The 72,089-nt window shown below is 37.5% G+C and overlaps 2 protein-coding genes across 2 annotated transcripts; both read left to right on the top strand.

Annotated features, from left to right (window-relative positions):
• The first annotated feature begins 39,252 nt into the window (after positions 1-39,252).
• Positions 39,253-44,259, top strand: LOC149235275 (putative pectinesterase 8). The gene is made up of 5 exons (XM_089461339.1): positions 39,253-39,650; positions 39,775-39,946; positions 42,754-42,960; positions 43,289-43,548; positions 43,853-44,259. Exons 1-5 carry the CDS (start codon positions 39,253-39,255, stop codon positions 44,079-44,081), a joined length of 1,266 nt encoding a protein of 421 aa, XP_089317465.1. The 3' UTR covers positions 44,082-44,259.
• A 19,325-nt stretch (positions 44,260-63,584) lies between these two features.
• LOC149235274 (putative pectinesterase 8) lies at positions 63,585-68,689 on the top strand. Its single transcript, XM_089461338.1, has 5 exons — positions 63,585-64,018; positions 64,143-64,314; positions 67,184-67,390; positions 67,719-67,978; positions 68,283-68,689. Exons 1-5 carry the CDS (start codon positions 63,621-63,623, stop codon positions 68,509-68,511), a joined length of 1,266 nt encoding a protein of 421 aa, XP_089317464.1. The 5' UTR covers positions 63,585-63,620; the 3' UTR covers positions 68,512-68,689.
• Positions 68,690-72,089: the final 3,400 nt, after the last annotated feature.

Below are 72,089 nucleotides of genomic sequence, written 5' to 3'. Positions count from 1 at the left end.
AAATCAAGATGAACTGAGAACTAAACAATACCTTCAGAGATTTTAGACTTGATTTTCATGAACAAGGTCCATTCAGAGAGTTGGAGTTCTACCCGTGCACCAAGTGTTGTAGCAGCTACAACGACCCTCCAAAATTTTTCCTTAGCTTCGTTTTGGAGCCTCCCTACCAATGTTTCACGACAACATGTCTTGCTTCGTCAAGTAAACAAGCTTCATTTTTTTTTTCTTGCAGAAAGGTAGTTGTCTATCAGAGATTGATGTATCACCCTCACAATTTGTTTGTTTAAACTTGGTCCAGCTACAGGTTGAAAAGATCCCTCAAGAAATTGTGCAATTTTGGAGGGCAACCATCCTTCCCTCCAAAAATTGCGCAATTCAGTCTGGCAACCTGCTGGGCTCCATAATAGCGCAATTCTGCCAGTAAGGCTTCATCCAAAAAATTGTGCAATTCCTCCCAGTAGGGCTGCTCAGCCCTTGAATTATGCAATCCTAGGTAGCAATCAGTTGCTCTACTCAGAAATTGCGCAAATCTCCTGGGCAGCCAGCTCAGCTCCCTTTCAGAAATGTGCATTTTCTCCCATCAATTGAGCAGCCTCTTGCATGTGCAGTTGAGTTGACCGGTTCTCTCCTAGACTGAGCAAAATTGATTTCCATGCATGGGATGTTTCTCCAAAGCCAGCATGTAAAGGCATCCATTGATTCAGGGATCTACTTTTAGCAACTGGAGATTGCATGCAAGGATCATCTTGGAAACCTCCGACCAAGTGTCGTTTTTCCTAGATTTGTGGCATGCACATCACATCCTTGATTTTATCAAAACTCATGAACCGGATGCTACAAAGCTCATTCCTAACATTAAACTTGCAACACTGACATCAACATCGCATCTAGGAGCCGTTGGCACATTCAACTCAACTATTTTTGGGTAAGCCTGTTTTCCATGTCTTGTGTTTCATTTCTGGAAATTTTTGTGTTTCGCTTCGTATGGATATTTTCTGCTTTATTTCAGTGAGTGCTTACTATCATTTTGATACGTACTAGCTTATTCTAGCATTGTTTCAGTTTTCATTAACATCTCATTGTTGTCACATGCATGAAACTATTTTTCAAAAATGGTCATTGATTCGGCGATTCGCCTCTCCCACATGCATGTTGTTCTATTTTCTCAATCTTTCATTCACTGATTGCATGCACGATCATTCACTTATGCTTACACTCAGTATCGCCATGCATTCACATTCACATTTACTTTCAGTGGCCCATCGGTAAGTCTAGGCAGACTTGGCCCAGAATCTTCCTCACCAAGACAACATTGCGCAATCATGAGAGGGAAGGCTCTGTCTTCCTCTCAGGAAATGTACATTTCTTCCATGTGACTATCCTCTAGTCTTGCATTGCATAATTTTGAGGGATAGTGACTGCTGGCCCAAAAAATTGTGCAATGTAGTCATTGAGCCTACAACCATTTCCAGATGAGATTTCCATTACGCAATTCCAACAATCAAAAGCTAGACTGGACTATGCATTGTGCAGTTCCAATAGTCAATCTCCTAGCAGCCCAGAATATGCCTTGCGCAGTCTCAGCAGTCAGTCTCCCAACCTCCTGGTGGAAATTGCGCAACCTTCATGATCAGTCACACAGGTATGTTGCAAGTTAGTTCTCAAGTTCATTTTGGTTTTTGACTGATAGATTTATTTCCATGAGTGTTTCCATGTCTCTAGGTATCGCAGGTGTTCATCTGCCTCTCAGTAGTATAGGTACAATGGTTTCCAAGAGAGAAGAGATGAAGACACCATTCAGAGCACACTTGGAGATGCAGTTGATCAAGTGTCTATGGACTTGCCTACCCATGAAGACATCAAGTTGTTCGTAGACAAGGACATCAAAATATGATGGTAGCAGCATCACAACGAGCAGAATAATGAACAGTAGCTGAAGGAAGCATACCAAATGCAACGAATGCAAGAGGAAGGTTGTTGACAACACAGAGGGGGAACAAATTTGCAATATCAATCAGATCCACTAGTGATGAAAGCAACTTTGGAGACTCAAGCTATGAGGTGACAGAGTGACATGAAGATCACACGAAGACAAAGAATAGAACAAAGGAGTTGCATGTGCTGAAGCAACAACTCAAGGAAGAACATGAGCTACATAGCCAAGTGATTGAGTTACAGTAGGTGTTGAGCCTCAGACCTGCACTTCTTTTCACATCCTCTCAGCCTCCTTTTTCATTCATTTCCCTCATTTGTCACTCATTTCCTCCATCAAATTTCTTAAATCATTGTATTTTAGGACTTTTACATGGTTTATTAATTATGCTAATGACTGTGTTGTTGGATTAGAATTTTGGTTCAAGACTTGCACTTTCCGCAGCTCACACAGGGTTTCCGCAACTGATCCCATTTTCCGCAGCTGATCCCAGTTTCCGCAGCTGTTTTCTTAAACGGCATGATCCAGGTGTCCTCCGGTCAGAAGAGCCACATGGGCAAGTGCGTGGAACCAAGGACATGGTGTGTGTCCTTCCAGCTCAGCCAAATCAGTTATAAACACCCATGGTCAACGAGGGGGAAACTACGGTCAACAAAGGTCTTTGGCGGTGGCACGACTCTGTGTGTTTGGTTTTAGAGCACGTGAAGCACAGCTGGCCTCTTCCTTAGCCATGCAGATGATGGGGAACACGAATCCAACAGAAGATTCAATGCCCACCTCAACCGTTGCCTAAATCCGTGGACTGTGCTAGATTACGTGTTTTTCACACAGCTGTTAGAATAGCGTAGTTTGTGATTAAGTTAGTTTTATTTTTCTGCTATAAATAAAGCGTATCTGAACGCTGATTAGTTAGCTGCCGATATGTAATTTTGAACCCCACTGTAATTTCTATTTTTGCTACGTAATATATGAGAAGACTGTTCTCCATTTGAGCGTGTAATTGATCTTTAAGCTGGCTGGAGTAGGCAGAGGGCCCCTGTTTACTTAAGGCCTGTACAGTGCTTTTAGTTTCCTGCATTCTTTTTATCATTTCATGTATAATAGTTGTATAGAATGCTTTTGATTGCTGTGTTTCGATCATGTACAATAGCTGTATATAAACGTTGAATTCTGCTCATTTATATTTCTGCACTTTTCCATGACTGATCAGTGTGTTTTGCAGATTGCTTAGGTGTGCCCGGGACAGTTTCTTTTCTTTCTTTTTCATAGCTAGTGACACTTGTGATCATCTTGTCTATGGTGCTGACCTTCTTTGTTTTGCAGCCTTTATTTCTTTGTTATCATTTCTTTAAGTTGCATAGTTGCTTACTACTTTTAGGCATCAAGTTGTTTACTTATTGATGGTTTCTTCTCTATAATTCAATATCTTTATTAAGGACCAAAATATCACTAACACAGCTTGGTTTAGTTACTCAAGAACTCACAATTGCTTGGCTTATTTTTTATTGTTTCTCACATGATATATTCAGTTAAAGGACAAGAAGTTAAGAAGAAGTTAAAGTATTTGTGATTAGTTTTTCTTTGATATAGATTTACTTCAGTTTCATATTGCTTAGTTTTAGCTAGACTTGACATAGATTCCATCTTCATTTTCTTGCAGCAGCATAGATATTGGACCAAGGTCATTAGTCTTTTATTTGATGCCTTCATTTTCCTTTAAAAGTTGATTTCATTTCAGTTGTTGTACAAAGCTTTCTTTAGAATACTCTTTAAGTTTTAAGAAATAATTTAGAAGTCGCCACACACACACACACACATTCACTCACTTCATTACATCTCCATCACATTTCATTAGGAAAATACAATAAAAAAAAAACTAAAAAGATAAAAACGACAAAATATCTAGAAAAGGTTATCTAAGTACATATAGTACACATCACTTCATCAGCTTACGAGCCTCGGGTTGACATTTAAAAGTTGCAATTTAGACATCACTAAATTGACCAAACATTTTGGCGCCGTTGTCGGGGAAGTGAAAATTAGGTAGCCAATTTTAAAGAAAAAAACAAGAAAATTTCAAGGAAGGAAAATTAATAACCTCTCAAAGTATGCTCTCCTCTTGCACCTAGAGTGATCTGGAGGATCAGAAAAGAGAAAGTTATTGGTTTAATAGTTTCTTGAGTATGCTCTCTTCTTGCACCTACAGTGACCTGGAAGATCAGAAAGACAATTATTAGCCTGACTTGAAAAAAAGATAAAAAAAAAATGACATGCATAGAGCTAGAGATTCTAGGGGAAGGTTTTTAGCTAGAGCCAAGAGTTCGATTTTTACAAGTCCATCTACTTCAAGGAATAGACAAGAGACACCTCCCTCATCTCCAACTAACACTCCTAGCCCTAGGATTCCTGGAATTCAAGAGGCAAGAATTGACTCTCCCACACCTTCTATTGAATTTGAATCAGAAAGAGATCCTTTCCTTCCTTCTACAGAAAGACCAATTGTAATTGAAGAAGTAGAATCATCTGAAGAAGAGGGAGAAATTCCTTCTCATTCACCCTTTGTAGAAGAACCAGAAGACTCTGAAGTCTCTAGGGAAACTACTATGACAGAGGAAGGAGGTGGTAGAGGTAGAGGTAGAGGAGGAGGAGGAGGAAACAATGGAGGAGGTAGAGGTAACATTGGAGGAAATAGGGATGGAGATAACTCATTCGGGTTTCCTATAGTCGATGAGGACTCCCGAGCCACCATGAAAAACATCTCACCATCTGTCCTCCCAAACTTCCATGGGTTAAGGAATGAGGACCCTGAAACATTTCTATTTGAGTTTGAAGTCGTATGTCGAACTTATGATTATCTGGATGACTCTCAAAAACTCAAATTGTTTCCTTCAACATTGAAAGGACAAGCTTTGAAATGGTTCATGGGATTACTCACTCAATCCATTAGGTCTTGGAATTATATGAAACAAACATTTTTGGATAGGTACCTGGACTATTGTATGCCCACCAATCACAAGGATGAGGTATTCAAAATGGTACAAAAAGAAGATGAAAATTTGGAGGATTTGCTTGAAAGATTTCAATACAATTTGAAAAGAGCAAAAATGAACAACTTAGATGAGGAGACCTTGAAAGCCCTTTTGTTAAAAGCCATTAGAGATGAATGGATAGACATTTTGAACATGATGGGAAAGGGAGATATATCTCAACTTTCACTCAATGATATAGCGGAACTATGTGTCCATCTCTCAAGGGGGAAATCTAAAACTCAAAAAGGGCCTAGAGATCCTTCTCTCCTCAGAGCAAACAAATCTGCAACTGGATCGGTAAGTAGGGCTGAGATTGGCAGTATTCTTGATGAATTTAAAACTGACATCTTAGGGAGTCTTAGTGAACAACTAGACACTCTTAAGATTCACAATAAGCAGAAAGCAGAAGCTGAGGCTTTGACCATCTTTTGCCCAAAGTGTAGAAAGAAACATGCTCTAAGGGAATGTCCCTTGGAAGCAAAAGTTGTAGAGACATGTGTAATTTGCTCCGAGAATCATGAGACCAAGGATTGTCCTTCAATCCCTGGGCTCAAGGATGTCTTTCAAGAAGATACAAGTACACTTGAATCTCTCTGTTTTGTTGCAAGGAGACCTTGGCAGGGGCAACAAAATCAGGGGTTTAACAACTCTATGAATTTTCAACCTCCACCAAATTGGAATCCTTAGAAACAACCTTGGCCCCAAGCTCAAAATCATTTTCAAGCATGGCTACAAGGTATGCAGAATCCTTATGGTAGATTTTCTCAATTCTACCAATATCCTCCATCTTTCCAAAACCAACAAGCTCCACAACTTCCAAATCAAAATCCACAACTATCATTACCATTTCCACAACAACAACAACCTTCTCAACAGAATCCCAATTCTCAACTCTTGCTTCCATTCCAACAGAAGTCAAATCAACTTCCTTCTCAGCCATTGCCAAACCCCAACAATAAGAATCCTCAAAATGCTTACATGATGGAAGGACAACCATTTCCTACCTATATTATTGTTCCTCTCAATGAAGTACAACTCAGATCAGGTAGAGTTCTAGATAAACCTTCTATAAATGATCAACAGCAAAGCATTTCTGAGAAAGAATCTCTTGATGCCAATAAGGGTTCTGAAGCATCTCTTCAAAACCCAAACACTCAAAAAGAAAAAGAAAAAGAATCAACCCCCACAACTCCCATAGTTGAGCAACCTACATCTCTATCCACACCTCCTTTTCCTGAAAGATTACAAATTGATAAAGGAGTGGAAAAACAAATTTGGTTGCCTAACTATAATTTCCTAGATGAATTGAAAAATGTCTGTATCAAGATTCCCTTGTTACAAGCCATTAAGGAAATTCCTATTCTAGCAAAAACAATAAAGGAGTTGAGCCTTAAAAGACCAGGAAGGAAACCAAGAGATACCGGAAGGATCCACCTGGTAGGAAAAATTGCAGACATCATGATGGGAAAGATTACTATGCAGAAATATGTAGACCCCGGTAGTCCAATTGTCAAAACACATATCAATGGGCTAGAAATACCAAATACTTTGATTGATTTAGGGGCTGCTATTAACATTATGAGTAGACAGACTATGGAACAGCTAAAACTTCCTAATCTTCTTTTTACACCCACCTTGTTGCAACTTGCAGATCGATCCATTATTAAACCAGATGGTGTATTAGAAGACATTCCTGTCTCCTTAGATTCTTGGGAATATCCAGTGGATTTCATGATTTTAACTCCCAAGAGTAATCTAGGAGGACATCCTCTTATTTTAGGAAGACCTTGGCTAGCCACAGCTGATGCTTTCATAAGTTGTAGCTCTGGGGATATGTACATTTCTAATGGTAATTCGACAAAGAAGTTCAATCTGTATCCTCCAGCAAAAGCAATCATAGAAATAGGAGATAATGAGTGGGTTGATGATGAAAATACTATACAATCTGTCTTTAACATTTCTGAGATTAGTGAAGATAGTCAAATTCTGAACACATTAGAAAATTTTGAACCATCTTCAGAATATGACTCCACACAATTTCAGTTGGATTCTGACATAGAGTGTCTATCATCTAGACAAATGTCTTTTCTCTATGGAAGAGTTTGGTAGTTCTGCCATTGAGATCTTTCCAGGAAAAACACTAAACATCAATAGAAACTTGGAAAAATCACAACAGGAAGAGTTAACCAAAATCTTGCATAGACATTCTACTGCATTTGCATGGGAGTATACCGATATGAAAGGTATTGATCCTAAGACTTGCATTCATCACATCTACATTGAGGAAAACAGTAGACCAATCAGACAACCTCAAAGAAGGATGAATCCAAATCTTAGGGAGATAGTGAAAGAAGAGCTCCAAAAGTTAATTAATGTAAACTTCATTTACCCTATTTCAGATAGCCGGCGGGTTTCCCCTTTGGTTATAGTACCTAAAAAGAATGGTAAATGGAGGGTTTGCATTGATTACAGAGAATTGAACAAAGCAACCTTGAAGGACCACTTTCCTTTACCCTTTATTGATCAAGTATTAGATACTCTAGCAGGCAAAAAGTATTTCTCATTCTTGGATGGTTTTAGTGGTTACAATCAAATTCAGGTAGCACCTGAAGACCAGGACAAGACCACATTTACCTGTCCATGGGGAACTTTTGCTTACCGAGTACTTCCTTTTGGATTATGTAATGCACCCGCAACATTTCAAAGGGCAGTATTAGGAATCTTTTCCGATCTAATTCATGATTGTGTAGAGGTCTATATGGATGACTTTACAGTTTATGGTAATTCATTTGAAGAGGCACTAGAAAATTTGGAAAAAGTCCTTGTAAGATGTAAAGAAACAAATCTTTCATTAAGTCATGAAAAATGTTTTATGATGTTTACTGAAGGGATTGTTTTAGGACATCATATTTCAGGAGATGGAATCAAAGTTGATAGATCAAAATTCGAAGTCATCTCCAAGTTACCTATTCCAAATTGTCAAAGGGATGTTAGAAGTTTTCTTCGGTTTACTGGGTATTATAGAAGATTTATTGAAAACTTCACCAAGATAGCATCTCCACTCTTCAAATTACTTACCAAAGATTGTGAATTCAAGTGGGATCCTGACTATCAATCTGCATTTGAAACTTTAAAAACTAGAATATCTGAAGCACCCATTTTGAGAGGGCCAAATTGGAAACTCCCTTTCCACATTTCTATAGATGCTTCAGATACAGCTCTAGGAGCTGTGTTGGGTCAAAAGGATTTAGTTCCTTATGCCATTTATTACACCAGTGAAAATTTGACTCCCACTGAGTTAAATTATACTGTGACTGAAAAAGAGTTCTTAGCTGTTGTTCATGCAATCAACAAGTTTAGACACTATAAACAGGCTATGAAACTTTTGTCCATACTGATCATTCTGCAATTAGATATCTCATGAATAAACCTGTTACTAATGGCAGAGTTACAAGATGGCTTCTACTTCTACAAGAATTCAACATTACTGTGTTAGATAGACCAGGAAAACAAAATTAAGTAGCTGATTTCTTGTCTAGAATTCAAAATACTAACGAAGATTCTCCCGTAGAGGATAAGTTTCCAGATGAATATCTGTTTGTAGTAACTACTAAAACTCCTTGGTATGCAGATATTGCTAACTATTTGGTTACAGGGAAGCTACCTCCACACTTATTTCCTAATGAGAAAAGGAAAATCATTCAGGAGAGCTCAAAGTATTCTTGGATTTCTAATGAATTGTTCAAAACAGGTTTAGATTGTGTGATCAGAAGATGTGTTCAGGAAGATGAAATGCCTGACATCCTTAAGGCATGTCATGATGAACCGTGCTGCGGACACTTTGCTGACAAGAGGACGGTCTATAAAATCCTTTCTTTAGGATATTATTGGCCTTCTCTCTTCAAAGATGCAAAGCAATATGTTAGAAGGTGTGACAGCTGCCAAAGAGTTGGGAGACCAACTCCTTCAAATGAAATGCCACTACAGCCACAGGTACTCATCGAACCCTTTGAGAAATGGGCTCTAGATTTCGTTGGACCTATTAATCCATCATCTAAACAAAAGAAGTATATATTGGTTTGCACTGATTATGTTACTAAGTGGGTAGAAGCCAAGGCATTGCCTTCTGCCACTGAAAATTCAGTTGTTCAAATTATTTTTGAGGATATTTTTACTCGTTTTGGTGTCCCAAGAGAATTTGTGACAGATCAAGGAAGTCAATTTACATCTAAATTGATGGAGAAGCTGATGGAGGAATACAAAATCAAGCATAGAAAATCTACTCCATACCATCCACAAGCAAATGGTCAAGTGGAATCTACAAATAAAGTTCTTGAAAGCATCATCACCAAGACTGTTCATCTCCACAGAAGAGATTGGGCAGAAAGGCTTCCTGAAGCCTTATGGGCCTATAGAACTACATGGAGGAACACAACAGGACATTCTCCCTATGAACTTGTTTATGGGAAAGAAGTCTTGCTCCCCATTGAGTTTCAAATCAAGACCTTCAAGATGGCAATTCAATTGGGGATGAATCTATCAGAAGCCCAAAAGCACAGAATGGACCAGCTAAATGAGCTAGATGAAATAAGACAAGATGCAATTCTAAGGACCGATCTAGTTCAGCACCAAAGAACTAAGTGGCATGACCGATATATCAAAGAGAAGAAGTTCCAAAAAGGAGATTGGACGCTACTGTTTGATTCCAAGTTTAAGGACTTCAAAGGAAAATTTCAAACTCATTGGCTTGGACCATATGAGATTGATGAAGTCTTTAACAATGGAGCAGTTCGAGTAAAGACCATTGATGAGCTTCAGACTCCTCTCATTGTGAATGGCCACCGATTGAAAGTCTACCACAAGCCACTCTCAAAGGAGGAATTTGTTAAAATGTTCCAAGAAGATTCTGCAATGAGGCTGGTGGAGAAGAATTCTTCTCCTCCACCAGCCTAGTCTTTGTTTCTTTCAGTTAAAAAAAAAAAAGAAAAAAAAAAGAAAAAAAAAAAAAAAAAAAAAAAAAAGAGAAAAAAAAAAAAGAAAAAAAGAAAAAGAAAAAAAAGGTCTCTTGTCTAAGCCTGAAAACCAATCTTGGATTGGCGGTCTTATGCAGAAAATATAAGGTGAAAATCAGGGGCACCTGACACTTTATATTTTCCAAATTAAAAAAATCACTCTCTCTTTCCATCTCATTCGCCATTTCATCCCACTTCATCTCCATTTCATTTCATTTTCATTCCACTTCATTTTCATTTCATTTCATTCATCTCACTCCATTTCATCAATAAAAGTCCCTCTCAGGACTATTTCATTTAGTTAAGTCTTCTCTAACTACTTTTTGTATAGATAGAAGGGTGTTGTTTCAGTTTCTACAGCTGAGAATTGTTTCTGCAGCTCGCACCAGATTCCGCAGCCAGCACACTCTGTCTCTACATCAGCAGTACTCTGTTTTCAAAAATCACAGTTAGAGGGCAACAAGGATGGGAGGCACCTGCAGGATCAAAAGGCAAGCATGGATCAACAACTTTAATGGTAAACCCATAAAGGTATGATCAAAATTTTTTTCCAAACAACCATTTAAACGTCATTTTGTGCATAATTATTAATCGTGGACAGAGCCACTAAATGCAATGATTAGGCAAAGATCATCCCATTTCTCCGCCATGATAATCCTTCATCCACCTCATACCCACATAACAGTCTCATAATCACTCTTAGTTTAAACTCAAATCGAGACTGCGCTTCCATTAATTAGCCGTACGAGGAAGAAGAGACCTATCGTACTACGTCTCTTCTCCACCACGATCTCCGCAGCCAAAACCGAAACGTGTATGTAAGCCGTCCGAATCCAAGGGATTTGGTCGTTATTTCAGTCCCTTATTACTCCATTTCTGCACGCATTTGAACTCATTCTCGTGCTTGTCCTCCACTCCTTCACACTTACACCATTTCCACTCTCGTTTTTGTTGTAAACTCCTCGGTTCTGTTTTAAACTCCACGGCTTCGTTTCAAACCCCGCAGCTCTGTTTCAAGCTCCACAGTTCTGTTTCAAACCCGTATTACCTTGCATAACACCTCGGCTATTCCATTTACAGCCGTAGTCCATCCATCTTTTCCGTGAGCATCCTCCTTGAGTATCCATACACAGTCAAAGCTTCAGCCGAAGTTGAGATGGGGAAACTGCTTAGAGCTGAACCTGAAGGCTCAAAGTATCTAGAAGGATACCCACAGACAAAGGAAGTGTTAAAGAAGGAAAAATGGTTGAAGTTCATTCAAAAATTCAAAGGATATGATAAGGAGGTAACAAAAACGTTTGCTCGTTCATTCAATGGACATACTGTGGAAGTAGGAGATCTGAAATTCACAGTCACAGAGAACTCCATAGCAACAACAACTAATCTACCTATGGTGGGAGACCGATGGTTCAAGAACAGAGGGGTGGAAGATCAGGAATGGAAAAATATGCTTAAGAATCCAGGTATGGACACTTCAATATTCACCAAAGGGATTCCTGTACATGTTATTAAAGAAGAATGGACTGCATTGTTGTTATTAGTTCAAAAGTTTATCACATGTGAGGGCCGCTTTGGCACTATGTATATGTACCATGCTAGAATTATGATGAACTTCATGGAGGGCCATGCCATCAATTTACCCTATTTTCTATTAAGAAGCCTAACAAAAATGAGTTCTGTTGTCCAAAAGAATATAGGCAATATTGAACCTCACTTGTATCATCATGGGTTCATTAAAATTCTTATAGAGGACCAATTGAAAAACAACAATGATACATGGGAAAAGTTTTTAGTCAGGAATCATTTTCAAGAGGTAACTGAAGCTTCCGCTAGCAACTCTCCTAGAGTCCCAAAAAGAAGTAGGAGAATGAAAAAGGATATTGCAGCCCAAGATCCTCCCATTTTAGAAACTCAGGAGACTACTCAAGAAGAAGAAGTGGAGAGAGATAAAACCAAGAAACAGAAAAAGGATAAAGGGAAAACAGTTGTCCAAGAATCATATTCATCCCCTGAACCTTCAATAGAAGAGGACTATCAAACCTTGGCTGATAGACTAGTACAACTCCAAGCTACTGCCCTCTCAAAGAAGAAACAAAAAGAAAAACAAAGCAGTCAGCAAAAGAGTACTAGTGTACAAGTGAGAAGAAGCAGTAGACTTATAGAAAAGAAGAGTGTGACTAAAGAAAAACAGTCACATTTCATTGATTTGGGCACACCTGAAAAGACTCCAATCCAGCTAGATATTGAGCCAAGTCCTCCATGAGAGGAAAGTCCCTTCCAAGAAAGAGAAAACAGTCCTCAAGAATTCGAGTTTAGGCCGAGACAAACACCTGACATTGACCCTGACCAGCAGGAGGCATACAATTATTTGGAGACCTTGGAGCAATCAGTTGCAAGTCCAAGCACTATATTGCATCTTGAGGAACAAGTCCAATCTCTAAAACAAGAGGTGTTTGAGCTAGAAGTCCTGAACCGGCATATTACACAGGAAAACGAAGCATTGAAAGAACAAGGCAAGGTGGACAAGATTGTCCATGACAACACCATGCTTCACCTAGGACTTTGGCAGAAGAAGAATAGAAAATTGAAGAGAAAATGCAAGAAACTGAGCAGGGCCTTGATCAATTTGAAATTCAAGTGTTTAGTGAAGAAACCAAGAACAATTTTGGCAACAAGGAGAAAGAGAAGAAGGCTGGATGTTTTGGCAGAAGCATCTGAGCACATGGACTGAAAAACACTGACAAAGTTTTGGTTGCATGAGGACATGCAACATCCTCATAGTGGGGGTATGTTGAGCCTCAGACCTGCACTTCTTTTCACATCCTCTCAGCCTCCTTTTTCATTCATTTCCCTCATTTGTCACTCATTTCCTCCATCAAATTGCTTAAATCATTGTATTTTAGGACTTTTACATGATTTATTAATTATGCTAATGACTGTGTTGTTGGATTAGAATTTTGGTTCAAGACCTGCACTTTCCGCAGCTCACACAGGGTTTCCGCAGCTGATCCCAGTTTCCGCAGTTGTTTTCTTAAACGGCATGATCCAGGTGTCCTCCGGTCAGAAGAGCCACATGGGCAAGTGCGTGGAACCAAGGACATGGTGTGTGTCCTTCCAGCTCAGCCAAATCAGTTATAAACACCCATGGTCAACGAGGGGGAAACTACGGTCAACAAAGGTCATTGGCGGTGGCACGGCTCTGCGTGTTTGGTTTTAGAGCACGTGAAGCACAGCTGGCCTCTTCCTCAGCCACGCAGATGATGGGGAACACGAATCCAACAGAAGATTCAATGCCCACCTCGACCGTTGCCTAAATCCGTGGACTGTGCTAGATTACGTGTTTTTCACACAGCTGTTAGAATAGCGTAGTTTGTGATTAAGTTAGTTTTGTTTTTCTGCTATAAATAAAGCGTATCTGAATGCTGATTAGTTAGCTGCTGATATGTAATTTTGAACCCCACTGTACTTTCTATTTTTGCTACGTAATATATGAGAAGACTGTTCTCCATTTGAGCGTGTAATTGATCTTTAAGCTGGCTGGAGTAGGCAGAGGGCCCCTGTTTACTTAAGGCCTGTACAGTGCTTTTAGTTTCCTGCATTCTTTTTATCATTTCATGTATAATAGTTGTATAGAATGCTTTTGATTGCTGTGTTTCGATCATGTACAATAGCTGTATATAAATGTTGAATTCTGCTCATTTATATTTCTGCACTTTTCCATGACTGATCAGTGTGTTTTGCAGATTGCTTAGGTGTGCCCGGGACAGTTTCTTTTATTTATTTTTCATAGCTAGTGACACTTGTGATCATCTTGTCTATGGTGCTAACCTTCTTTGTTTTGCAGCCTTTATTTCTTTGTTATCATTTGTTTAAGTTGCATAGTTGCTTACTATTTTTAGGCATCAAGTTGTTTACTTATTGATGGTTTCTTCTCTATAATTCAATATCTTTATTAAGGACCAAAATATCACTAACACAGCTTGGTTTAGTTACTCAAGAACTCACAATTGCTTGGCTTATTTTTGACTGTTTCTCACATGATATATTCAGTTAAAGGACAAGAAGTTAAGAAGAAGTTAAAGTATTTGTGATTAGTCTTTCTTTGATATAGATTTACTTCAGTTTCATATTGCTTAGTTTTAGCTAGACTTGACATAGATTCCATCTTCATTTTCTTGCAGCAGCATAGATACTGGACCAAGGTCATTAGTCTTTTATTTGATGCCTTCATTTTCCTTTAAAAGTTGATTTCATTTCAGTTGTTGTACAAAGCTTTCTTTAGAATACTCTTTAAGTTTCAAGAAATCATTTAGAAGTCGCCACACACACACACACATTCACTCACTTCATTACATCTCCATCACATTTCATTAGGAAAATACAATCAAAAACAAACTAAAAAGATAAAAACGACAAAAGATCTAGAAAAGGTTATCTAAGTACATATAGTACACATCACTTCATCAACTTACGAGCCCCGGGTTGACATTTAAAAGTTGCAATTTAGACATCACTAAATTGACCAAACAGTAGGAACACGAATAGGGGGCATGACATGCACTCATGGATGAAACTGCACCTGTACAAGTTATAGATCCATCCTAGTAGTTGGCACAGAGCAGACAAGGTGAGTAGTTTTGTTGATCACATTCAAGGGAATGTAGCATCATGCATGTTTTTGTGTGCACGCATGCAATCCCACCCATTCAGCACACTCACCAAGGTGAGTACAAGAAGCAAGTCCAACTGGAGCTGAACATGTAGTTGACAATTGATGCATATGACCACCAACACACACTAGACAATCAGCACAGACACTATGCATCAGTGTATTCCTGGTTTGACTACACCCAAGAAGACCATGTGCATGCTAGCAGATGATTTGGACGGAGGATCCATACCAATGCACCCAGATGCAACGGAGGCAAGATTTCACTTTAGCAAGATGTCATTGTTGAGGGCATGCACACCATCATGGATGACCAAGCTTGGCATCAGCTCACCACCTTCACCATCACAAGCATGTCAAAGAGTTGGTCTCACCACAATAAGAATGAGTGTTAGTGATGTCTTGCATGACTTTCTCAAGCCATTTTGTCTAATAGGAGCACATGTGCATTGTAATGTAACTTCTTGTCAAGTTGAAGTTCAAGTGTCAATAGTTGGATGTAATAGTCATAGAGTAGATGAAGAGTCATGAGGGTATATGAACTGTCACAAAGGGGAATTTCAAGGGTCACCCCACCCTTTTCTATAAATAGAACATCATAACTCATTGTAAATGATTTTGTTCAGCCAAGCTTCCGATATTACTATCTTAGAGAGAGATTGGAGAGTATTGTAATGAGCCTTGGCTTCGCCATTGTGTAGAGCTAGTACATCTCTTTGAAGGAGCAGGCAGTTGTGGTTGTAACGTTTCACTATCGGAACTAGTGGTTGGACATGGATGTATTGTATGACTGGAACTTACACCTCTTAATATAACAAGAGCCAACACGTTCCATGCATATGTTATATTGTATTCTGTGCTATCTAGTTTACTCTAAATGATATATGTATTGGTTTGCTTAAACATGCATGTATAGCTATCTATGTATGTATGTATGAATATTTTTGAAATGTGTTGTTGGTTTAACCATCACTTTGGATTGCTTTCTAACTTACCTTCCATGTTGTGATGCATCTTCACTTGTGTGCTCCCTTCTTAACTGTGTGCTATCACAGGTTTCCAAGGGCACACTCATCTCAACCCCCACGTGTTAGAACCTCTCATGCACTTCCCTTAGCTCACTGCAACTGTCACACCCTTGCTACCAACAGAGTTATCTTACTTGCCTCTGTGCGAAGTTGCGGTCAAGGCATTATCGTACGACCCATTGTTAGGACTCCTATACCAAACGGTCTGAGGTCTAATTGGGACTTCTTACTGGGGAGATCCCCTTACATTTGGAAGGCCCAACACCGTTAGTAGTGCCAAATGAAAATCATATGACCAAGTTATGACCCTGGGAAGTTGGCTACCTAACTAACCCCAATAGATCCCACAAACTCTTGGTGTGTCATCTCCTAGGGTTAGAGTTTTGGTTGTTTAGGGTTTTCCTTTGTTTTTCAATAATAAGAAGGCCCTTGAGCCTCATTGTAACATATTTTAGAGGCATGTAGCCACCACATCTCTTCTCAGAGATAATCTATCATCGCTCGAGCTAGTTTATTTTCATTTTGTATGTAAGAATATTTCAATTCTTTGATATTAATGAAATAAAGTTTTGTTTCTGTTGCATCTTTGTGTTCAGGTTTATATCTATGTTTTGTTGCATTTCTACATAAGTTTTGATTAATGACTAAGCCTGTGCTCAAAGAATTAGGTTGGCATTCCCTATATTGTTTTGTAGAGGCTACTAGAATATGTGCCTAAGCCCAATCGGTTAGTGTGAGGCTCTGTGGATGAAAAAATCATTGTGCTGATTGTTTTATAGTTGTTAACCACTTAGATAGGAAAATCTATCTGATTATGTTGCTTTCTGAAGAGTTGTTAACCGCTTAGACAATGGATCACAAACCCTTGAGGTGCTTGCTATGAAAAGACAATTGAGAGACCATATGGAAAATGGATTCAACCTCTCGGACTGAGCAATATCCCCTCTAGACCTTATGTGAATCCTTGTGATTGAATTGAGAGGAATAAGTAAGTCAGTATGGTGCTTAATTCCATAGGGAAGTTGAGAAACCACTTAGATAATGGACTTCATATCTTGAGTATCTACCAAACCTTTGTGAAAATTTTCCGTAAGTGAGCATCCCCTCGGAATTTAGATCTAGCTCAAGAATGGATAGCTACCATAAAGTTGTAGTGTAGATGGTCTATGGTTGAGTGGAGAGTGGAAGTCCCTCATTCAGCTGCTAGCCATCTTAACATACTCATATAAGTTTAACACATCTTTGTGTCAACGAGTTAAGAATTGTAATGGTTTATGAATGCACATGTTTGGTATGGGCTCATGAATATTTATAAATTTTATTAACTAGAATTATTATGGTCATGTTCATTATGACATTTATATGTCATTAAATTGATATATGAATGGATAGTTCTGATTCAAATTATGATTATGATAAATATGTTAAATTGTGTGCAATGTTTCTTCCATCTTATCTAATAATAATGGTTATGGAAAGTGGGTATGTAATTGCAACTCTTATTGAGTAGTTAGGTGACATGGTGTGTCTCCCATTAGTTAATGGGTTGGTTAAATACCCTAATTATGTTTAACTAGTTGGTAGTATGGCTATAGATTTGGATTACAAAGCTATAGAGTTAGACATGGATTCTTGGACCAGTCTAATAGAGTAGTATTAGATCAGGAATAGTTGTTTATATTTATGTATTTACGTCGTAAGGTGTTCCCCTCTGAAATAAACTCCCCGAACTGCCTTCATATCCTAATTCTAATTGTTAGATCTATTGTTAGACGATTTAACAGCATTCTGCCATTCAATTTAATTAAAAAACATTAAAAAACTTTTAAAAGAAAATTAGATAAAATTTAATTAATTTTCATTACGGGCAGGGGCAAATACCTTCTTCTTTACTTCAGGAGGATGAGGAGGGACACGGAGGGAAGGGAGGGAATACCTTCTTCTTTGTTACTGTTGTTATTGCTGCATGAGGATGGAGGATGAGGAGGGCTTTAGAGTGCAGGGAACAAATACCTATGTCTGTTGGTTAGGAAAAATTTACAATGTTGTGTATTATTGTGAAACTCTTGTAGGGGTTCTGTTTGAGTTTGGTTTTCACAACCAAATATGTAATAGACTACTTGTTAATTTTCAATTGAAAACTGAGTTTTTCCCAGACTTTCTATAAACCCTAGTATAAGCAGTTAGATCCTGCAGGTTGGGATTTTCTATGAGGAGGTTGTTGTACAATGGCAATATGCAGAAATGTATAGGTATAATGGTTGGGCTCTGTATTCTTATCCAGCATTTTCCTTAGAAGAACAGAGATCGTTATGAAGCAATCTACAACTTTTACTTCGTAGATTATGGCCACATTTCTGTGCAGGTAGATCACTCTGTTTTGATTTGCTAGTTCCATTCAAAGTTTATATTTCTAATTGTATGGGCTGAAACTGTTATCTGGGTTTAAAGGAATTAATCGACTTAGTTTCTTCCTAAAGGCCTAATGTAATCAACAATACGTGGTTTTATCCATTACATTACAAGGGCCTTACCTTACATATGAGGAATCATACCTAGCAATTACTGGGGGCTCTGGCATATTCAATGGAGTTCGTCGGCAAGTAAATTCAAAGTAGATTGTCTTTCCTTTCAAGTTATTCTACACTTTTTACTTGGAGGGCATTCCAAGCTTGCCCAAAATTGTACTGGGTGAGCTTGTATCTCCAACACTATATGTGGAGCCATCTCCCTTAGCAAAGAATGTAGAAGTTCATGCCTGCTTAGCCAACTATACCCAATAACTATACCCAGTAATTAGCTTGCTTTACCTGCAATGAATAACAGCCCTGCAACCCTAAATAATATATTCTTACATGTTTTTTTAATTCACTGTTGGTAGTGGTCAGGGTATAGTATCAACCAAGGTACAATAATATAGAGGGCAGGTTCATGATGCTTGACCTTCATATGCCCAGAATTGGTTTGCAAGGGAGGCATCCAAAGTGCTTTACGAAATGCAACTGGCCAGTGTGAGGCCGAATGCAATCATTGTCATAAGTGTTCTTCCAGCATGTGCCCACTTAGTAGATATCTAACAAGGAAAGGAGGTTCATGCTTTCGCTATAAGAAATTTGTTTGATTCAAATGCTTTCCTAGTTAGTGGTCTCATAGATATGTATGCGAAATGTGGGAGTATAAAGGATGCATATTAGTTGTTTGATAAAATGTCCTATAAATATTCGGCCTTATGGACTTCAATGATTGTAGGGTATAGTATGCATGGACAGAGTGATAAGTTCCTCATGCTTTTTGACAAAATGCAACAGTTAGGCTATAAGCCAGATCATGTCACATTTGTTGTTGTCCTATCTGCATGTAGTCGTTTAGGAATGGTAGATAAAGGTTGGCATTACTTTAATCGCATGAGTAAAGATTATGGTGTGGAACCCAAATTGGAACATTATGCATGCATGGCTGATCTTCTTGGTTGTGCAGGATATTTGCACAAAGCATATGATTTCATCAACAACATGCCACTAAAACCCAATGATGATGTGTGGGGAGCCTTGTCTGCATAATTCATCAAGATATAAAGCTAGGAGAGCTTGTTTTGGAACATATTTATGATTTGAAGCATAAAAAGGTTGGTTATTATGTTCTGATGCCAAACATCTATGCTGCAGCTAGCAGGTGGGATGGTGTGGAAAAGGTCAGAGCAATAATAAAAGGAAAAGGAGTTACAAATATGTCAGGATATACATGGATTCATATCAAGAACAAGGTCCATTCATTCCTTATGGAGGACAGAGCACACCCTCAATCAGAGAAAATTCATGCCACATTGGAGGGCTTGGCTAGGTAGATGAAAGAGGCAGGATATGTGCCTAAGACAAACTTTGTGTTACAAGATGTTGAGGAGGAAGAGAAAGAATACATTCTCTGTGGACACAATGAGAAGTTGGCCATTTCATTTGGGCTTATCAATACAATTCCTGGTATATCAATCCAGATAATCAAGAATTATCAAAGCAATCTATAAGTCCATCAATATGTGCATTAGGAGGTCATATATCTGCCTCAATATCTGCACCCATGCCAAATCATGAAGATATGACTAATTTGAGCCTAGAAGACCATGTTAATGAGAGCCATTCTAAAACTAGTGTGCAAGTTCAACTGTTAGAAGATGTGAAGGGATCTAGTTTGGTATCCTTGTTTTCTATTGAAGTGAAAAGTAGCTTATTCCCTCCAGTCAATCATTAGGCTCGATCCAAGTCTATTTTTAGAGAGGCTACTTCGAAGAATGATAATAAAGTTGTTAGTTTAGAGGATTATATTGAGTTCACAGTTGTTGAGAATGGGGTGGATATCAGCGATGGAAATCTGTCAGAATTACTGGATGGAAATAAGAGTTGTGAAGTGAATAGCTTGACATCTAGACAAGAGTACATTAGGATCGATAATGGCACAAGCATTTCATAGCTTCAACAATCAGTTTCCCTTGATTCCTGTTTGGAGCACAATGGTGACACTCAAATGTCTCATGAGCATAAACAAGAGAGACACAACAATTTGGGAAAGGCTTCTAATAGAGATGATGATAATTTGGTTGAGAGTGAATTCCTCAATATGATTTAGAAAGACCATAGTTTTTTTTGTTTAGGCTCTGTAAGTGAAACAGGCTCTTCCAGGGCACACCTTTGCCACCAGTTTCAAGAAGGGTCTTTCTCGAAAGTAAGCAGCCATGGGAATGAACTTTATGTCCATTCTCTCTCAAGTTCCACACAAACTTCTAGAAATAATCGTGGCTCAGATGAATATCTTAAAGCGATGCAGACAACACACAATAAAATATGATCTAGGATTCTAGACGACGCAGAGGAAGAAGCACTGATGCAAAAGTGGGGTCTGAAAGAAAATAATTTTCAAAATTCTCCTCCAGATGCCTCAGGTGGATTTGGCAGTCCCATAAATTCCTCCATACTAGGGTCTATTCACCTACTAGCTCTTGCAAATGGTCTTGGTTCAGTTGTCTCAATGAAGGTGGGAGGTTTACTAATGAAAATGAATCCCATGTTATCTAATACTAATAAAAGCAATGGGAGATTAATCATGTAGTTATCAAAGCCTCTAGTAATGCTAGTCCAAAGAGATTTGAGTGTTGTTGATATCTTGCACAGTTTGGCTTCTCTTAGAGCTGAAAAGATTACCATGCAAGTTGAAGCAATGATGCCACTTGAAGACATTACTGGGAAAGCTCTTCAGCAAGTAGCATTAGAAGTAGGGTCTAGCCTTGACATATCCAAAAGCAGGTGAGACAAATATTATCTTCGTTTTTTAATTTTTGTGTGGAAAAATTTATGTGCATTCAGAGAAGCTCTTTTTGGTCGTGACTATCACTTATGTTTCTTTTTTCAACATGTAGCAATTTAATAGGTCGATTCAGGAGATCAAATTGTAGTTCTGAACAACTACCTATTGGTAAAAGGATGATTATTTATGAAGGAACAAAACATGTGACATTTGGGATGCAGAAACTCAAGGAATCTGTTATCACCAGAAACTATAGTCCATGTATATGATAATTGTCCATAAATTTTGAAGAGTCTTGTGGTCTTGTAAATAGCTTTGTTAACTTGTGTCAATTTCAAATTTTGAAAATGCAAGAGTTATGAATGAAATTCGTGTAAAGGCAAGGGCATTGGTCATCTTTCATCATAGTTAGTTATGTCATGTCTTGTCAAAAGTACTTGCGCAGTTTCGCAGCGCGGGTGTCATGTCTTAGGTACTTGCGCAGTTTCGCAGCGCGGGTATGATTGGTCAAGTCTGTTGCTCAAATCTGTTTGCGCGTTTTCGTAGCGGCTTGGTTGTCAGCGATTTCGTAGCGCATTCCCTTAAATTTGAACTGCCCGCGCTACGAAATCGGGGTTTCGGGTTTTTATGCAGCGTTTTTCCTTAACTGTCTAATCCGAGAGGTGATGAGTCACGTGTCCGGTCATGATTGTTTCCTCACACCATTTGTCTGTCATGATTAGCCATTACTTTGCCATCAGGTTTGATCTCATTGAGTTAGGTGTCAGTTTGGGGGACGTTATAGAAAGTGGTCGTGTCATAATATGTTTTTCATAACAAATGAATGTCCTCTGCTTGATGAAAGCTTGAGCTTTATCCTAAATAGACTTCTGCAAGCGAGCCTGATTTCTACAGCGTAAAATCTGTTATTGTGCTGCAAACCATTGTCATTTCCTCGTGAAGAATTGTGCTAAGAAATATGGAGAAAAAAGAGCATCGTTCAGGGAGATGTGTGAGAACAGAACCGGAGGGATTAGATGTAACCCTCAGGGATGAGGAAATAGCAAAGGCATTCAGAGCTACTGGTTGTTGGCGGTTTTGTGAAAAGCTCAAAGGTGGACATGCAGAAGTTACCAAGGCATTTGCAGTGAATTTTACGGGATTAAATTCAAAAGTGGCCATGCTGGAGTTCCCGGTTTCACCTGAAGTTATTTCTAAAGTCACAGAAATCCCAAGAGGTGGTCAAGAGTGGTTCAAGAATTTCAAGTTTGATATGGGTCCGTGTAAGGAGTTCTTAAAGGCACCATATGTGAATGAAGATCTCTCCAGAGCTGTCCCAAGGAGTTATCTTAAGGAGAATTATGCTACATTATTGTCATGCATTCAGAAGTATTTGACGTGTGAAGGCCGATACAACAAAGTTTACTCATATCATTTCAAGCTGTTGCTACACTTTACTGGTAAGAGCTCCATAGACATACCCTTTTACTTATTCAGGAGTATTTCTAAGATGTGTGATAAAATTCAGTTGAAGAAGGAAGCCTATGAAACTTCTCTTTTCCATCATGGTCTGGTTAAATTACTGGTGTTGGATAGCCTACATAAAATTGGTAAGGACTGGGACTCGTTTGTATTCATGGCCGGTTTCCCTAGTAAAACGGGCCTAACTCCTTTACCTGTAAGAGAAAAAGAAGATAGGAGTGAGGGTACTACTTTGGCTGAGTTAAGAAAAGAAATAACAGACCATAGCAAGTCCAAAGCTAAAACAAAGAAGCCAGAGAGGTCTGCAACAGTCAAAGACACACCTGAAGCTAAAACAAAGAAGACTCCTAAGTTAGCAGTTGAAAAAGCTCCTGAAGCATCAATAATCAAAACTTCAAAGTCATCCAAAGTATCTGAAAAGGAAGCTTCTAAGTTATCTCTTAAAGAAACACCAGAATCATCTAAACAGAAGACTCACAAAGGAAAAGATGAATTTGAGTCTAGTAAAGTGGAAAGGGTTTCAAGAGTAAGAACTACAGGACAGCTAAATAAAGAAAAGGGAAAGTTAGCTCCTATGGAAGAAAGTCCTGTGTCTAGGGGTAGTTTAAATGATTTGTTGGAAGCTATTGAATTAGAACAAGAGCACCCAATTCAAGTTGAACCCCTTGAAATTGAACAAGATCAATTGGTATCGCCAATGCATATTGATTTAACACTGTCTTCTCCTGAAAGTTCAAAGAAGTCAAAGGCTTCTAAAAAATTAAAGTTTGAAGAATCAGGGGTAGAGTATGCTTTTAAACCCCGTAGACCAATGACTAGGAGGCAAATGAAGGAAGCAGAAAAGGTTCAAAAAGAGAAAGTCTCTTCAGACTTGCCTAGGACAGAGGCACTTGAAATTTTCTCTGAAATGGTCCAAGCAGCTAAAAACAAGAGTAAGGACAAAAAGGTGGTTATAAGTCAAAGTGGCAATGTGATTGCCATCAAAAAACAAGCTGGAGTAAGTAAGGAGATACCTCAGGTCTCAAATGTTTTTAAAGAGAAGGCAGTAAGGTATACCAATTATAGGAAAGCTGTGATGAAAGGTAAAGCAAGAATGATCAGTCAAGCTAGTTCGGTGTCTGATGCCTATGTATGGACAGTACCAGCTTTAAAACAAGCAAAAACTATGAAACAAGTGAATATAAGTCTGAAAGCAGAGAATAAGAAGTTGAAGAAGGAGGTCATCAGTCTGAGAGAAAAGCTAGACAGGCTAGCTAAATGATTCAAGAAGGATTGTGTATTCTCAAATTTTGATATATTTTGGGTCATTATCTTGTCAAAAGTTTTTGAGACTTTTTGTGTCTTTTTGCTTGTATGGAATGACTGAAGAATTATAAATTTGAAGTGATACTGTTTTGAGGTTCATAAAATTGATTTTAATGACCTACAGCAGTTTCGTAGCGCGCTACGAAACTGCTGTAGATGACTGGTTATGATTAAAGCTTGTAATGGAATGTTGAGGTCAGCATATATTTTAACAAATGGTCAAATACTAAGCCTGGGGAGTATAGAAGATCAGTCAGATATTTTGTTAAAGAGGCCAAGGGTAAATATTAAAAAAAAAAGGGCGAAGTTTTGTTTTTTGCTAAAAAGTCACTTTATCTCCGAGAATTTAGGGTTTGGATAGAGCTGCTGAGGTGTAAGATAATACACTTGTCTAGCTCTGGGATGGCTGGTTCATGAATTCTTTTCAATCAGACGAGGTTATCCAAGGTGTAAGAGGCTCAAATATGGATCATTAATATGTGGACACCGAGGGGGGCAACAACCAAGAATATAGGCTTCATTTTCTTTTCGGTTGTTTGAATCATCTCTGCATCAAGAATCCGAAGCTGTATATACATTGAACATGCTTCTAGTTTGGATATGGTTGTTGTGGCAATGATACAGGTGGTGAGCTTTGAAGAACATAGCAGGGTATACAAGGAAGGAGACTTAAAGGGCCAGTATGATGGAATCCCCTGTTTTCGTACCATCATAACTTTTGTAATTAATCAGTTGGTTTATGTCATAGTTAAGGTCATTTATGTAAAAAACACGAGCTCCCTTCATGCTCGTTGAGGAGCCTCGTACAGTAGTTTTTGATAGGCTATATATAGGAAGAATTGATATGTAAAAAAGGTTGGATACTTAATAGAAAAAGTGTGTTGTTTTGGGCCACTGTAAGACCTTTTTTGACAGTAATAGTAAAAACAGAGTTATACTCTTCTCAAGATTCTCGAAGTGTTATCATGGTCAAATGAAGTAATGATGGTTTATGTTTTATGTTATTTTATGGTTTTGTTGTATGCAATCACTCAGAACTCATGATTATATGCTCTGATTTCCTGTGTATACAGCCGACTATATGTGGTGGAATTTGTTTGACTTGTGATGTTTAGAGCCTTGATTTCTATGAGATCACTATGTTTTTTCTTGTTCACTGGATATTGTAGACTCCATAGCCCAATGGGATTCATTTTGGTGTGTTTCCAACCATTTATGTTTTCATAAAAAGACAAAGAGTTAACCCTCTAGTGTGTGAAGAATTTCATTAAGAGTTTTGAGAGAGCCCTCTCTGATCAAAGAGGCTGATCTTTGGTCTAAAGATAGGTTGAAATAGTTACATGAGATCATGCTTAGTTGCAACCCTCTGTGATGGTTTTGTGATAACAGAATCTATCATTAATGGTTCTTACAATGAATTTGCATCACTTGAGGAGCTATTCCTTTCTGCTATGGAGAAAATAGAAGCTCCAAATGTTGGGGGGCTCAAAATAAATTTAGATGTGACAAAGCAGGATGGTCCTTCAAGTGTTAATGTATTGCAGTCAGAAGAAATGACACATTTTGTACATATGACAGCCAACAAAAGTTGTGCTCTAGGGTTGGAAGACAAAATAGGTTTTCAAGATGCAAATGGTTCCAATGATAATTATGATTGGTTGAAACCTTGATTTCAGCTTATTTATGTTGTTCTTCTTCATCTCAAGTCTGTATTTTGACATGTTTCCTTTTGGCTTTGTTCAGATTGAATAAGAATTCAGATCATTTGATAGAAACACATGTGGCTTCGTGAATTTCAATCCCACTGTGAACAAACACAAGTATGCAAGGACCATTCCTATGAATTCATCCAAAGAAAAACTATTAGTGTGGATCTAGTGAAGCGAAATTTCTTCTATATTAGCTAGACAATCATGTACTCCTTCATGCAAGTTGTAGGCTTGACTAATGAAATTAGTAAGACGGTAAATAAATTCTTCTCCCACAGGAAACTAGCAGAGTCTGAATTTAAAGGCTAATCGAAACTGTAATCTGAATCTCGTTTGAGCCTATATATGAACACAGTTAGAAAACAAACACAAAACATGTAGATCACTATTGAGAGCCTCTGTTAATGCTATTCCATTACCAATGAATAAAAAGTTACTAGAAAATTTGATATGCAAATTTTTTTGTAGCATAAATAAAACTAAAACTCTCTAATATTGATACAGATCTGTACCCTAACCTTTTCTCCTATAGATCTCAATGGGTGTCTAGGTTTACAAAAAATAGATTTATCGCTTAGATATTGGGATCTCCATGCAATAAATTGTGCTACAAGCAGGATCTGCACTCTATTTACCGGATACAAAAATGAATTTACAAAGACTGTTAAAAATATAACAGAACTGCCTCATATAAATTTAGTGCCTTATCTCTAAAATGAAGAGTAAGGATAAGCTCATGTTATTCTATCTATAGCTAATTCATGCATGCACACTCACTGTTGGAATACTAAAATTAGTAATATCCTCACAATGCCTTTTTATGTTGCATCCTCATATATTGATCATTACTCTGTATGAAATTTACCTATGTATGGATTTATGTAATGTTGTTGTAACAGAAGGTGCCCATATTTTCCATTTGTGCTTCAACCCAGTAGAAGATGATCAGAGGAAGACTATTTAACAGTCCCTCTTATCAAGAAAAGTGTTCTCCACCAATCCAAGTCATCTTTAACTTCCCTTTGGCCAAAGGTTTAGTCAAAATACCAGGTACCTGTTGATCTGTTGGAATGTGCTGTAAAACCACAACTCCTTTATGAACTCTTTTCTCTAATAAAATTTAGAGAGTTTGATACAATTTTGATTGTTATAGAACTATCCAAAGTTTGATTTTTCAGCTATGTTAGTAACTTTCCAAAATCGGTTGGTTTCACAACTAGAAGAACTTGCAACCATATATTTTGCTTCTGTTGAACTGAGTGCTACATAAGTTTGTACTTTGTTAACTACTGAACCAGGAAACCGTAGTTGAACTTAAACTGAAAGAGCACCTTGAAGTGCTATTTGTGTCACTAGCACTATCTGCCCAATCAGAATTTTGAAAACCTTGCGACACCACCTCTCAATCGATAACATATCTCAATGCAAAATGCACTACCCTCTTCCAAGTATTAGAGCTTGTGTTTTGCAGCAACCCAATGAACTTGCTAGGTTGCACCATGTACTGAAGGTGTTGAGTGAAAAACAAATGTTAGGCCTTGTGTTAACTAAGTACAGGAGGAAACATATCAATCTATCAATCTATTAAAACACAGGGGCATGACATGCTTTTTGACAAAATGCAACAGTTAGGCTACAAGCCAGATCATGTTACATTTTTTGTTGTCTTATCTGCATGTAGTCATTCAGGAATGGTAGATAAAGGTTGGAATTACTTTAATCGCATGAGTGAATATTATGGCATGGAACCCAGATTAGAACAATATGCATGCATGGTTGATCTTCTTGGTCGTGCAGGATATTTGCACAAAGCATATGATTTCATCAAAAACATGCCCACTAAAACCCAATGATGATGTGTGGGGAGCCTTACTCGGTGCCTGCAGAATTCATTAAGATATAGAGCTAGGAGAGATTGTAGCAGAACATCTTTATGATTTGAAGCCTAAAAAGGTTGGTTATTATGTTCTGATGTCAAACATCTATGCTGTAGCTAGCAGGTGGGATGGTGTGGCAAAAGTCAGAGCGATAATGAAAGGAAAAGGAGTTACAAAGATTCCAATATATACATGGATTCAGATCAAGAACAAGGTCCATTCATTCCTTGTAGAGGATAGAGCACACCCTCAATCAGAGAAAATTCACGCCACATTGGAGGGCTTGGCTAGGCAGATGAAAGAGGCAGGACATGTGCCTAAGACAAACTTTGTATTGCAAGATGTTGAGGAGGAAGAGAAGGAATACATTCTCTATGGACACAGGGAGAATTTGGCCATTGCTTATGGGCTCATCAATATAACCCCTAGTACATCAATCTAGCTAATCAAGAATCTTTGCATATGTGGTGATTGCCATGATGCCACCAAATTTATCTCTAAAATTGTTGGGCGAGAAATCATTGTTAGAGATATAAGTTGTTTCCAACATTTCAAGGATGGATTGTGTTCTTGTAGAGACTACCGGTGATATTGAGTGAAGATGATTAAGAATCACAATGGCCCATTGATAAACAATACCTTGCACTTAATTGGAGTATTTTACAATCACAACAACCAAGAAGTGCTTGTGAACAAGCATCCAAAAAAGGAAAAATTAGAAGAACCAATATTATCCTTTATGAATTCCTTTCACTAAAAAAGATTACTAACATCAGATAATTTGACATAGAAATTCTTAGATCTTTTCACCAAGAAAGAACATATCTTTTATCTTCTTCGATAACCAATTCACCTGTGCCACACAATAGAATAACTTTTCTATGGGTTTTGCTATGAACACTTCACTTATTTGTTACCTTACAAAGGTTTTGAGATAAACCATAAGTTATTAAATTTCGTCCTTTAGTTTTTGCTTGGTTCATAATCGAATAAATCTACAACGTAAGTTATCATTTGTAGTCTGTCAGATTCTAGGTAATTTTGACCCGAAAAGGTGTACGAAAGCTCTCCAATAAGTCTGATTCTAGTCAATTTTGGCTAGAAAAGGTGCAAGAAAACCCCGCAAAAAGTCTAAGAGATAGCCTACAACATTTCCTTTGAAGGGCTTCCATCCAAAGGACACTTTTTATTGATACCCAGGAATCAGCCTTTGATATATCAAGGTGTATATACCTCACAATATTAATAGGCCTAGAAAACACTGGTTCCTACCTATATTCAACAAATATTTGTCTATTCTAATCTAAAGATAAAAGAATTGATATATTAATAGTGGATTTTCATGAGATGGTGGGATATCCATGTAGTTTTTTACAAATTAATCAAAATCTCCTTAAAACTAGGTACCGTTTTTCTACTTAAACAAGGCTTTGCCATTTTAAACCTGTCTGATTGTTTCAATGCATAAAAGTGTCTTGTGGGAGAGTGTTTAGCCATGAACTGTTAATTATGTCACCATAAATGGTACGATATTGTAATGTTTCTCAAGTGACTATCAGGAAATAGAAAGATTGCTTGATGACATGAAGCAATGTAATGCCTATGCAATTCACAGTAATTTATGGGCGAGCTTCAGAACAAATTTATAACATTTATACCGAAAAATATAGCCTCTTCATAAAATTATAGTAGACCATTTATAATTAGAACAAAATTAGTTCAATAAACCCTTGGAGGAATACCATCAACACTAAGAAATTGCCTTTCTTTTAAACCAAAATTTATTTGCTAACCTACTCCCTCTTCCAAAGAAAGAGATTCAAACAAGGTATTCAAATGAAAAGGCTATCATTTGGAAGACATATATGTCTTCAACTGACAAATGTTGTCACTTTTTTGGTTTTTTTTAATCAAATCGGGAAATAGTAATCGTGTAACATTGTCAATTAAATTGTGTTTTCAAATGTCGAAATTGATAGATTCAACAACTTGCAACTATAATTTTCCTAATTTCTAATGAAATTTCAAATAAGATCAACTGAGAAGTCAGCCTAACAAGAGGGGGAAAAATGACCTCTTTATACTACTGCCTATTTTACCTTGAGAGTTAATGAATGATTCCTCAGCTCAAAATATTTGATAAACCCCCTTTGGTGCTCATTCTTAAGCACTAAGCCAAGCGCTTTCTCTACACTATATAAAACGAATTATTTTCCTTCTATGCATAGCAATGCTTATTTCTCATGTCCAGTAAAAGTTTTGGTAGCATTAAAAACTCAATATTTTTAACCTATAATTAGATGAAAAAGTTCATATTAGGTGTCACCGTCAATTAAAAAAAAAATATAACTGATTTATGTCTTTATTCAGGTTCCTGTTAAGGAAATCAAGTTTAGATAATAGTGATCTATAATAATTAGTGTGTTTACCATGTTATATTTTTCTGTAATTTCCGCAGAAATATTTTACTTTTAATTTCCTCTAGATTGTTTTGAATGGAAAAACATTCATAATAAAGCTTTTGCCTAAAATTAACTTGGTCATCAATGGTCAACTCAGACCTATCACCAACATGCTTATGATTGTAATTGTGTTTTCACAACTTTGGCAAAATATACACCCCCTACTCACCACTTCTAGGCAGAAGGTCACTGAATTGAATGGTTCTAAAGGTAAATAAGAGGAAGCCATATCTATTTGGTTTGTTTGATGGTGCGGTGCAAAGGAACAATTGTGGATGTGGCTTTTGGATAGCCATATCCAAAGAATTGGAATACAGGATTCACTAGAATGCTAGAAGAGGCACAAATACCAGGGCATAAGCAATGGCCTTATGAGGTCTATTATGGTTAACAAACTTCCTCAATATACCTAACATTCATATTTTTGCGGATTCCAAGATTATCATTGATCATGTAAAATGGATGTGCAAATATCAATCAAGTGCAAATATCAATCAACCACCCCTCCTTGGCTGGTTATGGAGAATTGATAATCTTTGGAATCAGTTCAGCAACTCTATAATTAAGCATATAGGCAAAGAACATAATCAACTAGCTGATGAAATGGAGTTGTTGTGTGCCATAAATTTACATGTAACAGATTTTTAACAGATAGCGTAATTGTCAATCAGGTCTCTAAGATAATTTCTTTGGAAGGAGATATAAAGAATTTTACTCTCCTGCACCTTCACTATGTCATGTCTTCTTTGTTAAATTGCCACATATTTTTTATATTATTATTATTATTATTAGTTGTGTTTTAAAATGTATTGTGTCATGTCTTATTTGTTATATTGCCACATATTATTATTATTATTATTGTTGTTGTTGTTGTTGTTGTTGTTGTTGTTTCAAAATTTATTGTTGTTAGCAAAGGCAGAATGGAAGATGTGTGGGTTGAACGATTATCATGTCTTTTGGGTTCTTTCTTTACTTGATATATGATCATATATTTTTTACATTTTTTTTTGGTGTTTTAAAACTTTTATTATTGGTAAGAGCAGATTTACATTATTATTATTATTACTATTTAGTGTTTTAAAACCTCTATTGTTGGTAAGAGGAGAATGGAAGATGTGTAAGTTGAAGGATTGTCATGTCTTCTGAGCTTTTTCTTTTTTTAGAGGAACAAAAACACTGATTTATATTCGGTACCAATACTTGTTATATGGCCAAATATCTTTCACATTTCTTTTATTTGGTTTAAAACCCTTTCCTCTTGATAAGAACATAATGGAAAATGTGTCATAGGCATGGTTGACCATGAATCTTATAAAAATGGTTATAAACTCTCACAAATATGTCATTAAATTATAATGCTAATCATCATCATTTTAAATTAGAATTACTCAAAGGTTCTAGCTCAACTTCTTTAATCAACATCTCTTTAAATTAAAATATTCAAAAGTTTTACCTCACACTCTTTATATTCTTTAAGAATAATGATACAAATGTAATGTACTTAAATATTAAAATATTTATTTTAATTTTTGAAAATTAAAATGTTTATACATCTTTTTCAATTCTTAAAAAAAATCATTTTAATGTTTGAAAGTTAAAAAGTTTATAGATTTTTTTAATTAAATAAAATATTTATAATTCTTTTTAAATTCCCAAAACCAGGGATTACAATTTTACTTATGAAACTTAATGGTTAAAAGTATGTGTTTCCTTCTAAAAAGTGAATAATAATAATAATAATAATAATAATATTATTATTATTATTATTATTATTATTATTAAATTAAAAATACACCAATTATAACCTGACAAAACTTAATAGTTAAAAGTATGTGTTTACTTCTAAAAAGTGAATAATAATAATAATAATAAAATAATTATATTAAATAAAAAATACACCAATTATAACATGACAAAAAATTATTAAGTTTTTTTAAAAAGTGCAAATTATTGCTACCACAAGGAAAAGATATTACAGTTAAAGTGCACTCATTGTTCTCCCAACAGTGAGCTTGTACCGCTATATATTTTCCTCTTGCCCAATCTTCTGATTAAACAAGCACTGGTCACTTGATTTCTGATCATCCACCCTTGCTTTGAACAATGTCCATTTTCTTCCCCACTTCATGGCTTAAAACTTTTCCTTTACAACATCAAATACAAATGCTAGTTACTTTTCCTATCACTACAATGATCCTTCGTTGCTAGGTCGAGGACTTAATAGGTTGCAAATCATTGTGCCGGGGATACCGATCACCACCAACTACTACTGCCTTGTGCCTTAACCCTTTTTAATTGAGTGAGTGGAAAGGGACCAATTGATCCAGCTGTGGTTTTGGCCTTTCGAACCCTATCATCGGAAAACCACCCGTCGGCAACCTTTTAAGTTTGTTACCACTTACTAACGGGCACATCGATGTTCGATTGACCAATCCAGTTGTGGTTCTAGTCCTTGGAACCTTTTTGTTGAGTCATGTCGGGCACTTTGCAGTTTGTTCACCTTGTACTAGGCAAAGCCATCGAAGATCTGGCCAATCCAGCCATGGATCCAGCCTTGAAACCCATCATTAGGGTAGTGCTTGCTGCCGAGACCCCTTTTTGCACCTTAATACATTTTAACGAGCAAGCAGTAGTAAGGAGATGGTTGAACCATCCAAGGTTTTGATTCGTTGAACAGTGAGATGGGTCGTCACTCGCCACTGAGAACCTGTTGGTGTACATGCACTTAGACTAGCTGTGTTGGTGTAGATGCACCTAGATTAGCTCCAGTTAACTTATTGCTTGCATGTGGCACATGTACACATTAACATAAGATAAAGCACACTTAGCTTTAGTTAGCTTTAGTTATTGCATGTACAACTAAGCTTAACTTAGTTGCTTTTATGTATTTATTCTAAAACTAATATTGTAGAATCAATTTTCATTCATTTCTCAATTCTTGCTCGCTTCCTTCCTTCTCTTGCAAGCTTGTTTATTGTTTTGCAGATCTAGATCTGTGTATCTCAAAAATTTTACATGGTATCAGAGCACAGGGATTTGTAATCAGTGCACAAGCAATTTTATTTGCAGGTTTAGAAGATTGAAGCAACAACAAAGAATGGAGTCTAAATTGGAGTTTCTACAATCGGCAATTCTCACTCCATATAATTATTTCGAATGGAAGCCAAAGATTCAACTTCATCTCAGAAGAAGAAACTTATTTCGAATAACCATGGGAACGGAAGTTGAACCAACATCGGCAATGGAGAAAACAAGATATTTCAATCGCATGGACGAGGCCTTCGGCATCCTATGTTTATCTATTTCTCCGGAACTGCTATTTCATGTTGAATCATGTTCAACTCCAAATGAAGTATGGAAAACTTTGGAAGAATTGTTTGGAAAACAGGATGAAATGCAAGGTCACATTCTCGAAAATAAGTTAAACTCATTAGATCCGAGAAACTTTGAGAACATTCAAGATTTTTTCACAAGGTATAAAGCCTTGTTGGTTCAGCTGAAAGGATGCGGGATCGACAAATCCAAGCAAGAAAAGCAATTGATTCTTTCCATTTTATCAAAACTTGGTCCAAAGTATGCAGTATTCGTCTCTACATTCCACACAGTCAGATCTGCAACTGGTGCAGATTGGAAGATGCCCTCACTAGATCTGCAACTGGTGCATGCAAAAGGAAAGGCAAATTCTAAAGACCATCAGAAACGAAAAGGGAAGAAGGATCCTGATCCAAGAAAGGGAGGACATCCCAAACCCCCTGATGGATCATCTGGCTCAAAGGAAAGGAAAGGAACGAAAGGGCAATCAATGTGCAATTATTGCCACCGTGGTTTTCATCCTGAATCTGCATGCATGAAGAAGACTATAGATCTTATGGCGCAGACACTCCAGCAACACAATCTTGGAGACCACATTCCTGAGAATGCTAAGAAGAAGTCTGGAGAAAAAGCACCAGATCCAAGAGGTAACGGGCATGCTTTGATTGCTCTTCATTCTGCACCACAAGAATGGATCATCGATTGAGGAGCTTCACATCATATGGCTTCTTCAAAGGAATCCTTTTCTTCTCTACATGCATACTCAGGTCCTCCCATTCTCATGGGGGATAATTCTGCAGTAGCAGCAACTGGACAAGGAAGAGTGCAATTCGAAGATGGAAGTTTTGAAAATGACTTGCGTATTCCAAGGCTTTCTGTGAATCTTCTCTCAGTGTATCAGATGACACACACAGGCAGCGGAAGGAAAGTGGAATTTACCCCAGATTCCGTGAGCATTTATGACATGCAAACCAATTTGAAGATTGCATCTGGCAAGGTAAATGATCAATCTCGTCTGTACACATTTTCTGATTTTGTTCCTCAATCAGATTCTATTTTGCTACTTACGCATGCAAATGAAGAAAGTAGGATTTGGCACGAGAGATTTGGGCACTTGAATTTCAGATATATGCAACAGCTTAGTAAGCAAGGGATGGTCAAAGGATTGCCAACCATTGAATTTTCAGATGGTGTTTGTGATGGATGTGCTCTTGGAAAGCATCCACAAGAAAAATTCGAGAAGGGGCATGCATGGAGAGCCTCTTCACCTTTGGAACTTGTACACAGTGATCTCATGGGTCCATTTCCGGTGCTTTCAATGAGCAAAGAAAGATATGTGTTGTCATTTATAGATGATTACACGAGATTCACTTGGGTTTACTTCTTGAAACTCAAGTCTGAAGTTTTTCAACATCTAAAGATTTTCAAAGCGCATGCGGAAAATCAGTCTGGAAAACGCATCAAAATACTCCGCACAGATAATGGGACGGAATATGTCAACAAAGATATCGAGAATCTTTGTGATGAAGCAGACATACAGTTGCAGCATATAGTTCCTTACACTCCACAACAAAATGGCGTGGCTGAAAGGAAAAATTGATCTTTGAAAGAGATGGCTAATTGCATGTTGCATGCAAGATCTCTTCCGTCGAAATTATGGGCCGAAGCTATTAATTGTGCCTCATACATCCAGAATAGATCTCCTCATAAATTTGTTACTGGAAAAACACCTTTTGAGGCTTGGACTGGCAGGCAACCTGAAGTTAGTCATTTCCGCATTTTTGGATCTCGAGCATGGGCCCGCATTCCTCCAGAGAAGAGAAAAGCTTTGGAGCTTCAAAGCAAAGCATGCATGTTTGTTGGATATTCTGATGAAGTCAAAGGGTACAGATTGCTTGATATCCACACTGAAGAGCTCTTTATTGAAAGGAGTGTAAAGTTTGACGAAGATATTTCGCATGCACCAGTAGATGAACTTGTTACCAAATTTTCATCACCACTCATTGATGAGTATGCAGATGAAACTTCAGACCAGCATTCTGATGAAGATGAGTCTTTTCCTGTGACCCCTGTTAGACCACCAGTTGTTGAACATCAAGATCATACTTCTGCATGTAGTTCGGAAGATTCTCGACCACCTTCAACACAAAAATGGCGCAGCATGAGTGATATCCTTGATGATCCTGCCTCTATCCCTCTGTTTGAGGAAGATCCGCAAGCACTCTTAGCTATGGAGCCATCCATGCCCATGCATGCTTATATGATGCATGGATCTGATCCACAAACTTATGCAGAAGCAAATGGGCATCCTGAATGGGAAGCCGCCATGGATGAGGAATATAACTCTCTCATTGAGAACCAGACTTGGGATTTGGTTCCGCTACCTTCAAATCGCAAACTTGTGAGATGCAAGTGAGTTTACCGGACCAAGAAAGCATCAAATGGCCAAGTTAGTCGATATAAGGCACGATTGGTAGTAAAAGGTTTTCAGCAAGTACATGGTGTTGACTATGATGAGACTTTTGCTCCAGTGGCAAAAATGGGTTCCATTCGGCTAGCTCTCTCCATTGCAGCAGCAAGAGGATGGGAGGTGCATCATATGGATGTGAAGAATGCCTTTCGTCATGGTGATCTCGAGGAGGAAATCTACATGGAGCAGCCACCGGGATACATGCAGAATTCATCTCTGGTATGCAAACTAAAGAAGTCTCTCTATGGCCTCAAGCAAGAACCTAGAGCATGGTATGCAAAGATGGATTCTTATTTGTTATCTCAAAATTTTGTACGCTGCAAATCTGATTCCAATGTTTATTTTCTAAAGAAAATTGACTCCTTGTTGATCATAGTACTCTACGTAGATGATCTTTTGATAACGGCTAGTTCAGCTTCTGTCATTACTAACATCAAAATTGCATTGCATAAGCAGTTTTCTATGACAGACATGGGCTTGCTAAATTTCTTCCTTGGACTAGAGATCCATCAGCGTAATTCTGGCAGTACCATTTCTCAACCAAAATATGCTAGAGATCTTTTGGCACGATTTCACATGAGTGACTACAAGCCAGCAGCCACACCTTTCTTATCAGGGATAAAGCTTGAGAATGGCAAAGACACACCATTGGTTGATTGCACATTGTATCGCGAGCTTGTGGGAAGTCTTCTTTATCTCACTCACTCCCGTCCTAATCTCCCCTATGCTGTCGGAGCAGTTTCCAGATACATGCAGGAGCCACATGAGTTACACTGGAATGCTGCAAAGCGCATCCTTTGATATGTCCAAGGGACAATCACCTATGGGATTCATTATGCAGCCAATTGTTCTTTGAATCTCATCGAGTTCACAGATTCAGACTGGGCTAGCGACACCATTGATCGCAAGTCTACTTCCGGTTATGTACTTAGTTTGGGATCCGGCCCAATTTGTTGGTCAAGTAAGAAGCACGCTGCCATTGCTTTATCATCAGCAGAGGCCGAGTATAGAGGAGCAGTCAATGCCACTATTCAGGCAATTTGGCTACAACATTTCCTATCTGAGCTTGGGATTAGTGTCCATCATCCAACTGTCATCTGGTGCGATAATCAAAGTACGCTAGAGTTTTGCAAAGATCCAGTGCAGCGGCAGCGTACCAAACACATCGAGATCCACATGCACTTCATTACAGAACTCATTCATGATGGGATCATCGATCTTCAGCACTGTCCTAGTTCCGAGCAGATTGCTGACATCCTCACCAAGACTTTCACTAAGCAGAAGTTTCAATTCCTGCGAGATCGTCTCGGGGTGAAGGACACGACTGCCTAGCAGTTGTCTTTTCTCTACTTTTGCATTATATTTTGAGGGGGAGTTTTCTTCCCACTGGGTTTTCCCTCTTTCCTCCTTTTTATGCATTGTATATGGGTACCTAAAATAGCCGTGTTGCCGCGACTCATTCATTTTGCATCACACTCACCTAAGTTATGCTTAAGGGGGGGTGTTGGTGTACATGCACTTAGACTAGCTGTGTTGGTGTACATGCACCTAAATTAGCTCCAGTTAACTTATTGCTTGCATGTGGCACATGCACACATTAACATAAGATAAAGCACACTTAGCTTTAGTTAGCTTTAGTTATTGCATGTACAACTAAGCTTAACTTAGTTGCTTTTATGTATTTATTCTAAAACTAATATTGTAGAATCAATTTTCATTCTTTTCTCAATTCTTGCTCGCTTCCTTCCTTCTCTTGCAAGCTTGTTTATTGTTTTGCAGATCTAGATCTGTGTATCTCAAAAATCTTACAAAACCCCCTTGAACTTTGTTTAACTTGACTCGACATGCCAACAAGAACTGGTCGATGTGGCCATGGTTCCAACCCTGGAAGTCCGTCATCGGAGAATGCTTCACTAGACCTTTGCAATTTGGTAACTCCTTGTATACATGGCGCAAAGGGAAGTGGGTCGATTCAATTGTGGTTCCGATTCTTGGAACCCTGATGTCGGGAGACTGCCAAGACCCTTCGCACTTAACCATGTAACGGAGAGAAGTTGATGAAGAGTTGATTGATGGTTCTAGCAGTGGAACCTTGTTGTCTAGCCACAGATACTACCGAGACCCATTTTTCTTTTCTTTCATAACCTCGTGAATGGGCACGCTTATGAAAGACTAGCCAATCTGGCCGTGGTTCCAGTTTTGGAACCCACCCACCAAGAGATCGTCCATAGTTATGAATTTGAGTACCTTAACCCTTGGGAGGATGAGCAGTGGTGATGGATGTTGGTCGTTCTGGTTGTGGTTCCGATGTTGGAACCCTACTCACCGGGAGACTGCCCACTGCTAGGTTTTCACACTACGTTACTTTGCAGCATGTGAGAATGCAAAGTACCGGCTGCTCTGACGTGATGTGAACCGGGACGTCCTTTAAGTGCATGCGCGAGGACCCCATTGTGATGATATGACAGGGCCACGTCAGCCTAATGAAGGCCACGCGACTGTCACGCGGATATGGATGACATGGCTTTTTCTAATAAGTCAAAACTTCTAACCAGAAGAACTTTTGATTGAGCATACCTAAAATAATTATAAATATATCATTGCCCACTTACAATTTCATTAACATGGTAAGTAACTTGATTACGATAGATGATTTCAAATTTAGTTGTATGAACATCGCAAATATCACTTGCCAAGAGTTTGTATATAAACAAAGTGTCATATATATAAAACGAATATCTTAAATTATTGTAATATGGTCGGTTGTTAATATAACACGTAAAAGTCAAAAAAAAAAAACCAACAACCACCATGTAATATGCCAAGTTATCGCGGTAAAATGGCCAAATTTGGTTACTTTGGAAAAATGGGGTTGGTCACGACGGTACTTAGTGAATCGAAAAGAAACAAATTGCCGGCCGGTAAGAAAGAAAAGAAATGGAAGGGTAAAGACCACTCATCAGAAGGATTTCAATGTTACTTTCTCATCAAACTTTCATCTTACTGGCACTGCACTACAAGTGTTTAAACAATGAACGAAAACGGTGGGTTGGTTGTGATTTAGTGGCAATACTTCGATACGAAAACGGTGGGTTGGTTGTGATTTATTGGCCATACTTCGGTTCCCAGTGTTTTAAGATATCTCAGCTCGACAAAGATTGACCCAGCTCCTGCTAAAAGCATTATCTAAGTCATATTTAATTTCCAAACATAATTTCGGTAAGTCAGAGTATAAACATTTCATTTCAAAATCTTCATTTTTGTTATCTAAAATTTCTTTTTTAATGGTGTATATAAATATTTCAGAAAAACCTAAACACTCTGATTGTGAAAAGTTCACTATATAATATACAAGTGAGAGGACATAAATTCATTATGCTAATTATATGCAAGCTCGAGGACATAAATTCAGCCACAGTATAATAATGTACATTTCCTTCTTGCCTCGGAGCCAATAGTAGATCTGCCTTTATGTGCACGCCACGGTTTACTGTGCAGTGTGCGCTAAGAGAAAATTCTATTAGCAGTTCTGTTAAAGTCTTAACCTGCATTGGAGTGCTGTCAAAGATAAGCTTAAAATGTTTCTTGCACGTTCAAAAGAATACACATATATGTTACTCAATTTTTTATGGATGCAACACCAGTGTACAGAACTTGGGTGTGTAGATCAATTGCTCACAACGGTGAACAATGAAGTTCAAAACAAAGTACATGTTCACTTTGGTGTCTGCCATGGCCATAGCTTTTGTGGCTACTCAGATGGTTTTTCTGTGGTTTCTGCCAGAGAAAACCCAACTGGTCCAACCTTGCAATTATCTGAACATTGTTGTGGAATTTATGAATGCTTTGGTGCAACCAGAGATATTATCTAGGAAACAAAACCACCACCATCACCATCTCGAAAAGGGGATCGACTGTGATGAGGTAATCCCCTTTTTGCCATTGGAAAAATTAGGAAATAACTCCAATGTTTTGATTGTCGATCAAATTGGTTGTGGAAATTACACAACCGTCCAGGCAGCTGTTAATGCAGTTCCAGACAATACTCCCAACCGGACTATTATATTCATGACTCCTGGTGTTTATATGTAAGGTCAAGCTATTTTAATTTTAAGTATTTTGTATACCTAGCAACCTAATCAAAATCCCTAATTAGTGTACTCGGAAATATGGTTAATGATTGTGAATTTGATCAGGAATTGTAATATGCAGAGAGAAAGTGTCTGTCCCAAGAACAAAGCCCAATATCACGTTTCAAGGCCATGGCTTCCTTCCCACCTTCATAGTTTGGAACGATACAGCCAATTCCTCCGGTGGCACTTTCTACAGCGCAAGCGTCTCTGTTTTTGCAGATAATTTTGTTGCCAAGGATATAAATTTCGTGGTATGTTGAGTCGACCCTATATCCACTTCCATATGGATTTATTAAATTATCCAGTTTTGATCAAAATTTTGATTATTTGCTTGGGATATGGCAAAAAAAATTCATGGAAATTATTTTCTGGAGAGTGAGTGTCAATGATATTCATAAATACCATGTTATTACTACAATATTTCTGGTTTTCTGGGAATGTGGTATTAGCAAGAATTGAATTTGAGTGTTAAGACAACAACCAGGAGACAATCTTCATTTTACTCACCACCAGAAATAATCCCAATTAAACTTTTATTACCCAATTAAACTTTTAGTCATAAAAAAATAACCCTTTAAACTTTGAGTCAGGAAAAAATAACCCCTCTAAACTTTTAGTGATAAAAAAATAACCCCTTTAAACTTTTAGTCATAGAAAAATAACCCCTTCAAATTTTTAGTGATAAGAAAAGACAATTAAACTTCTAGATATAACTAAACATTTATCTAAATTGATTTTACTGACTAAGAAAACACTACCTTCCCAACTAACAGTATAATCTCCTCCATTTTAAATTGTAAAATACCCTTTCAACAAAATAAGTCAAATACATGCTTACAATTTGCCTGGAAAATGGGCATATTTTATTCTCTATTACAGGCCTGGTAATAGACCTTGATTCCACTTCTAACTGTAATGGACGTAGCTTCAACTTTCAAAATTAGAAGTAACAGATCTATGTAGAATAGAAGAGAATTAGCTAAAATTTAGAATGGAAGAAAAATTCGCTCAAATTTAAATCACATTCTTATGTTAATGGTTACTCAGCACTGGTGTTCCTGTAATAGACCTTGATTCCACTTGTAACTGTAATGGACGTAGCCTCAACTTTCAAAGTTAGAAGTAACAGATCTATGTAGAATAGAAGAAAATTCACTCAAATTTAAGATCACATTTTTTTTTGTTAATGGTTACTCAACACTGGTGTTTCATAATCCAATGCAGCCTTGACTGGGAAGTCAGATTTCCAAAAACATCAGACCTTTAAGGTTTATCATGCTGTGTTAGTGTGGTTTTGGAAAATTTGGTTCAGCTCAAGTTACTGGTGGTTTTCCTGCGTCAGATATATGACAACTCATAATTTTGTCCATAATATTTATCTTTAATGTAATAATTAAAATGAACTTTAGACTCTACCTCTTCTCTGAATGTTATGTGATCCTAACATAGTATTTAGGCTAATCAATTTCCTTCAATTTGCCTCTTCTCATCCCTCGATGATGTGAGTTGATTTTAACTTAATATACATTAAAGTTAGACTAATGTCAATAAAACATTTTTTCTATTATTCCAGTCGAAGTATTTCAATCATTTTGATTTCTAAATCCTTTATTCAATTCCAAACCCTAAATGCTACGTGTGGCAATTTTATCAAATGTCACACAGTTGTATAACTTTATAGGTTGTTCAGGTGTAAACTTCAATATCCTTTACACTGCGACAGAAAATTTATGCAGTCTAAGCATAAAATTTATCCAAAACTAAAATTTCATGGCACAGTTCAACTAAAATCACGATTCCTTTATAGTTCCACCATAGCCCCAAAAAACAATTTGGAATCTCGAATGTCAAACCTGAAATGCATATCTCTGAAAACCATTAAAATCAAGATTTTGATCATTTTATGTATAACTCGACATTTAGCCTTACAAAAAAAAGCGTTAGAGAGACCCACAAGGACCCCTCTCTCGAGATGAGGAATGAAATTCTTGACCCAACCACCCTCGACTGGGTTGTAAAATGCCTTTACTTCAAAGTTTGAACTGGATATATCGCTTTACGCACAAAGGATTGCATGCAGATTGGATCCCCACTTCGAGATGTAGATTGCAATTGTGGACCTAACCAAGTACCCTATTCTGTGCTGTAAAATCCATTTACTTTCAAAGTTTTTTCACTCAACCAACCTGTATGCGTTGTTATAAAATGCGTTTAGTCTAAAGTTCTGATAAGGTGATCCTGGTTTTCTTTTCACTTTAACAGCTCCTATGACATCACAATTATAACAGACCCCTTTTTACCCATTAATCATTATTTTGATAAATGGTCCCCTTCCCCTATTTTGAGAACTTCATTCCTACATCAATACTCATAAGAGGCTTTATGATTAAAAAGAATGGGAGGAGCTTTCAGTATTCCTTCAAGCGGCTTTGATTTGATACTAAATTATTAGAATATTTTAAAAAGTTTTATAAATACAAGAGAGGTTAAAAAAACAGCTTACTTTGTCCTGCGGTAATTTAAGATATGTTAAATCTTTGAAACTCTAGAGACATAGGTTTTTGATTGCCACCCACTTTACCTAGACCCAGGTTCAGATCCTCTTGTTTGAGGCTTGAGGGTAGGCTGTAGACCCCAGATGTTTACTGGTAGTTAAGCTTCAAGCTGGCTATTAGCTGGCTGCTAGGTTCTTCTGGGCCACAAAAAACCAACTCACTTTTATCTTCAGATTTTAAAAATATTTTCTGAAACTGCAATAGAGATAATAAAAATGAATTAATTTTACAATATTTTATGAATCTACAATTAAAATAATAAAAATAGATATTTATAGAAAAATAAATAAATCTTAACTAATCTAAAACTAAACGTGAGAATTTTTTATATTGTTACTAGTCATTGGTAATCACTAATTTTAATTATAACCTAAAAAAAATACCATGAAATTTCAAATGCTTTCATTCCAAATAAAAAAATAAAATGAATAAATGAATCTTATTGTGATCCCATTAACATGTATCTATGCCAGTTTCTCAAAGATGGGCATTAATGGGTGCAGAACTCGGCTCCAGCTGCAAACCCGGGTGATATGGGCGGCCAAGCTGTGGCTCTGAGGATATCAGGTGATAAAGCAGCATTCTATAGCTGTGGGTTCTATGGTGCCCAGGATACCCTACATGATGACAGAGGGCGTCACTATTTTCAAGACTGCTTCATTCAGGGCTCCATCGATTTCATATTCGGCAACGCTAGATCTCTCTACCAGGTAACCATCTTTTTGAAGATAATTACTCCAAGTTAGCATGTAGTTTCAGGCAGCTTAGAGATAGTCTAAATCATTCCTTAGGATGTTTGAGTCAGGTTAAAGTTTTAATTTAGGAAATGTGCGCTAAAATTAGCGTATCTACTCTCAACGTTTTTAACTTTCAGTAATTGAATCAAATGCAATTTAGCCAGCAGCAATTCATATCTGAGTATGTTATTCTATCCATCTAACCTATAAACTTATTCGCCGTCATAAAATAGGATATGCATTCCCTCACATAAATTTTCCATTCTCAATACATCTCTGCCGCAAACGCTTAAAACTGCAGGAATGCGTTCTGAATTCAATTGCAAATCCAGTGCCTAGCGGGTCGACCATGATCACAGGAGCGATCGCTGCGCAGGCACGGGGGTCTTGTCAAGAGAACACAGGATTTTCGTTCGTCAAGTGCCTCATCCAAGGGACCGGGAACCTATGGTTAGGTCGTGCATGGCGTCCATATTCTCGAATCATATTCTCATATACCTATATGCCTGCAATTATTTCTCCTGACGGATGGAATGACTGGAATGATCCCAACAGAGATTGGTATGGCTTTCTGTATTTTTTTTCTCTTTGTTGATATTTATTACTTGGAAGAATTTTGGGCATTGAGTACCTTTTTAGGGTAATAGCCCATGACTAAAAATTATGAGCATTGGGTAGGCCAGATGCCCGTCTTCATAGCTAGCTCTATTCTGGAACGTGAACCTATCAACTTACAAGATTTGAATTTCGATGAGATTACAACTGTTCAGCCCACCACCCAACATAAACTCAATCGACCTCTTTGACCATACGAATTCAGAAGAGTGAAATACCTAATTGTTTAATTATGTTTTCGTTGTCTCAGGACGGTGTTCTATGCTCAATACCGATGTAGGGGCCCTGGCGCCAACCAAACAATGAGAGTGTGGTATGCTCGTGAGCTTACCCAGTACGAGGCATGTCCCTTCCTTGATATTTCATATATAGATGGAGATCAGTGGCTCTTTCCTTCGGTTCCTGCTTATTATCTGCAGTTCAGATCACACCGCATTAATCAATTTTCTAGCAGCCATGCTCAGTTCAATTCAGGATAGATGGCATATGATCTACTCAAGATTATGTCTGCCTGTGGAATTGCAAATTTGTACTCGTGTCAAATGGGAGGCAGTTCGTTTAAAGATGAATCAATGTACTGTCAAGGCATTCTTTGCTGAAGGCATTCTTTGCTAAATGGGTATCGATTCAAATCTCTTAGATTAATTAAAAAGGAAAAATTACTTCAGGAAATTCCTATTCACTGAAAAAATAGAATATGTAGAATTTTATCATACAAATGGTCAATTAGTATAGATGAAAGCCTTAAACAAATCGGAAATTAGTATACTTTACACTTACAAATTTAAATGAAATGTTCAAAATTCAATGCCTTTCTCCTTCATCTTTTCACGGTATCCTTCTAATCAAGCTTGAAGCTTCGTTCTAAGCTTTGCAAGCGGTTCATTAAACATGTCATACTGTTACGATTGATTGTTGCGCTTGTAATTAGCCCCACAAACTAAGCTTTGCTCTAATCTTTGGAAACGGTTCATTAAACATATCCACAGAGTTACTATAAAAGTCCCACAAACTGAACGTAATTACGAGCATCAAGATCTGAAAGCTTCAGTCCTGATAGAAAGCAATGTTGATTCAAATAATTATGTGTCTATAACTCCCACACACTAAACCTAATTACAGCCATCAATATCTTAAAGCTTCAGTTAGGAGAGAAAGCATTGTTGATTCAAATAATTGTGTGTTTGAAAATGCCATTTTGAAGCGTGAGGACTGAGAACTCATAATAACCAACCCAGGTGGCCTATAGAAAACTTGAGGACTACAAAACAATTTTTTGAAAATATAAATATTAAGCAAAGTTTTTGAAAATATAAATATTAAGCAAAGTCTTTCCACAAATTTTTAGCAGATGTATTTGGAACCAACCATTTTCATGTAATAATTTTAATTGTAATTACTATGCACCCTGGTAGTGCATTTAGGTGCGCTGATCCAGTTTTGACCAATTTTGAGAACTTCTGGGAGAAGCTGTAATTTGTTGACCTTGTTCCTTTAGGAGTTAGAACAACACTTTTAGGTACTTAGGAGCCCTTGGTTTATGGACATTTCATGCTTAGAGCTGTAAGGCACAAAAATGTCTATAACAGTTGCCCCTAAAGTATGAGGCCGTTTATCGGGTGAAATGCTTTATTAGGAGGATCTGAAGTTCTTTCAATGCTGGGAGGAGACCTGTAATAAGATACAATACAATACATTATATTCATACTGTTTTCATGATCTAGCTGAGGCGGGCATTCCCATGCTCAGCTTTATAAATTCATTTTTATGTACATAGGACAGTCAATCGTCTGATGGTAGACTGATGATTCTGATGAAGTCATCATCCTTTTGGTAGGATGATCATCTGTTCTGTAATGCTGTACATGTCAATGTCTTTATTTTTCCTTAATATATATCGCAGCCCGGATGGATGAAACTAGATCCGGGGTATTCAATCTCGTCCGATCTTCACTCGAAGTACAAGTCGATCCATGTGAAAAATGTTTTGAAGTCGAACCTGGAAAGACATCGCTTGATTACCAGTCAATGATGTAAACTGTTAACAAGCGCGAGACGAATCACCAATAAAGATGATGACCCTCAAGGTACTGCAGTACAATTCACGTGGCGTGAATAAAAGACTTGGCGTCGAATACCACGCAAAATCCTTCGGTCGAAGGTCATTGATGTATACCTGTCGCCGGAAGTGAGAAACTTGCCATTGAGGCATGCAAGCTTCAAAGTACTGAATGGGGTGTTCCTAGATCAACTTCTTGGATAATGAGCTGATGTCGACAAGAAGCGATCCGTCAAAGGAGGGCCTTGATGAATCCCACATCAATGACACGAAACGGAGCAAATGATTTTGATGGAGGTGAAAATGATCTGATGATACATGGTTCAGGGTGGCGGTCATGAAAGAATGAAGTATAATGTATGGTAGTGGATGGGACACTGGTGACTTCTCTAGATGACTTCTCTTGAACATGTCAGCGACACTTATGTGATGGATCGGTAGCATTTACCCCAAATGTGGATGGTATGGCGAGACCATGGTGATATGACCGGTGAATGAAACAACCCAACCCGACTCAGGCACGGAGTGGAAGTGTCATGTTCAAGAGCAACTTGCTACCAATAAAGATTCTTTGAGTTTCTTCCCAATTTTTCCCCAGTCATTGCTGACCAGTACCTATTTATTTTTTTCAAGCTTGAGGAGGATAACATATGCTTGTTCTATAATTTGCCCTTCGGGCAAACCCATCACTATGTTTTAACGAGCCTAGCGATAGTGAAACTCGTTCTCGTCTAAAGACAAGTTTGTCGCTATTAATGTTTTTAACGACAAAGATAACTCGGTCCTTTTCATTTTTAGGGAGTCTGAAAAGGTACGTAAATTTAACTCCGGGATTCCTTTTTCGTCATCTAATCCCTTAAGTCCGAAAAAGTATAAAACAATACAGAAGGGATGAATTTTCGATAGTTTTAACGAGCCGAACAAAACAAGCGCTCGATCTTTTTGTGCAATAATCCCTCAGGTCCAAAAAAATTAAAATCTAGAGGAAGGATAGCACTTCCGGTCACTTTAACGAGCTGGAAGGCCAAAACTCGACAATCTTTTCATATTTTACGAGTCAGAAGAAAAGAGCTTAAAGAAGACTCGTCTTTTGAGGAACGAGTGATAAAATGGGTAGCAGCTGATTCCAGGTAAGGGTTGGAATTTTCCAAGCACGGCAGTGTCACAAGGATGGCTAGTGAAATCACTCTTCGCAGCTGTTCCTCAAAATGGGTAAACAATCAAATGGAGGTGAATGATCGGCCAATGGAAAAGTGGAGGTGACGGTGCAAACACGACCAAGGCTTTAATTGCTGATAATGTTACATTCACGGTGGTTATTTACCGGAGGATAGTTTATTTTTTAATGAGCTTAAACGCGGATTGAAACACTTGCTCGGTCTTATGTTTATTTTTTAACGAGCATGAACTATGCGCTAAAACTGCTCGATGATAAGTTTGTATGCCCCCAGCATAATAACGCAAAACGAGGTGCATGCCCCCCAAGCTTCATTGCATTCAACTCGGTGGTTGGAATGAAGGTTTACCTTTGAGATTTGAAAAGGGGATTTGTTTCATTTTTTAATGAGGTTGACACAGTAAAAGAACTATCCTCATGACTCCTTGTTTCATTTTTTAACGAGGTTGACATGAGATAAGAACCGTCATCGAAGTCCAAATCCATTAGATATAGAAGGTTTCATATTCCACTGTGGCCACTTCCGCCAGATTACTCGGAGGCAGTAGGGAAAAAGTACCCATTAAGGCAGGGTCTTTTAGGAGACCTACTCTGATATTTTGGAGCGAATGATTGCTTCCATGGATCATTGGAATGCTTCCAGTAACTTGAGAACCATTGGGGAGGAAGTTTTGCTGATCAACGATTGTAATCCCTCCTTGAAAGGGAAATGCAATCTTTCTGAAATAGGTCGACACAACAGCTGCCATGGCATATATCCATGGTCTTCCTAGTAGGATGTTGTAATCAAGATTCCCATCTATGACTTCAACATCTATTTCTATTGTTTTCCCTCCTAGTTCAACTTTCAAGTTATTTAAGATACCATATGGGGTATATGTCCTTTCGTCGAATGCTTTTAATGTCGTCGCAAATCGCGACAAGGTTGGAGATCCTAAAGTTTTCCAGCAACTCATCAACATAATACATGTAGATGCCCCCTCATCAATAATTGTTCGATGAACAGTTTTGTTGAGGGCTTTCACTTGAATAAGGAAAGCTAGTTGAGCTGGTAACTGAGGGTTATATCCTTTATGATTAAAGGCCACAAGATTGGAATCCATTGGGTCAATCCCACCTATTGCTGATAATAAAGCTTGCTCTTGGGAGAGGCAATTTTGTGGTACCTCAAGTGTCGACATAGCGGATGGCAATTGGGCCAGGTCCTCTATTATATTATAATTCTGTGCTATTTTTGCACGAGGATTAAATGTCGATTTGTGCACTACTCCCTTTGGCGACTTTATCATTTTTTGAGGAATGATGGGTGGCACAACTTTGGTCAAAGTTGTTGTCGAACTACTAGGTTGTTCGTTAGCCTTGTTATTCGACACCTGTGGATTCCCGTAATCTTTATTCCTTGCCAAAGCATCATTTTGCTGCTTTGAGATAGACAACATAAGCACTTGGGATCGGGAAGCATTTTGATTAGCAACCAGTTTGGTTCCCGGGCTTGGAAATGGATCAGTCAATATTGCTGAGGTTTTTGAACTCTTAAAGAGTTTCTTAACTTCAGCTTTATGTGGACAATCTCTCGTCCGATGATCCTCGTCGCATATATGACACCCCGTAGGGGGTTTCCTTTGCCCAGAAGGGTTTGTAGAAGGCTTTTTAGGAGATGACTCATCCTGCTTCCTTTTTCTCCCTTTCTTTTTCTCCTTGCCCCCTGGTTGCTTCAGTTGTTTGACCTTGTCAGTCAACATAGAATTTACTTCCGAGGAAAGAAGTTCCTCATTTGCATTTTGACTAGAAATCTTACAGGCCTTTTTAGATGTAGCCTTTGTCGATTTCGTGTCTGTCGCGCCAATCACGCCATCGATGGCATGAGAGTCATTGTTTGATTTAGGAGGAGGAGGAACTGAGAATTCCGGTCTAGGGGCGTTAGGTATTTTATCGTAGAGCGTGCTGGACTGAGTGTAAATCAAGTCCAAATATTGCGCACGAGCGATAACTTGCTCTTCTGTGACGACTCCCCCTTTTGCTACATCTTCCGTGATGGAAGGTAGTAATGACTTAATAAACCATTCAGCTAAAAGCTGATCGGGAACATACGTTTTCACCATTCTACGACGACGTCGCCATTCATGTATATGATCAGATATGTGAGTGGTCGTCGTTTGTTTGAAGTTGGTAAGAAGTTCGGTTCCCGTTTCGTACCTTATCGGTAACTGAAAATGGGTTAAAAAGGTTGTGGCTAGGGTACTAAAGTTGTCGAATGAAGCTCTAGGCAATTCGATATACCATTTTTCTGCCGGACCAGTTAGCGTCCTCTGAAAAAGGCGAAGCCTAATCGAATCATCGTTTAGGGTGTTTGATGAACACCACAGATGCAATGTCATCACATGATTCGACGGATCTTCACCCGGATTTCCATTAAATTTAGGAATATCTGACGGAAGTTTATGCGGAATCGCTAGCCACCAAGTGGCATAAGCAATTGGATCATTCGTTAGCCGGTTTAGATCTGGTAATTCTAGAGTTGCTACAAAGGGCAACTGTTGATTCAGGTTAGGCGAAGCATACCCAGGATAAGATGGAATCGCCTGAGCAATGGGTCTTTGCATACCAGCATAATGTATTTGATGTTGGCAACTTTGACAAGGTTGATGGGCATAACCATTATAATATGGCTGTTGATAACCGCTTTGGAAATGCGATTGCCCATTACTTACAAAGACTTGTTGCTCAGGTCCTTGATATGATTGCTAGAATGGGGGTTGTTGAGTTTGAACTAGCTCTGGTTGTTGGATCATTTGCTGTTGACCAATACTGGATGATTGACCAAGATGAGGAGTCACAGTACTTGTTTGAGCCTGAGTCGCTCCAGATAAGGAGGCACTAACCTGAGGTTGTGATTGAGTCGTTGAGACAAGAGGCTGTTGTATTGCAACCTGAGAAACTTGGGGTTGACATACAACAGGTAGAGCTTGTACTTGCGACGCAGTCACCATAGCAGGTATAGTGGGAATATCCGACACAGGGTGGACTGGTTGCATTGAATATACAACCCTTGGTTGTTGAGGCAGTATTGGTACCCAACCGCTAGATGTAATTCCAGTTTGACCCGAACTTTGTTGTAAACTCCCATATGGTTGTTCTCTGGGAGGGAACAATGAAAAAGCATACTGCCCTCCATATGGTGGAAATCCAGTATTTAAAGGGTAGATTGGCCTTTGAAGACACATTGGATCAATTTGTTGAGTTTCAACATAAGAAATACCAGATGATAATCCGGATGAAGAAATAGGAACTAACCATGTCGTCGAAGCAGTCCCTGATTGGACTCTGGCTTGTTGTTGATAACTTGCCGGGACAGATGGTATACCATTGAACATCGTTGGAGTAGCAGTAGGAGGCTATGCCACTGCTGTATCGGACGACACAGTCCTGGATTTCGACGGTTGTTCAGACACATCTAGTCTATCCAAAATATTTTCTAGCAGTTCTACAAGAACTTGCGATGAAGTGAGACTAACTTCGAAGATCAACGAGGGAAAGGTGATGATTATTCTGTTTAAAATAAATTTTAAGACGCTTGGACACAACTTGTTTTTCCAATTTTAAAGAGTCGAGAAAAAACAAAAGATGACTCTAGTCTCCTTCGATTTTTAATGAGCCCGAAGTGACAAGTGCTCAAATGGACCTTTTCCGTTAAGGAGTCTGAAAAGGAACAAAAGGGACTGCTCTGGAGATCTAGGTAGAGGGTGTGCCAAACCAATCAGAAAACTGCAGAATACGTTTTACGGTACGACAGTCAATCTTCCCGAATGCTGTGTTCGGTGCATTGCGATCAGTAGGGCGGCCAACACGGCTTCCTATGGATAAAAGGTTTTAAGCCTATAGGGGTCTCCCAATATATACTCGACGGTACATGGGAGCACAATTCGTACTGGCACTTATCATCTCACAGTGGAGGAATCACCCAACTATCAGTGAGGACAACAGTTACCAGGATTTACGACGCCGGAACACGTCTCTAGCCTAGACCTCTATGTTGTGCGTTAAGTTACAAAGCGTTGTTAAGTTCATTCAATTTATTTTAGGTTGATCTTTCTTAGAAGTTTGCCTTTTTGAATCACCACGAGATGTAGATGTAATTCCTAAATGCAGTCTAAAGATGATAAGCAAGCTTTTATCTCTTTTCACAATGAAAATCCTAGCTACAAGGGGAAAAGAAAGACACAATCTTTTCTCAAAGAGCAAAGAGCACACTATAAATGCACTTTTCCTAAATCAAGCCATACAAACTGTCAATATGCAAATGCACTTGTGCATGTATTTGTTTTTCACTTTCCTAATATTGATGCCTAAAAAGAAAGTTGTTGTACAAATTTGAATTCGATTTCAAGTGAAAAACACAAACAAGCTTCTTTTTGAAATAAAAAAGATGATTACAACACTTTATGATTTTGAAGTAAACACTTGTTTCGACACTAGAAATTCACAAATTCAAACCAAAAGACAAAAATAAAAGTGCAATCAACTGTCAATAACAAACAAATTTACTCCTAAGATCAAAACGACACTTACGACAGGTCTAGATCTAAGGGCGACAATATGACTAGTTTACTTTTGTAATGGGAAACTGCAAATGATGTAAAAAATACACAAAAACAAATACAGTTTCTTTTATACAACTGAGGCGGAATTAAGGCAAAGAAAAGGGGTTTTCAGATAGGTACACACACTGATAACAGGCTGCAAAAATCAGAGGCAAAACTGGAAAATGTGAGCAAAGAACCTCAGCTAGGCAGGGCTAGGCTGATCAACGCACCTGCTACATAGAGAAACTGAATTGCAGCGCATGTAGCCCTCTCGGGACCTGCATTGAAATGTAGAGTCTCTTCACAGAGTCTGCGCTGAAGCAGAAACGAGAATTTTCTCTAGGTTCTAGGTCACGGTTTGCAGTTTAATCTATGGTTTTTGGCCGGATAAAAGCTATCAGTAAGGTACAATCAGAGGGATGATTTAAAGGAGGACTAAGAGCTATCACAAAGGGTAATTAGAGCATTTGTGGATCAATTGTTCAGATCATAAACAGGCCCAGTGAATGGACTAGAGTAGCAGATCTCTACTTTGCATTTGTAAATGGAAAATGCAGTTCGATTCGCCACTCATGAGTTTATGAGATGAACAACAATAGAAACACAAATAAACTAACTAGACACGGTCCCCAGTGGAGTCACCATTTTGTTGTTGGGAAAAGTATCTACTCAGAACACCCCTATCCCACTCTAAGGTGTGACAGTGCCTTAGCAACAAACAAGGAAAACTACTTTCGTATTCTTCTTTATGAAATGTAAATGAAGAGGAAGGATAAACTAACCTGTGTCTTGCGCTAGTTTGTCGATCTGATCGCTCTCCTCTTTGGCAGCTTCCAGCTACTTGCTCCCCTACTTGCTTAGCTTCACCAAGTTCCTGCAAGATCACAAAAGAGGAAAACTACACAAAGATATAGATTTACATTCATAAATAGCTTAGGATCAGATTAAGCTAAACATGCAAATATAACAAAACATCATTGGTACACAAGCATGTAGGAGAAACTCAAATAGTTTTATTGATGTAATAAGAAGATCCAGGAGGAGATACAACCAAGTGAGTCCTGATCCAGCATCTACCTCCCAGCAAAGGAATCCATTCCTCACCTCCAACAAAGCATAAATCACCCAATACTAATCTCAATCTCAAAACCAACAGCAATTCTCTGCAAAGTACAAAATTCCAGCCTCCAACCTCCGGATCTCTGGGATGAGAGATCTATATATAGATATTTGCAAAGGTGTGAGTCGGCTCTGGGTTTTTTATTAGTGTCTTCTCTCTGATAGTTCTTGATGCCACTTGGAGATCTCATTGATCTCTTACTCATCCTTGGGCGATTTTGAGAGGCAAGTGTCCCATGAGAAGTTTCTGGAAGATTCCATGATCATCCACCTCGCAAACTGTCTCTGCCACTTGTCTTTTCCCGTCCATCGCACCCTCACAGTGTATTTAGGTTCACTGAAACGCACTTCCCGTGTGTACATGGTGCGCTGCATAGCACCCTGGTAATGCATTTAGGTGCGCTAATCCAGTTTTGATTAATTTTGAGTAGTTTCTAGTGGAGAACTTCTGGGAGAAGCTGTAATTTGTTGACCTTGTTCCTTTAGGAGTTAGAACAACACTTTTAGGGACTGAGGATCCCTTGGTTTATGGACATTTCATGCTTAGAGCTGTAAGGCACAAAAATGTCTATAACATGGCCAACTACATAATGTTAATGGTAATTTTTGCAGCATATGGCAGGTTTCTTGTGCTCCAATGTCACGATCAACAAGGGTTTCTGCAAGAAATTTTCGAAATGCGGATGTTGTTGGGTCAGCAATGGGTGAAGCCAGGACAATTCTACGTAGCATGTGGTGGAAGATTTCAGATTTTTTTTCTGCTTTGGATGCATATTTGGCGATATATTTTTGTACAACGTGTATGGAGAGTACTGGTTGGCAGTCAACATTTGCACGCCAAATAGATAGGATGGTAGGGTTATGGCTATTGAGTCGATCGTCGTTGCGAGCAGGGGTGTATCTTTTCTGGCCATTGGAATCAATGAATAAGGCCGATTTTGGATATAATTCCCACGGTGCTTTATAACAACATTGGAATGAGGATCCATTTTTTCTTAGGCACGTGCTTTCTGAGCATTTTGTGTGACGTTCAACACAATTGACGAGCTGTTCATAGTCACTGAAAGGTTTGGTTCTGAAGATTTGTGGTGTGGACAATAAGCAAGGGTCTTCGAGATTTGTCCAAGCATTTGGTTGGTTTGAAGTCGAAGGAGCACGAGGGTTCCAAGCGGAAATATATTTGTCGAAGAACTGCCTTGTAATATCGACTACTTCTGTGTCTTCCCAATTGAGATTCTCCATATCAGGTGCATTTTCTATCCAAAGGAAACCATGGATGTGTGCAGATCCCTATGTTGCCATTCATACCTATCAAGTATGCGTTTTTGTAAGATAGTTTTGCAATAGGTGAGGAATGTTGTTTAGAGTTCTTGGAGGAAAAAAAATGCGGTAAAATGCGTACCTGTACCAGTGATCTTTTGTATTCAAGTGTTTCTCTAAGATAATCTCACGAAATGCTGTGAATCTATGGTGCATATATAGTGATGTTAAATGTGGGTTAGAGATAATGTTATCATTTCTCCACTTTTGTTGTTTTGCAATATCAGAAGGAAGACATCCAGGCATGACTGCATGAAGATCAGGCCATTTTGTATCAGCTGCACTTAATGTGAAGAAGAACGTCGGGCAACCGAGTTGAGATATCATGTCTGTTAGTTCATTTTTAGCTTTGTGCCAAAATGACCTTGTTCCACGTAAAGAGCTACCGAATCGCATGACTTGCTCTGCCAATTGCTCATCTGGAAATTGTTCTAATCTAATGTTCAGATCTTGAATAGATATTGGAAAGTTACTTGTGATGTTTTTTTTCACAAAAATCGACATTGTTGCTTGACTGCGATGCCACATCATGAGATTATATATGTAATAACGAAAGCGTGGGTGGCTTCCAAATCTGTTATCGTAGTAACGTATGAGATGAAGTGCATATTCATCTAACTGGACTGCTTTCATTCTTGGTTGATTTGGCATTGCAGCGCCTGTCGGGAAAAGGGCGGGGAAAGCCATAGAGAGTAGACCTTCTGTGTTGTATTCATTGACTGGCGATAAGCCAATTGTTGGCCACTCAATTGTAGTATCAGATTGGTGGTTGTAAGCATGCAAATAATGGCGGATTTCTTGGATTTCTGTATTTGTATTAGGTATGATGGGTACGAACGATGATGTTTGGTCAGCGGATGGGTCTGTGAAATCTTCAGTGAGCTCATGGGGTGGTTCAAGTGGAAGGCGAACAGTGGTTTCTGTAGTATTGGAATGGTGAAGGGAGGAGGAGACATTGGTGGGGATTGCTGGTAAGGATGCCAGTGCGTTGGAATCAAATTGTGTGGCCGCTGTATTTATACTGGCCACCACGTGCATGTGTTACCTGCAGTATAGGGTTAACCCTAGCAATGATCATTTCTTCTATTTGTGAAAGAGACGTAAGGGTCACTGGTTGAGGGCCAGGGTCCATGTTGTTTGATAATGAGAAGCGATGACCCTTTGTTTCAAAGACGCATCTGGAGCAGAAATACATGTGGTTGGAATTGCGGATATGTATTCCAGGATATGATTCAAGACAAATGGAGCATGGGCATTTAGGTCGAAGTTTATCAATATTTGAACGGAAATCTCGATGTGCTTGATCAGTATAAACGTTGTTGAAAGCATGTGCGAAGGAGGGGTTAGGGCAATGAGGCATGGATGTATTTGTTTGAGAGGTTTTCTGAGAAGATAAAGAGTCTAATAATTGCAAGGGAGGATTGTTTTCAGGGTGGGCCATTTCAGACGAGGAAGGTTGGTCACCCTTTTGGTTTTTGTGTTTTTGACATTCTATGATGTTTTTTTTTGCTTGGTAAAGCTCACGGCGCCGTGCATTTATTCGTTCTTTATTTGTTGCATAGTATCTTTGAGCACGTTCATTATTAGAAGAAGAAGCCATTCACAAAATTTATGGTACCTATAAGCAAGAGAGGGGAAAAGAAGAATGTTATTTGGAGACAACAACCATGTTATTGTATGAAAGTGAAAGAAGGGTAAAAAATGCAAGCGAAAGCGAAAGAAGGGAAAAAAATCTAAGTTTTGAACAGTGCTATGTGAATTTTTTTATTTTAGAAATGTTTTTGAAAGAACGTATTAGTATTTTTTCTGCATACATGTAGGTAGTTTCATGTGTAAAGCTGATAAAAGGAAAAAAAAAATGTGATTTTGTCTACTCACATAATGCTAGATACAATGGAGAACAAATATTTATTTCAATGGTATATAAGAAAATTTCATAAGAAGACATGCAACAATATATCTTGTAAAGTTGTATTTATAAAATTGGACAATAGGAATTGCCAAAAAGCAAGGAATACATTTTGCAATATTTATCTACAATGTCGAGATGTTCTGAATTTCTCGAAGGATGTTGTTGCATTCTATTGTGAAATGCAGTTTTTCTTCTTTTATGATAACGCATTTCAATCGTGGGACTTCTTTAAAAGTTTTTGTCTTCACCGATAGTGTGAAGATATGATCTATCCATAGAGCTCTAGAGACAATTTCCTTGATCAGTTCTGGATTTGAAGATAATAGATAGAAGTCTTTGGCATTATTTCCAAGAATTGTAGAGCCCGTGTCTTCGAAAGCAATAGTTGAAGCCAATTCACCAGTGTGATCTTGTATGTCAATTTTCAATAAGTATCTGTAATCACAGTCGCTTACTTCAGCGTTGCATTTTGGACAGAACCACCTCCCTGTATTTTGTGGAATAAGTTTTTTCATCCATTTTTTCCCACCAACAATCGACGGGCAAGAAATGTAGTAAAAACTATCCATCCCAATTTTTGTTATTGTGCCCTTTAATTGGAAAAATGTTGGTTTCTCTAAGGTTTCAATGTCAGGATCTACAAGAACAATGGATCTCGTTGTAGTGCCGATATTTTTTCCATTAAATTCTCCAACGCGTGCATATTTGATTGCAATGATGGGGTTATTTCCTGTAGCACATAGGGACGAGATTTCCTGCGACACGACATTAAAATTATCTCCCCAAAGGATTGCATCTATGCTATACCCTGACATGTCTCGAAGTTGTACTGTTTGTTTATTGACTTCAGAGCCGTCTTTTCTACGTATAGTGCATACACTGGAAATGTCTGTGACAACACCAAGAATATCAACAATGGAGTTGACGTTTGTTGTTCTGATATCATCAATTGATTTTATATTGAATCGCACTGTTGGTTTATATTTTTTTCGTTGGCAACATGTTCTATGGTAGATGTTGCATTCAACAAAATTTCCCAGTCATTGTTCAAGTGGTTGTATTGCTTATTAGCCATTTTTACATTCCCTTTAGAGACAATGTAGACATTTTCATTTTGGATTTTGTCGAAAAAATAATCTGCGACATTGTTGAAACATGTAATATGTATTTCTCCACCCTCTGTATCGAACAGGTCAAAACAAAACACTTTACCAGGTCCGTATTGATTCTGAAACTGTCGAAGAGCTGTTTTTCTTTGGACGTATCCTTTTATGCACCAGTTTGAGTGGTAAGGGTTTAACGATTTGATGGGAATTTGAACTGGTAGAACGGACGGAGTTGGAGTAGTTGGAAGAGGGTAGTGTCTTTTTGATGAAGGATGTGGATCCAATGAGGATGGAGTGTTTTCATCAGATGTGATGGGGATACTCATAGTTTTTGGATTGCCAATTAAGGGTGCAAATGAAGTAGATATTTCAAAGTCTATTAGCTTTATAGACCTACACGACAAATGAGAGTCAAAGGAATAACTGTTAGAAGCGGTTGTGTTATAAATAAAAAATGTTAAATTTGAAATAAGAAATTTATAACAAACTTACGTTGAAGGACCAATAGCTGAGGTAGTCCAACTTTTAACATTTATAATAGAACCCTTTTGTAGCAAGCCTGTTGCTACGAGATCATTGAAATCTTTTGGAAGCATGATGTGTTTCTTATGTGTTTCGTCTGAAATTGCAGTACGATATCGTGGAGTTGAATTTTGCATTGATTGTATTGGCTCAAGTTCAACAATTTGTAGGTATGGTTGAATATGAGTTGATCCAGATAACATTGAGGAAATTGCATTTTCAGTAAGGTTTGTTGTCATTTTCTGGTACAAAACAAAACACAAAAATGTTGTTTTCTTCGCGTAAGATGTTTAAAATTCATTACATTCCTACAGCATTACTTGAAAAAATATGAATTAAAGGGCAAAGGGAAAGAAGCATGTTCAGTTTTTTTCTAAATGAGTGGGCATCTAAGCTTGTAAACATAATGAAGAAAGATATTTATTACAACAACTTTTATACGATCATTTTTTTTTAAGCATAGTTCCACCAAGCGCAGAGGAAGGAGAGGGAGAAACAAACAAAATAGAAGGTTTGGGGGTAACTCTAGTATCATCTGGTTGCTGATTTGATTGCCCAAGAATCATGGTGTTTAAACGACAGAGGTCGAGAAAAGCCATACCAACAGGCGAAGTGCAAGCCCTGGAAGGGACAATGTAGCCATATGAGGTACACCAACATCTCCCCTAGAGGAAAAGGGAGTAGGATTCCCCCAAGGGGAAATCCTTGATTGGTGGACTCCATTTTGTCAAACTGAGACCAATGAGGGAGCAGTGATGTTATTCCGATTTGAATAAATTTTATGACACTTTGACACAACTTGCTTTTTCAATTTTTAAGAGTCGAGAAAAAGCTAAAGATGATTCTAGCCGCCTTCGATTTGGGTAACTCTAGTATCATCTGGTTGCTGAGTTGATTGTTCAAGAATCACCATGTTTTGAATGGCAGAGGTCAAGAAAAAGCATACTGGCAGGCCAATTGCAAGCCCTGGAAGGGACAATGTAGCCATATGAGGTGCACCAAATTTATATGCATGCAAATTGATAAGAAATAATTTCATACAGAAATTGATTTTTAAGGAAAAAATCAAAGATGTGTAACACAAATCTGTTGTCCAAGTACATGAGGTGTTAAAGGCTTTGTTCTAACACTGGAGTAGGAGCACAAACCAAGCTCATCTCTAACACTTGTAAGTAAAGTTGAAAAATTCAATTGAGAAATAGAATTAGAAGTCAAAGTAAAAAAGAGTTGTCAAGAATATGTTGAAATGTCCAATTCAAAGCTTGTACTTGATGTGAATCCCAACCAGCTTGTGACGTTGAAGAACAATATTCTATTAACTGCAGTCGTGGCAAGAATTATAAGTCATTGGTATTTGATGTGTGCACACAATTAACTTAGTGATAGTAAGCACTTTGAGCGGGTTGGAATGGGAAGGTGAACATAACTCTCCTCTATTATCTAAGAATTGCAAATAGAATCATTGGTAGTAGACAACTAAATAAATAAAAAAAATTCCCAGCTAAACAGAGATGCCTCTTTTACAATGATCAAGGCTTATAGCACAAGACTATGCCCAAACTGTACATTTTGATTCAATGAGAAGTAAGCTCCTGGAATTAGTTAAAATGAATGTTGGTGAAACACCAATGGATGACTAATCTAAAGGTGTGCAAAACGATATCAAGAGAATGGTGAACCCATGAGTAACCAGGGTGTAGTCCATATAGTCTCATGTGGTATTGATATGGAAAAAAATACATTTAGAAACATGTGCAGGCAGTGTAGATCAATAAGTTCTCACGTGAAGGCAATGTTACAGATACATTTGATGGCATTTGCAACTATTTGTTTTGAAGGTGTATCTTTCCAAGTTAAAAACACCAAATCATCAGATACTAGAATGACACAGGTCTATTTGAGGCATTATATTTATCTCAAGTTGTATTAATTTTTCTATGCTAAGGTTAGCTACAGCCAGGCTTGAAAGCATCTATTTCTACTCAGCTTAACACAACATCATTTCTTCATAGAATAAGAGTAATGAACAAACACTTACTAATAGATATTAGATTGTAACGCATATTGAATTTCATGGATAGGGAAGGTAAGGCATTTCTAGAGTCTGTTCACTAGAACAAGATAGTCACGATGGCACCACTTTGCATTAGTTTAACACAAACGAATAAAATTTAAATTATCAAGAAAGCATATATATAATTGAATCATTTCAATCGGGAAATAATTTTGAATCAAATTTATAAGACTCTGTAGCTGCTTAGTGGCTAATGTACAATTGATGGAAGAGGATTTTCTATCATGGTCCATGGATGAAATAGAAATGAAGCAAAAACTCGGAAAGGAGATTAAGGTTGTTACCGGAGATGAAGCAATACAGAGAACGTCCAGAAATGTCCTTCACCGCTGAAAGTTGAATAGCAACTAACAACAGAAAACACTCCAATCATCTAACACACATAATCAATGGCTCATGATTGCACACGTCACATTTTAGGGATGTCTTTCTCAGAGGGAACGCCTTACGGCGTAACGAGCAGGCAGTCTCTGCGAAGAGTCTCATCGCCAGCAGAAGAGTCTCATCACCAGCAGGCCAGTCCTAGCCTTTCATGGCCCATTACCATGGGAAAAAAACCATTTTTCTATGAAAAAACAAATTAAACGAATGGCAGAAAACACTCCAATCATCTAACACACATAATCAATGGCTCAAGATCACACACATCACGTTTTAGGGATGTGAACGCCTTACGGCGTAAAAATAATTTTAGATAATTTTTAAAATAAAAATTTACCCATGTTACTGTAGTCATGTAAAAAGGGGTGGACATTGCATCCTCATGTAAAAAGGGCTGCATATTTCATCCTAAAACATATCTATCTATTTTGGTGTTGCCATCGCTCATTGTGAGTGGCTATCAAACATATCCTAAGAAGGACTCTCTTGTTAGCTGAATGCACACCCGGGACCCGCTTTTTCGGATGTCCGTACCAGCAGAGTCTCCCAATGACCCATGCAAACATTTTCTTGTGGAAGTCACCTGGCCCTTACTGTTCTAATCGAATTAATATTTATTTATTCATAAAAGTACTTCAAACAAAACAGAATTGATCACCAAAGATCAGAAGTGATAAATTATATTTCAATAATAATCATTCGAAGTAACACTTCTGGGCAAATTTCACTTGAATTAACTTTTCGGAACTTAAGAAAAAAGAACACCATCTAAAACAGGCTTTCATTTTCACAGGCTATAAAACATAGTTCAATCAAACAAGTAACATTCAAAAAACCACTCACAGTTACATGCAATGCTCCTCCTCAGAAACAATATCACTCTCAATTCTCCTGAACAGAAAACGCAGCCACCAATAATTTATATATCAACAACAAAAATTAAGTCTCTTCTGTCCATCTGAAAGATAACACAAAAATCAGATTTAACAACAACAACAAAAATAACAATTTATATATCAACAACAAAAATTAAGTCTCTTCTGTCCATCTGAAAGATAACACAAAAATCAGATTTAACAACAACAACAAAAATAACATAACATAGTAACTTGCCGGATGAAAAGCTTTACCAAATTGCCTTTCATTTTTCAACATATCTCCTCTCAGTATTATTTTTCCACCCTACAGCCAAGGTCCAAGAGTACGGATCGGTAGATTTTAAATATATCCATAACATAGCATTCTAGCACAGCAATGCACAATTTGTACATACATTGTGAAAATTACTTCTCATCCATTCATGTGAAAGAAAAAGCACGATCAAAAGAAACCTTCACCAGCATGATATAAAAATAGAAAACACACAGGATAAAATGAAAATCAACCAAATGAAACACAAGATCAGAAAATTGAAACATCGAAAATTAAAAAAATCAAAGAAAATTAAAACATAGGAAAAATGAAAATCAACCAAATAAAATACAAGATCAAAGAAAATTGATACATAGGAAAATTAAGAAATGATTATACATCCAAGATTATAAAAGAAAAAAAACAGAACAAGGACAAGATAGAGACTATAACCAGTTACAGTAATTAAAGAATATATAAAGTACAGTAATTAATTACCTAGAATGAAGAATACACCCAAATTATAGGAATTAAAGAAGCTATAAAATAAATAGCATAAAAATTATACCCAAATTACAGTAATTAAAAAAAATCTAGAATATGTCTAAACAAAAGCAAAATCTCAAGATGTTCATATTGTCAAGGAAACTCCATTTAAAATATTAATGTACATTCGGCATACATTGTGATTACAATTCTAATCTACGGTGACACGTTGTGAGTCAAAGGTTAATGAATTTAAATTTCAAGATAAAAGTACAAACCAAAACGAATCTCTTCATTAAAGAATCTTGAGCATATTAGTTGATGATTAACAAAATAGAGTGGTGATTAACCCAGTGTTTTAAGAAACCCAGATTAATTGAGACAGCGTATAGTTAACCAAGTTACATTTACAGAAGACAAATAAATTCTGATTCGTAAATTGACAAGTTTAGACCATAAATACCTCTGTAATACCCTCGGGCTGCCCAACTCTAGGAATGGAAATAGTTTCCAAGAACAATAATTGAAATCGCCTTAAAATCGTATGAAAACAGAACAAAATTGTTTCGCTTAGCAAATAGTGCTTGAATATAAAACTTTTTAAAGACGATTTGCAACGTAATTGTCCGAAATTGCAACGTAATTGTCTGAATTATATAATTTGAATGATATGGACGAGCCTAGAAAACGGAGGGCCAAGTTTCTGTCAAACTCAAGACAGGTCATTTTTTTTTCCATGCGCACAGGGTTGCTATTGATATAACCGCACAAGGCTACGCATGCAGGGAAGAAAGACATGAAGAGTCTCTGCGAAGAGTCTCATCGCCAGGCCAGTCCTGGCTTTTCATGGCCCATTACCATGGGAAAAAAACTATTTTTCTATGAAAAATAGATTAAACGAAGGGCAGAAAACACTCCAATCATCTAACACACATAACCAATCGCTCAAACACTCCAATCATCTAACACACATAACCAATGGCTCAATATCGCACACCTCACATTTTAGGGATGTCTTTCTCAGAGGAACGCCTTACCACGTAAATATATCATTGCCCACTTACAATTTCAAACATGGTAAGTAACTTGATTACGATAAATGATTTCAAATTTAGTTGTATGAACATCGCAAATATCACTTGCCAAGGTAAGAGTTTGTATATAAACAAAAAGTGTCATATATATATATATAACGAATATCTTAAATTATTGTAATATGGTCGGTTGTTAATATAACACGTAAAAGTCAAAAAAAACCAACAACAACCATGTAATATGCCAAGTTATCGCGGTAAAATGGCCAAATTTGGTTACTTTGGAAAAATGGGGTTGGTCACGACGGTACTTAGTGAATCGAAAAGAAACAAATTGCCGGCCGGTAAGAAAGGAAAGAAATGGAAGTGTAAAGACCACTCATCAGAAGGATTTCAATGTTACTTTCTCATCAAACTTTCATCTTACTGGCACTGCACTACAAGTGTTTAAACACTGAACGAAAACGGTGGGTTGGTTGTGATTTAGTGGCAATACTTCGAGACGAAAACGGTGGGTTGGTTGTGATTTATTGGCCATACTTCGGTTCCCAGTGTTTTAAGATATCTCAGCTCGACAAAGATTGACCCAGCTCCTGCAAAAAGCATTATCTAAGTCATATTTAATTTCCAAACATAATTTCGGTAAGTCAGAGTATAAACATTTAATTTCAAAATCTTCATTTTTGTTATCTAAAATTTCTTTTTTTAATGGTGTATATAAATATTTCAGAAAAACCTAGACACTCTGATTGTGAAAAGTTCACTATATAATATACAAGTGAGAGGACATAAATTCATTATGCTAATTATATGCAAGTGAGAGGACATAAATTCAGCCACAGTATAAGAATTTACATTTCCTTCTTGCCTCGGAGCCAATAGTAGAACTGCCTTTATGTGCACGCCACAGTTTACTGTGCAGTGTGCGCTAAGAGAAAATTCTATGAGCAGTTCTGTTAAAATCTTAACCTGCATTGGAGTGCTGTCAAAGATAAGCTTAAAATGTTTCTTGCACGTTCAAAAGAATACACATATATGTTACTCAATTTTTTATGGATGCAACACCAGTGTACAGAACTTGGGTGTGTAGATCAATTGCTCACAACGGTGAACAATGAAGTTCAAAACAAAGTACATGTTCACTTTGGTGTCTGCCATGGCCATAGCTTTTGTGGCTACTCAGATGGTTTTTCTGTGGTTTCTGCCAGAGAAAACCCAACTGGTCCAACCTTGCAATTATCTGAACAATGTTGTGGAATTTATGAATGCTTTGGTGCAACCAGAGATATTATCTAGGAAACAAAACCACCACCATCACCATCTCGAAAAGGGGATCGACTGTGATGAGGTAATCCCCTTTTTGCCATTGGAAAAATTAGGAAATAACTCCAATGTTTTGATTGTCGATCAAATTGGTTGTGGAAATTACACAACCGTCCAGGCAGCTGTTAATGCAGTTCCAGACAATACTCCCAACCGGACTATTATATTCATGACTCCTGGTGTTTATATGTAAGGTCAAGCTATTTTAATTTTAAGTATTTTGTATACCTAGCAACCTAATCAAAATCCCTAATTAGTGTACTCGGAAATATGGTTAATGATTGTGAATTTGATCAGGAATTGTAATATGCAGAGAGAAAGTGTCTGTCCCAAGAACAAAGCCCAATATCACGTTTCAAGGCCATGGCTTCCTTCCCACCTTCATAGTTTGGAACGATACAGCCAATTCCTCCGGTGGCACTTTCTACAGCGCAAGCGTCTCTATTTTTGCAGATAATTTTGTTGCCAAGGATATAAATTTCGTGGTATGTTGAGTCGACCCTATATCCACTTCCATATGGATTTATTAAATTATCCAGTTTTGATCAAAATTTTGATTATTTGCTTGAGATATGGCAAAAAAAATTCATGGAAATTATTTTCTGGAGAGTGAGTGTCAATGATATTCATAAATACCATGTTATTACTACAATATTTCTGGTTTTCTGGGAATGTGTTATTAGCAAGAATTGAATTTGAGTGTTAAGACAACAACCAGGAGACAATCTTCATTTTACTCACCACCAGAAATAATCCCAATTAAACTTTAATTAGCCAATTAAACTTTTAGTCATAAAAAAATAACCCTTTAAACTTTGAGTCAGGAAAAAATAACCCCTCTAAACTTTTAGTGATAAAAAAATAACCCCTTTAAACTTTTAGTCATAAAAAAAATAACCCCTTCAAATTTTTAGTGATAAGAAAACACAATTAAACTTCTAGATATAACTAAACATTTATATAAATTGATTTTACTGACTAAGAAAACACTACCTTCCCAACTAACAGTATAATCTCCATTTTAAATTGTAAAATACCCTTTCAACAAAATAAGTCAAATACATGCTTACAATTTGCCTGGAAAATGGGCATATTTTATTCTCTATTACAGGCCTGGTAATAGACCTTGATTCCACTTCTAACTGTAATGGGCGTAGCTTCAACTTTCAAAGTTAGAAGTAACAGATCTATGTAGAATAGAAGAGAATTAGCTCAAATTTAGAATGGAAGAAAAATTCGCTCAAATTTAAATCACATTCTTATGTTAATGGTTACTCAGCACTGGTGTTCCTGTAATAGACCTTGATTCCACTTGTAACTGTAATGGACGTAGCCTCAACTTTCAAAGTTAGAAGTAACAGATCTATGTAGAATAGAAGAAAATTCACTCAAATTTAAAATCACTTTTTTTTTTTTGTTAATGGTTACTCAACACTGGTGTTTCATAATCCAATGCAGCCTTGACTGTGAAGTCAGATTTCCAAAAACATCAGACCTTTAAGGTTTATCATGCTGTGTTAGTGTGGTTTTGGAAAACTTGGTTCAGCTCAAGTTACTGGTGGTTTTCCTGCGTCAGATATATGACAACTCATAATTTTGTCCATAATATTTATCTTTAATGTAATAATTAAAATGAACTTTAGACTCTACCTCTTCTCTGAATGTTATGTGATCCTAACATAGTATTTAGGCTAATCAATTTCCTTCAATTTGCCTCTTCTCATCCCTCGATGATGTGAGTTGATTTTAACTTAATATACATCAAAGTTAGACTAATGTCAATAAAACATTTTTTCTATTATTCCAGTCGAAGTATTTCAATCATTTTGATTTCTAAATCCTTTATTCAATTCCAACCCCTAAATGCTACGTGTGGCAATTTTATCAAATGTCACACAGTTGTATAACTTTATAGGTTGTTCAGGTGTAAACTTCAATATCCTTTACACTGCGACAGAAAATTTATGCAGTCTAAGCATAAAATTTATCCAAAACTAAAATTTCATGGCACAGTTCAACTAAAATCACGATTCCTTTATAGTTCCACCATAGCCCCAAAAAACAATTTGGAATCTCGAATGTCAAACCTGAAATGCATATCTCTGAAAACCATTAAAATCAAGATTTTGATCATTTTATGTATAACTCGACATTTAGCCTTACAAAAAAAAGCGTTAGAGAGACCCACAAGGACCCCTCTCTCGAGATGAGGAATGAAATTCTTGACCCAACCACCCTCGACTGGGTTGTAAAATGCCTTTACTTCAAAGTTTGAACTGGATATATCGCTTTACGCACAAAGGATTGCATGCAGATTGGATCCCCACTTCGAGATGTAGATTGCAATTGTGGACCTAACCAAGTACCCTATTCTGTGCTGTAAAATCCATTTACTTTCAAAGCTTTTTCACTCAACCAACCTGTATGCGTTGTTATAAAATGCGTTTACTCTAAAGTTCTGATAAGGTGATCCTGGTTTTCTTTTCACTTTAACAGCTCCTATGACATCACAATTATAAGAGACCCCTTTTTAACCATTAATCATTATTTTGATAAATGGTCCCTCTTCCTCTATTTTGAGAACTTCATTCCTACATCAATACTCATAAGAGGCTTTATGATTAAAAAGAATGGGAGGAGCTTTCAGTATTCCTTCAAGCGGCTTTGATTTGATACTAAATTATTAGAATATTTTAAAAAGTTTGATAAATAGAAGAGAGCTTAAAAAAACAGCTTACTTTGTCCTGCGATAATTTAAGATAGGTTAAATCTTTGAAACTCTAGAGACATAGGTTTTTGATTGCCACCCACTTTACCTAGACCCAGGTTCAGATCCTCTTGTTTGAGGCTTGAGGGTAGGCTGTAGACCCCAGATGTTTACTGGTAGTTAAGCCTCATGGCTACTAGGTGGCTGCTAGGTTCTTCTGGGCCACAAAAAAAATCAACTCACTTTTATCTTCAGATTTTAAAAATATTTTCTGAAACTGCAACAGAGATAATAAAAATGAATGGATCTTACAATATTTTATGAATCTACAATTAAAATAATAAAAATAGATATTTATAAAAAAATAAATAAATTTTATTTTAGCTAACTTTAAAAAGTTAGCTCAACTAATCTAAAACTAAACGTGAGATTTTTTTATATTGTTACTAGTCATTGCTAATCACTAATTTTAATTATAACCTAAAAAATACCATGAAATTTCGAATGCTTTGATTCCAAATAAAAAAATAAAATTAATAAATTCTTTCATTCCAAATAAAAAAATAAAATGAATAAATGAATCTTATTTTGATCCCATTAACATGTATCTATGCCAGTTTCTCAAAGATGGGCATTAATGGGTGCAGAACTCGGCTCCAGCTGCAAACCCGGGTGATATGGGCGGCCAAGCTGTGGCTCTGAGGATATCAGGTGATAAAGCAGCATTCTATAGCTGTGGGTTCTATGGTGCGCAGGATACCCTACATGATGACAGAGGGCGTCACTATTTTCAAGACTGCTTCATTCAGGGCTCCATCGATTTCATATTCGGCAACGCTAGATCTCTCTACCAGGTAACCATCTTTTTGAAGATAATTACTCCAAGTTAGCATGTAGTTTCAGGCAGCTTAGAGATAGTCTAAATCATTCCTTAGGATGTTTGAGTCAGGTTAAAGTTTTAATTTAGGAAATGTGCGCTAAAATTAGCGTATCTACTCTCAACGTTTTTAACATTCAGTAATTGAATCAAATGCAATTTAGCCAGCAGCAATTCATATCTGAGTATGTTATTCTATCCATCTAACCTATAAACTTATTCGCCGTCATAAAATAGGATATGCATTCCCTCACATAAATTTTCCATTCTCAATACATCTCTGCCGCAAACGCTTAAAACTGCAGGAATGCGTTCTGAATTCAATTGCAAATCCAGTGCCTAGCGGGTCGACCATGATCACAGGAGCGATCGCTGCGCAGGCACGGGGGTCTAGTCAAGAGAACACAGGATTTTCGTTCGTCAAGTGCCTCATCCAAGGGACCGGGAACCTATGGTTAGGTCGTGCATGGCGTCCATATTCTCGAATCATATTCTCATATACCTATATGCCTGCAATTATTTCTCCTGACGGATGGAATGACTGGAATGATCCCAACAGAGATTGGTATGGCTTTCTGTATTTTTTTTCTCTTTGTTGATATTTATTACTTGGAAGAATTTTGGGCATTGAGTACCTTTTTAGGGTAATAGCCCATGACTAAAAATTATGAGCATTGGGTAGGCCAGATGCCCGTCTTCATAGCTAGCTCTATTCTGGAACGTGAACCTATCAACTTACAAGATTTGAATTTCGATGAGATTACAACTGTTCAGCCCACCACCCAACATAAACTCAATCGACCTCTTTGACCATACGAATTCAGAAGAGTGAAATACCTAATTGTTTAATTTTGTTTTCGTTGTCTCAGGACGGTGTTCTATGCTCAATACCGATGTACGGGCCCTGGCGCCAACCAAACAATGAGAGTGTGGTATGCTCGTGAGCTTACCCAGTACGAGGCATGTCCCTTCCTTGATATTTCATATATAGATGGAGATCAGTGGCTCTTTCCTTCGGTTCCTGCTTATTATCTGCAGTTCAGATCACACCGCATTAATCAATTTTCTAGCAGCCATGCTCAGTTCAATTCAGGATAGATGGCATATGATCTACTCAAGATTATGTCTGCCTGTGGAATTGCAAATTTGTACTCGTGTCAAATGGGAGGCAGTTCGTTTAAAGATGAATCAATGTACTGTCAAGGCATTCTTTGCTGAAGGCATTCTTTGCTAAATGGGTATCGATTCAAATCTCTTAGATTAATTAAAAAGGAAAAATTACTTCAGGAAATTCCTATTCACTGAAAAAATAGAATATGTAGAATTTTATCATACAAATGGTCAATTAGTATAGATGAAAGCCTTAAACAAATCGGAAATTAGTATACTTTACACTTACAAATTTAAATTAAATGTTCAAAATTCAATGCCTTTCTCCTTCATCTTTTCACGGTATCCTTCTAATCAAGCTTGAAGCTTCGTTCTAAGCTTTGCAAGCGGTTCATTAAACATGTCATACTGTTACGATTGATTGTTGCGCTTGTAATTAGCCCCACAAACTAAGCTTTGCTCTAATCTTTGGAAACGGTTCATTAAACATATCCACAGAGTTACTATAAAAGTCCCACAAACTGAACGTAATTACGAGCATCAAGATCTGAAAGCTTCAGTCCTGATAGAAAGCAATGTTGATTCAAATAATTATGTGTCTATAACTCCCACAAACTAAACCTAATTACAGCCATCAATATCTTAAAGCTTCAGTTAGGAGAGAAAGCATTGTTGATTCAAATAATTGTGTGTTTGAAAATGCCATTTTGAAGCGTGAGGACTGAGAACTCATAATAACCAACCCAGCTGGCCTATAGAAAACTTGAGGACTACAAAACGATTTTTTGAAAATATAAATATTAAGCAAAGTCTTTCCACAAATTTTTGGCAGATTTATTTGGAACCAACTATTTTCATGTAATAATTTTAATTGTAATCTCTCAATTTTTAATATACAAATAATATTTATAATATAGTAATTGAATCAAATACAATGGTAAATAAAAGAGATATGATAAATAAACAAAAATATAACTAAACTATAGGTATGGTAAATAAATAAAACTTCTTTTTATATTTACTCCATAAATCTCTTTATACTTACTAACACTCAAAAAAAGGTTTTATTTAGGTGAAGCCTATGGGCCAGATTATTATTAATGCCATACAAAAAAAATCATTATTAACCCCAATATTATTATTATTATTATTATTATTATTATTAACTTTGGATTAATACACAAGGGAGAAATGGAGATAAACTTAAGGTTAGGGGAGAGGAGGAATGAAGAGAGAGAGAGAGGGAGATGAGTGTGAGAGGTAGAGAAGGGTAAGAGAGGGAGAGGGAGACACAAATATGGAGGGGGGAGAGAGAGAAAGAGAGAGGGAGGGAGATAGTGAGAGGATTGGAGGGCAGAGAGAGAGAGAGATGGGGGAAGAGAGAGGAAGGTAGGAGAGAAAGGGAGAGAGAGGACTTGCAAGAGAGGAGGAGAGAGGGAAGGAAGAAGAAAGACATAGAGAGTGAGAAGTGGAGAGAGAGGGAGTTGCAAGGGAGAGATGGAGAGAGAGTGTGTATGTTTAGGGGTGAGATAAAGAGACAAAGAAAGAGAGATAGAGAGAAATGGGGGAAAGAGAGAGAGAGATAAAGTGATGGGGGAAGAGAGAGGATTGGAGGGAAAATAGAGAGAGAGGGGGGGGGGCTTGGAAGGCAAAGAGAGAGAGAGGGAGAGAGAGATGGGATTGGAGGGAAGAGAGAGAGAGAGAGAGAGAGAGAGGGAGGAGGAGAATGATGGGGGAAGATAGAGGATTGGAGGGCAAAGAGAGAGAGAGAGAGAGAGAGAGAGAGAGGTGGAGGAAGAGAGAGGGAGGTAGGAGAGAAAGGGAGACAGGGGAATTACAAGAGAGAGGAGGAGAGAGGGAGGGAAGAAGAAATCATAGAGAATGAGAAGTGGAGAGAGAGAGGGAGTGAGGAGGGTGATATGGAGAGAGAGTGTGTATGGTTGGGGATGAGATAAAGAGACAAAGAAGGAGAAATGGAGAGAATGGGGGAGAGAAGGAGAGAGGAAAGAGGTAAGGATATAGTAACAAAGTTGGAGAGAGAGAGAGAGGTGAAGAGAGATGGAGTTGGAGGGGGAGAGAGGGAAGTAAGAAGAAATAATTAGAGAGATAAATATGGAGAGAGAGAGAGAGGGAGTGATAAGGAAGATGGAGAGAGAGGGAGGGAGGACAACAAGATGGAAGAGAGATAGAAGAAGGGGAGAGGGAGAGAAGGAGAAGAGAGAGAGGGAGAAGGATAGGAGGAGGGAGGGATAGATAGATATATTGGAGAAAGAGAGTGTATGTTTTTGGGGTGATATAGAGAGACAAAGGGAGATAGAGATATAGATGGAAAGTCAAGAGAGGGGAGAAGAGAGAGATGGAGAGAGAGAGGGGGGGAAGGATAGAGAGATTGATAAATATGGAGTGAGAAAGCGGGTGTGTTTGGGGGTTTGAGATAGAGAGACAAATAAGGAGAGGTGGAGGGAGATATAGATATAGATGGAGAGGGGAGAGAGGGAATAATATTTATTGCACTAGATGCATTGATTTTAGTTTAAATGGTGATTTATAATCCTATTTCATTGCTTGCACTAGATGCATTGATTTTAGTGTAGATGTTGATTTCTAATGATATTTGATTGCTTGCACTAGATGCATTGATTTCAATGTAGATGATTTCTAATCCTATTTGATTGCTTTCACTAACTGTATTGATTTCAATGCAAATGGTGGTTTCTTATCCTATTTGATTGCTTGCACTATATGCATTGATTTCAATGTAGATGTTAATTTCTAATAATATTCGATTGCTTGCACTAGATGCACTGATTTCAATATATATGATTTCTAATCCTATTTTATTGCTTGCACTAAATGCATTGATTTCAGTGTAGATGGCGATTTCTAATCCTATTTGATTTCTTGCACTAGATGCATTGATTTCAGTGTATATGTTGGTTTATAATCCTATTTTCTTACTTGCACTAGATGCATTAATTTTAGTGTAGATGTTGGTTTATAAACCTATTTGCTTACTTGCACTAGATGCATTTATTTGAGTGTAAATGTTGATTTCTAATCATATTTGATTGCTTGCATTAGATGCATTGATTTCAATGTAAATGTTGTTTTCTAATCTTATTTGATTTCTTGCATTAGATGCATTGATTTCAGTGTAGATGTTGATTTCTGATTTGATGTAATTGGATATATGATGGTGCATTAATTTTAAAGTGATTGGATTAATATTGTGCATTGATTTTAGTGTAAGCATAAAAAATTATTGACAATGTACATTGATTTTTGTGTTATAGTAATTCAACCTATTAATATTGGAGAGAAAGAGAGACAAGGTATGATGTTTACTACAATATTTCAAGCTAAAGATTTAAATGGTTTACAATTTAACCTATCCTTTCATATAATCGATATGAAAAGATGACAAAAGTAACAAGGGTGACAATAAGAATAGTAGAAGAAAATAGTTTGAGATTAATCACAATGAAGACTATTTGTAATTTACGATATTCTTATTATTCACATTTTCTATCATTCAACACTATCATTGTCACTTTACATTCAAAATT

The sequence above is a fragment of the Pinus tabuliformis genome, chromosome 8 (assembly GCF_031772625.1).
Source record: "Pinus tabuliformis cultivar Carrire ecotype Pingquan chromosome 8, CPIR1, whole genome shotgun sequence".
NCBI lineage: Eukaryota > Viridiplantae > Streptophyta > Pinopsida > Pinales > Pinaceae > Pinus > Pinus tabuliformis.
Note: the sequence above shows the minus strand (reverse complement) of the source record. Positions and strands in the feature narration are given on the sequence as shown.

Bases quoted from the DNA above. Each gene is read 5' to 3' on its own strand.
- LOC149235274 (XM_089461338.1), top strand. From the start codon at position 63,621: ATGAAGTTCAAAACAAAGTACATGTTCACTTTGGTGTCTGCCATGGCC. The intron at 64,019-64,142 runs GTAAGGTCAAGC...TGTAATATGCAG, and splicing joins ATGACTCCTGGTGTTTATAT to AGAGAAAGTGTCTGTCCCAA. The intron at 67,391-67,718 runs GTAACCATCTTT...TTAAAACTGCAG, and splicing joins ACGCTAGATCTCTCTACCAG to GAATGCGTTCTGAATTCAAT.
- LOC149235275 (XM_089461339.1), top strand. From the start codon at position 39,253: ATGAAGTTCAAAACAAAGTACATGTTCACTTTGGTGTCTGCCATGGCC. The intron at 39,651-39,774 runs GTAAGGTCAAGC...TGTAATATGCAG, and splicing joins ATGACTCCTGGTGTTTATAT to AGAGAAAGTGTCTGTCCCAA. The intron at 39,947-42,753 runs GTATGTTGAGTC...TAATGGGTGCAG, and splicing joins CCAAGGATATAAATTTCGTG to AACTCGGCTCCAGCTGCAAA.